The sequence below is a fragment of the Protopterus annectens genome, chromosome 7.part1 (assembly GCF_019279795.1).
Source record: "Protopterus annectens isolate FY-2018-M chromosome 7.part1, PAN1.0, whole genome shotgun sequence".
NCBI lineage: Eukaryota > Metazoa > Chordata > Ceratodontiformes > Protopteridae > Protopterus > Protopterus annectens.
This window is the reverse complement of record NC_056740.1, coordinates 503033905-503105993: the sequence shown is the minus strand read 5'-3', so window position 1 is coordinate 503105993 and position 72089 is coordinate 503033905.

Below are 72089 nucleotides of genomic sequence, written 5' to 3'. Positions count from 1 at the left end.
AATTCCGACCTCAAAATGAGAACGGGAAGACTAAGTGTGGTGGAGTCTCTATGTTCATCCAGGAAAGGTACACCACCAGACTGGTTTGCCACCATGACACACTGGAACTACTCCAGGTACAACTGACAGTTGGCAAGACACCCATCCAAGTTATGGCTAACTATAGACCCCCCCATGACTCAGGACACCCACTCCTCTTAGCTGTATCTACTAGACTCCATCGGGTCTATATTACATGATTGAATGATTAGGTGATCGAACGTCTAATCAGAAATCACATAATATTGAAAGCAAAAAACAGCAAATGGGCAGTTTAATGCAGGGAAAGATTTCCCTTGGCCGTTCACTGGATTTTGCCATTTTTGTTCATTGTGGAGCAATCTTGGAGTTGGTATATTCAGTTGGGAGGGGTGTGGGGGGCAATGCCCCCGATGTCAGGGGTGTGGAGGGTGAAGTCCCCCACTTTATAAAGTTAATATTTTTGTTGTGGCCGACGCTAAAGTTTCCCAGCGGTGTTCACTATTTTGCAGTTTGATATTACGTGGTCGATGTTTAGGTGTTCAATCTCCAAATCGTTCAATCACATAATATAGACTCACTCAATCAAGGTACCCACTAATACCCTGATCCTTGGTGACTTCAACTACCCCACTATAGACTGGGTTAACTATTCTTGCACTAACACACTGTCTCAATGATTCCTCGACTTCATCAACTCTAACGCACTAGACCAGCTTTTCTCATCCCCCACAAGGGGAGATAACATTCTGGACTTAGTTCTCACCAACATGGGTGACCGCTGCACCACTCCCATAGTATGTCCTTCCCTGGTTAGATCAGATCATTGGACTGTCTCATTCGAAGTTTCTATTGCACCCGACCTCCACCAGCTGAAATCAAGCTAAAAAACTTCTCAAAAGCTGACTACAACCTCCTAAGGCAGGGTATCTGTAGCTTCACCCCCCCCCCCCCCACAGGATGCAGACAACTATGCTGAACAGTACACCAGTGCAGTTTACAAGCACCTGTACAACTGCATGGACTCAGCTATACCCAATAGAACTAAAACTTTCTTTTAAAGGAAACATAAAACTGTTTGGTGGACATCCTTTACTAACAGGGTTTACAACAAAAGGAATAATCTGTTGTCCAAGGGTAAAAGGGAACAAATTCCAAATTATAAAGACTCCCTCTTTAGCCTCAACAAGCAAATTAGATCACTTGTGAAAACCTCCAAGGCCAATTATGAAGTGAAAATAGCCTCCATAACAAAGGGAAACCATAAAGTCTTCTTCAATTATGTCAGGAACCTCCGTGGCAAAGCACAGATTTATTCCGAATTAGTACTTAATGTTATTACATACACTGATCCTGTTGACTTAGCCAACTTGCTAGCAGACAGTTTCAGTGCAAACTTCACCCCTCTGCCTCCCAAAGGCCCTTTTGACATCCCCAGTACTTGTCCCACACCTCACATCTCCATAGATCAAGTGTTACAGGCCATATCCAAGGCAAAGAACACAGCTTCCATGGGGGCCTGATAGTATCCCAGGATATATTCTGCACCATCTCCAGCAAGAACTGGCTTCACCATTGAGCACCCTATTTAACTGCAGTCTAAGTACAGGCTTTACTCCAGCAGAGTGGAGAACTGCCATTGCCATCCCTTGCACAAAGCTGGTGCCACTACTGACCCTGGAAACTATAACCCCATTAGCTTGACAAGTCTGATCTGTAAAGCCATGGAGCATATTATCATGGATCTCATAAATAAGGACATAGGCAATCTCCAAGCACTTGACCCCACCCAGTTTGGATTTGTCAAGGGCAGATCTTGCCTGTTGAACCTGGCCAACTTCTTTGAGACTGTCACCAAGGTCCTGGATGAGGGAAGTCAGTAAATACAGCTTACCTTGACTTGGCCAATGCCTTTGACACAATCCCCCACTAAGGCATCATCAAAAAGCTAACACTACTTGGGGCTCATCAAGTGGGTGGCCAACTGGCTCATGGACAGGACCCTTAAAGTCAAAATAGGCACCTCCACCTCAGATAGTAGACCTGTCACTAGTGGAGTTCCCCAAGGATCTGTCCTTGGACCCCTACTGTTTGGCATCTATATCTCAGAGGTACAAGCAAAGACAAAAGGTCTGTGATGACCAAGTTTGCCAATGACTGTAAGTTGGATGATGTCATTGACTCCCCAAATGATGTTAACATATTGCAAGAGGGTCACACAGCCAAAGTCATGGCCTCAAGCTGAATGCAAAAAAAATGTATCATCATACCATTCTGTAAAAACATGACCCTTACTGATTACCACATCAATGGCAACCCCCTAAGCACATAACCTGTGGTGAGAGACCTGGACACTCAGGTTGATAACAACTTCACATTTGACTATCATGTAGCGGCAGTGGTCAGAAAAGCCTTTTACTTGGTTCATCTCATAAGTAAAGGGATTGCATCCAGAAAAAAAGGAGGTTATTACCTCTCTATACTCCTCCCTCATTAGACCAATAATTGAGTATAAGGCCCTATTTAGGATGTTCCTCTCCAAACATCTGCACCAACTGGAAAGGCCACTGAAATACCTCAGAAAGAGAATCCATGGCCTCCAACACCTGTCCTATGAGGAAAGACTCAAATCACTGTCACTCTACTCAGTGTCATACAGATTGCTCGGGGTGATCTGTGTCTCAGACCCTGCCCTACTAGAGATCCTCCATATCTGTAAGTCTAACCCCTCATGTGCTACCCACTCAAAATGCCTGAACCTAATATATGACATTAACAAAACCTGCTGGAGAGACGTTTGTCCCTCAGAGGCTGCCCCGTCTCTGGAATAGACTTCCCATACACGTCAAACAGAGCAACTCACTGACCCTCTTTAAGCTCAACCTTGATGAGTGGATGGGAAACCACAAATTTTTCCCAGGGGTTCCATCTATGTCCCTAATTGACAGGGGTGACAGATGCTGAATGAATTTTCTTTTGGGGATACACTCTTGGCTAGCCTTGTAAGGACCCCAAGGCCATTAGCCTAGTAGCCTCCTATGATTCTATGATCCTATGTGTGCTAATCACACATCTGCTGTGTTTTTACATAGGTCTACTCAGGCTGTATCATCATTCACAGCAACAATGCCAAGGCAGAATCTGCTTTAGAGTCCTGCTGTGAACTGAATGTTTTGAGTATGTATCCTAACAATGTTACATGCATGTTATAGTAGTTTGCATGGTGCAAGGCATGACTATTTGCTTTTGCAGGCACATGTGGGTCATTGCACAAGTTAACACTGATCATCTGAGTATATGTGTTCACAACATGGATGACACTGAAGTGAGCAGAATGGATGTTATGTAGCAGGAGGAAATGACAGTTCTGAATCTGTTGGGGGAACAAGCAACAGCACTGCCTTGATTTGAGGATATGCAGATGCTGCAGAATGTTCACAAGATGGACATGGCTTTCCAGACTCACAACCTGATGGGTTCTAATTGTTTTGCTATACAACAGTATTCAAGAAATGAGATACAAAAGCCTACCTGGAAGCTCTTCCTGAGATATGCTTGCTGTCTCTGAAATAATAGTACCAATGTCAAGGACATGCTGTTCTGTGCTTTCCTGGGAGCAGTCTGGATCCTTGACAGTGGACAGAAACTCTTCATTTGCAGTTAGTGGTGGCTCTGTAGCCACCCCCATGGTACCCATCTGATCATGAGCCAATGCTGCTGCTCTCCTCCATGCAGATGAGATCATGTCAGTGTCCGTATGGTGCACCTGGTCATATGTCCAGCTGTGGCCACCCACTGTATTAATATCTGTGACAATCTGCTGCCAAATCTGCATTCTGACTGACATATCCCCTCTCAAGCAGGAAGGCACCATGTTGCCTAAAAGCATCAGCAATAACCTGATTTTTGGGGTCAGTGAAGGGTGGTTTTTCAGGATTGAGATGCCTGGCTTGCATAGTCCTAAGTGTCCTAAAATAAAACAGAGGGATAATACACATAATTATCACATAACTAAAAAATAACTGTTCCCAGATAAAATAGAAAAGGTAGCAATCCAGCATTACCCACTGGAGAAACATAAAACAGTCTAGGGATTTAAAATATGAACAACAGGCTGGATGCAAAAAAATGGAAAGTAACAATAGCAACATATTCTTGTTTGTGCCATAACAGAATTACAGCTTTGTCTCCATCCAAAAGAACAGACAGATGACTCATTTTGCTAACAAACCATCTTTGAAATACTTGTAGTGCAATCAAATAAACTGTCCTTGAAAAATGTCAGCAGATTTAACACAGAACATTCCATTTTAAGATATTACCAATCATGTATATCTGTGAAATGCCCTGACAAGCATGTCCATGCCATCAGTACACTTCTAACTAATGCATACAGATAAAAGTGTAAAAGCCTTTGCTAATCTCTCTCTCTCTATATATATATATATATATATATATATGTGTGTATATATATATATATATATATATATATATATAGATATATATATGTGGGTCCTAGTCTGGACATCGAAAGTACGTTTAAGTACTTCAGCGAATTCACTTTAGACAAAGAGCATTTTATCAAAAATGCACTTTCACAAAAAAAAAGAAGAAAAAATGCAACATGCAGTTTGCATATAGATTTAGTTGTACATCAAAATGTAGTGTTGATTGTACAACTAAGCAAACTGTTGCTTAGCTTGTGGTACAACTGGGATAAAGGAATATTCCCTTTTCCCCACTGTAGTGTGATCTCAGATTGAGAATATTAACATAGGTGGGTTTGCAGGGCACAGCCTGCCCCATGAGGGTGCAGGGGGGCTTGCCCTCCCACATAAACATGAGTAGTGTTTTATTTGTGTAGGTTTTTTGGTGTGTTGTTTTTTTTTTTGCAAAAGTGCATTTTCGATAAAATGCACTTTCACAAAAGTGAGTTTGCTCATGTACGTTTCACTGAAACATACTTTTGCTGTTACAACATAGATCAATATATATATATATATATATATATATATATGTATAAATTAAACTATTAAACAAATTTTTCTTAATTACATTCTAGCATATGTAGTATGTAGCTGACAAAATGCAAGCATGCCTTCTCAAGTTCAGTAATCCTCTGTGCAGCTATATCCCAAAGTAATAGCCTCTTTTTTGTGTTCTCCACATAAACAAGTCTCCTTACGTACAGGTTCCCTGCTACACGGTTAACTTTTTATGGTGTAGATTCAGGGCTGTCAGCATGGTAAAGATGCAAATCAGTTGTGAACTCTTTAGAATTCCTGAATCCCAAATACTCAGCTCCATGTATCTAATGTAAACATAGTGCAAGCAGTCCCTCAGTGTTTGTTTTTAATGGATTGCAACTGTGAATGATTACTGGTTGGGAGAAGGAAAACACCACAGCACTGCAGTCTGCCCTACATCCAGTGGGTATGTTAGGTTAGACTTACAAAGTGTTAGATGTAATTTTGTCAAGGTTGGAAATGTAAGTAATCATCCAACAATTCACATTAACATCCATCCTCCCCTTCATTTGTTGGGAACTGCATATGATATTATTGCGATTTAGTATCCTCTCACATTTTAAAGACAATGATATAGAATGGCTTACTGACTGCATGCCTCAGATTACTGGTCAGATAAGACAAGAATGACCAATTAACACAGAGAGGCAAGACAGAGCTGTATATTTGTAAGCAATAGTCATAACTGGTTGTGTGATCACTTAGTGCATTGCATCCAGAGGTAATAAATGTACAAATAACAGTTATATGTTTTCATATTATTGTAGATGATATTGCAGTTGTTTGTATGAAAAAAGATTTCAGCTCCTTTCTGTAAAGCTGTTTGTGTGGTACAGAGGGATAAGGCACCCTTCCTGTGTTCTGAAGGTTCATTGCAGTGAGACTACAAATCCAGACCTATGTATAAATATTTTATATGTACTAGCATTTTCTTGTGTGTATGTCATAGTATTCATTCTTTTCTTTTTGGGGGGCAGTGCTTGCATGATGCTAAACTTACCACAAACATGGGAAATGGAGAAAAATGTTTGGCTGTGCTTATCTTGTTTGCATGAAGTTCAGCAGTGTACAAACTGGACTAGTGAGCCACCCAGGAAGCAGAGAGTACATCTGCAAAATGCCTGCAAGCAAGGTGTCTGTAAAAGGTCAAAGGTCAAAAACAATACATGTATTTCATCACGGAAGTGTGCTTAGCAGCATTGAGTGGCATTGTGCAGCATTACATGGTGATTAACAGGGTTCTGCAGCAGCTGCAGGCATCAAACACCCGCAAACAGTACTCAGACAGCCAATAATTGAAACCTGATAAATTCTACTAATTCTGTTGGGCACTGCACAAACCCATTAAGTGGCATTGAGAGGCAGAAAACAGACAGACCTTAAGATTGATTAGTAAATTAGGAAATTTCATGTAACTTATCCTGTGGCTGCAGGTGTAAGTGTAGGGCTGGAGTACAGATGGTTCTGGGTACTAGTACAGTAGAGAATTGATTATCCAACCATCAATTTTCAGAAACATCAATTATCTGAACACAGCCTTCTAAAGCTTTCGGGTAGGAAAAATCATAAAGCCTGTAACATTGTACATATTCACTTATGCATGTATTTTGAGACTGTAGCCTGCTTGTGTGCGAAAAATGTTCCTTATTGTCCACTGGAAACACTGAGTTTTGAAAAGTGTATTCCCTGCATGCAGAAAACACAAGATTTTAGAAGTTTTTTATTCAATCCAATGTATGTTTGATTATCCATATAGTGTGATTATCCAAACTACCCTAGGTTCCAATTAGTTCAGATAATTGACTCTCTACTGTACAGGGTGTGCAACCTATTTTTACTGTTGTGACAGTGCAATTTATACAAATGAACTGAAAAATAGAGAAGTAGTGCTATTTCAACATTCTTGTGGCAACAGGTGTAAGTGTAGGACTGCCATGCACATGGTTCTAAGTTCTAATACAGGATATTCCAGATATTTTTACTGTTGTTCCACTTCCCTTTATAGCAAATCTCACTTATAATACTTTAGATAGTGGAGTTGATATGAATTATTTTTATGAGGGATGAGATACCATTATTGTGTTTTCAGAGGTATGACTGATGGTATACTGTCTACTATATTTCTGTAAGTATAATTCTGCTATCTGGACTTGTGTGGCATCACAATTAACTAAGATTTTGTGTTCATCACCACCTCTGTCTCTTGTCTTGTTTGTTTCCATTTGTTTCCTCAACTACCCAACTTACCGGGCCCAGACATACCTACATGCTTTATCCAGCAGTTCTCTCTTACTGAATAAAAAAAAAAATGAGGATCTGTCCCGCAAAAAAAAAAAAAAAAAAAGTCCCATACATAGCTCTCCATTTCACACATCTTCTTGACACACTTGATTCAGTCTAATTGGCTATGCAACATGATTGCATTATTGTCACCTCTCTTTGTGGAAGTGACAGTCCAAACGCAGTTAATATTCTGCATAAATTTCAGTTTGCACTGTTAAAGAAATGGATAACTAAGGTTCTTTCCTACCTCTCTCCTGCACATTCCTATATTGCTTTCTCTTTGTTCTATGTCGCTGTTTGCTCCTCATTTCACTACTTTCATATCTACCCCATTTTAACACCTACTATCTGGTCAAAAAATAGCATCATACACAACACACATATGTAAAAAAAAAAGCATTGGCTCCCTTCACTTTTTGGCCTTTATGTTTGCAAAGAGTTTTGCATCATACACCAATGCACAGCAACAGTGAGCGGTGGTAGAGTGCTGTTGTTATCTTTGTGCAATGTCGCTTAACCCTGCTGCTCTATGCCAACACACAGCAATATGTACTACAAAGAATTCATGTCATTGCATTATCACTGTTTATTTAAAAGTCTATAAAATTATTAGATACACCTGGATTCAAACCCAGTATCATATGAGCTCAAAAGGAAATGTATCAGTGCATTTACACCTGCTGCCACAGAGTCAGTTAAGCAGCAGGTGCATTTCATAGAATCATTACTATCAGCCTTTTTGCAATGCAGCTCACATTTGTGCACTGCTTAACTATGTGCAAACAAGGAAAGTATTGAAAATGCTTTTCTTGCATGTACAGACACTTCACTGACCATTGTCTAAGCCCACTGTTTGCTACGTTATGGAAAAAGTAAATATTATCATGTATTACTGCTATTTACTGTCCATGTCCTGTCTATGACTTGAAATTACATGTTGAAACATAACAAACTGAAGGCCCTATTTATCAATATTTCACATATTTACAAAACAGCCATGTCTTACCTACCCCCAAGCACTACAACTGTGGTGTCTCAGTACTTTTTCGACACATATATTACCTACACTACAGACATTAATATCAAATGTTGTGTGATATCCAATGCACATCGATCTGGTAACATGCAGAACTAGAACTATTGACCCATAAGCTTAAAAAGCTTTACCTGCAAGGTTAGGGAAGGGATCAACATGGACCTTATCCACAGGGACATAGGTGATCTTCAACACACTTGACCTGACCCATTTTGGTTTTCTCAATGGTATATCTTGCTTATTAAACATTGTGGACTTCTTTGATAATGACCCTAAAGACTTGGATGAGGGATAACAGGACATACTGCTATGTTGATTTATCCAAGGCCTTTCACATTGTCCCCCATTCAGGTATCATAGAGAAACTCTTCCATCTGGGGATTAATCCCTACATTACTAGATGGACAGTGAACTGGCTCCCCAACAGAATGCACACTGTCAAAGTTGGGGACTGCACCTCCACTTTACCAGTGGAATGCAAGGATCTGTGCTGGGCCCTCAATTGTTTGGAAACTATTTCTCTGAAGTCAGGGCAAAGAAAGATGGCCTGTGGCTTATCAAGTTTGCAGATGACTGTGAACTGGATGCAGTCATATAGTGTCCCCCAACTGTATTAACATATTTCAGAAGTGGCTGACACAGACAGATAATTGGTGCCAAACTCATGGACTGAATATTAAAGCAAAAACTTCCTCATTACCCCCTTTGGCAATGAAGTAGCCCTGCTAATTATGATATAAATTCCACCTCTCTAAGCTCAAACACAATGTTGCAAGACTTGGGAACACATGTTGATAGCAATCTACACTTCAATCATTATGTGTCTATAGTGGTGAGACACATTCTACATTACGCACCTCATAAATAAGACCATCTCATCCATGTCCAGGGAGATCATAGCTCTGCTATACTCTACCTTTATCAGTCCAGTAATTTAGTACAATGCTCCCTCCTGTCTGTACCACACCAAACACCTGCAGCAAATGGATAAAACACAGAGGTTTGTGACTGAGAGAATCTAGTGCCTCTAAAACGTGACAGATACGGAAAGACTGAAAGACCTGTCACTGTACTCAGTATCATGTAGGCTGCTGAGATGTGACCTATGCTTGGCTTACAGAGTAGTCTTATACCCTGCCCTACTGGAAATGCTGGACATCTGCAAATCAAATGGGACTTGAATAACTTGCTACAGGGATCACACCTAGCCTGTAACATAAACAGAATGTGCTGGGGAAACAGATATATTTCCCAGCAATTGCCACTCTTCTGTAATAGGCTCCAACTAGATGTGAAGCAGTGCTCCTCATTGACCCTGCTCACGCTCAACCTTAACAACTGGATGGATGATTGTGAATTTACCCCTAGGGTAGCACCTATGCCCTTCATGGACAGGGCCAGTTGATGCTGATTACAAAACTCTCTTTCTACTAATAATGAACTTCTAACTATGCTTAACAGCGATACTTGTATTTTACATACCTAAGTTTGTAAACAGCCTAGGGCCATTAGGCTAGTTTCCTCCTATAAACCTATGAAGCTATAATAGAAAATAAAATAAAACAGGCTGACCACGGCTGCACAAACTTCCAGATTCCAAATTCCAGATTCCACAAGAGCAAAACTTTAATAGGACAACAAAAGTAAGTGCTTTCAGGATTCAACAACTGATTGCTTCTTCAGACTCATTAAAACATACATCAAAGCAATTAATTTAAAAACCCAGTGTATCCAATCAGAGATCTAATGCTCTGTGACATCATATGACACATTTAAAAAACAAAAAGCAATATATATATAGTATAGTAACAATATATATAAATAAATAAAGTATCTAAAAGATATCCTAATTTAAAAGATGTATTCATTACATTTAAAATTGATAAAATAAGACTATTCAATGTTTTAAAGGTCTGGATTTCAAAAATGTTTTTAGAGAGACCGCACTATTTAACCCAGGGGGTTTATCTGCTTGAAGTTGCAGAATCCATTTCTGTTCAGCTTCCTCCACTTTATTCTTAATGTCCCCTCCTCTATTGTTTTTACTAATTATTTCTATCACCATGAAGTTAAAAATGTGTTGTGAATTTTCTGCCTGTACGTGTTTAGCCAAAGCACTAGTGTCTTTCTTATTTGTTATATCTCTCAAGTGTTCTTTAAGGCATCTATCAGTTTTGCCTACATAAAATACAGAGCATCTAGTGCAAAAACTAAAATAAACTAAATCAATTCTCCCTGGATGAGAGATTGTGTTCAAACCCTAAGCCTGTTGATGATAACCAGTATAACTGTCTTATGTACATCCAGGCCTATTACACAGAATCAATGGGCTATGACAACATAATAGCTCACCTATCATGTGACTCAGCACATACACCTTTCTGACATGGCTTAATATACACTTTAACATACCCTCCACACAAACTATGTTGCTGTAAAAGGGTGTTTTCAACATGGATCTGTGTGAACTTGGGGAGACAGCATCCAATGCATGGATGTATAGACACATCCTAACTCTCCTCATTTGTGAGGTAGACCAACATGTCATCATGGACCTTTTCTACATGGACAATAATGATACCCCAGCTGTGTGCAGCATACCTGTTTGAGTTGTTAATGCTACATCACATCTGCTGCATCTGTTAGATGTCCTCAAAGAGATAATCGGGAGCATGCATGATGCCAACACTGTCATACTTTTGAACAAGACAAGCCCAAGGCATTTGACAAAAATCCAGACTGACTTATTCACTCAACACTGTCAGATGTGGCTATATAGACCTATATCAGCAAGTTGGTAAACCAGTGTATAATGCATGACATCTGAATATGTTAACATGTGTGAAATGACCTATATCTCAGGTCCAGTCATCAGGTCCATACATCAGGGCTGTCTGTTAGGCCCATTCCTGTCCATTATTTATGTAATGTACATCACAGATGACATGCACATCCTGTGTCCAAACAGCTGCCTGAAGGACTATACATTGCAGGCAATCATTGATATTAGTATAATAAAGACAATATCAACACATACCAAAGATTGCTTCCACAGCCATAACAACACCAGCAATAACAAGAAAACATGGGGGATTTGTTACACAACCTAAGTATAATGTGGACATCACACCCTATAATTAGACCAATAGGTGTGTGAACTGTGTCCTTAGGTAGATGGTAAGTGGAACATCCTCCAGCATGTGGTCACGGTGCTGACTACTTTCTTGTATGTAACACAAGTTTTGAGTATGTAAAGGACATCCACATCAGAGCCCACACTAACTCCATTGTTTCAAGCCTTCATCACACCAATAACTGAGTACAATGCACCCTTCTTCATGTACCTCCCTAAACATCTTCCACTGATGTGTAACTGAAGTGTACCACCTTTATCACAGTGAGCTTTCACACAGCTTACTGACCATACCTATGTATTCTTTTTGTGGCATAAACATTACTGCCTGATGGTGTGGAACCCCATCAAATTGTTACACCAGATGCATGTGTGCTACCTGTTATGGTGATACACAGAGTATATACAGGTGTTTGACAACATTAATTGCATGGATAACATTTGTGACAGTGTGAATTGTGCCATACATATACATACACACACAGTCTCTCACACACACACACACACACACACACACACACACACACACACACACACACACACACACACACACACACACACACACATGTATGTATACATATATATATATATATATGTATATATATATATATATATATATATATATGTGTGTGTGTGTGTGTGCGTGTGTGTGTGTGTGTGCGTGTGTGTGTGTGTGTGTGTGTGTGTGTGCCATGCACACCAGTCAACTAGCCTGTAGTGATCATAATGTCACATGCAGGTATAGCAGTGTCCCTCCTAACACCTCCAGCAGATGTTACAGTGCCCGTAGAGTATGGGTGATTGCCCTCATAGAGAGTAGACATATAATAATTGTACAAGTGTGTTTGTGCAGAATCAACTCTGATCACTCTAAATCAAATATGTTACATTAGAGGTATGGGATTACTGGTGGTATTACTATGGTGTTGTTCATAATTGTGCTTACTTCTTTTAATGTTGTCTATGAGCTTTTGTCTGTGTCCCACTTGCTGGAGACTTCTGCTGAGTTTACAATCATATTCAGAAAAGTTAGTTTGCACAACTTCACAATGTGCATCCTTCCCTAACTGTATATCAGATCCCTGATAGATTTCCTCTGCATTATTCATGTAGGGATGCTTATCTCACATAGACATCTTCCCCATTGTTATGTCATCTTGTGTGACTGTCACGTAGTACACATTTTCGCTGTGCAATCCCTACTATACCATATTTATATGTTGCTGCCACAACCATCATCCCTCATCTGCTGTACAACAGGTTGTTTTACTTGTCCTCTTTTCCTATGTTCATTCCTACAATTCATATGTGTGTCCCTATTCAATATGCACACTTCCCTTGAGTGTTTATTTTACATGGCAGTCCACGTACCTTTACAGATCATTTAAACAACTTAAGTACAGAATGCCCAGAATGGGATTTCCCAATGCTCTGCAGTGTAGCTATACTGTCCTATACTGTGTTTGGACCATATACTTAACATTCATAACTCTCAACTGTTCAGATTTTCACAGAATGCCCAGGTGTGTTCCTTATCAAATGTGTGGCTTTCTGCCATACCACTGAGATGATCTCAGGACTGATGTGACTCAATAATTACATACATTTGAGTTTCAGAGTTCAAACCCTTCGGAACATGCATCTTAACACAAACCCCTGGTTATTCTAGCACATTTCTATAGAGAAAATATGTCAAATATGTCCCTATTTCTGGGTCATTCTCCCCCAATTATGTTGGCCTTTGTCCAGATATCTTCCACTAAGAGACTAAGAGCTATCTGTGCAACCCTGGTGATCACTGTGGCATTCTGCGCAAAACCGTGGACCTTCAGTGCTCTCATTTAAACAGGAGTGCTATCTGTGTTCTCTTACATGGTTTCCTGGATGGCAACATTATTGCCAGCCACAAAACCTTGCTTATTTGCATTTAAATGTGATGCACATCATGAATATGCATTGAGCTCTGTTGCTCACTGCGCATAACCGCGCACACATGTAAACTCTAGGTTACACTGAGTTTATTGAATCCCACTGTAAGTGTTTCACAAGTTTAGGGGGCAGTGAAATATAATATGCGAAGAAGATATGAAGATGGAAACCAGATAGTGAGAGTATAGAAATAAGAAAAATGTCAGAGACTGCAAGACATTATGAAGTACAGACCTGTGTGATGTTACATGAAGATTTAAGAAGTGCTACTAAAAGATGAAAACAGACTTTTTTACAAACTATCAATGAGGAATTGATGTGGAGTTATCAAACAAAAAATAATGCTGAAAGAAGTTGTTAACAATAAATGTCTGATTGCCAAGTATCTATTTAAGGATTGCAATATAGAAGACATGTTTGAACATGTTTTTATTGCAATAAAAATATTTTTACTAGATATTAGATAAACTGCATTATGCACAAATGAGATAAATTAACATGACAAGATCTATTACAGATATTATGAAGGTACATCAAGGAAGAGTTATGGAAGTTCTATATAATAAGAAGTGAGAAGCTTCTAAGGTATTATAATTTGCATTTGCTTAGTAAAGAATTGACAAAGGAAAGTTTATCTGGTGCATTTGGTGTAATTTATGGTTATGCAATTAACAGGTATGATTTTTAATAAGTAATAGAGGAAATATGGTTGTATGATTTTCTTTGGCTATATATAAGTGGCACCTAATTCATAATTTGTATGTTTATGTAACAGCAATATTTTAATAAAGTCATCCACAGCCTTTTTATAAATGATGTTGCATCATTTGTATGCCATGGTCTGGTAGCACAGAAAGATAAAGCCCTAGTACAGCCCAGGCAAATAGGGTTCAAGTAGCCTCTTGGGTGAATGATAGAATGTGAAGGAGGGAGGGATGTTACTATCCTGGGAGGGAAGGTGGTGACCCCAGAGGAGGACCCTACAGTGTCCCTACATTCTTGTTCTCAACTTAAGGTCAACATGTCCAGCCCCCTCCTTCAGTCAGCTGCATACATCATTCCAGGTGCAAGCTATTGGGGCATTTACTTTTAGCACTATCTCTACTCCAAAGTTGCCAGACAGAGCACCTTCATCACTGCATAGTCCTCATATGCCTTTTGCTAGATTTTGGCAAATTCCCACACATATCCCACTGACATTTGTGTACCAAGCCCACATCAGTCTTATTTATAGCCCTTTTTTATTATTCATAGGTTCATAGGTTCATACGTAGGTACTAGGCTATCGGCCCTGGGGCCTATACAAGCCCAACCAAAAAGGTACCCTGGCTTTTGCCACCCAAGAAAATTATTTTCCTGTGCCACTGTCGAGCAGAGTCTCAGAAGTGATCCCCGGGGTGAATTTCCTATTTCCAATCCATTCATCAAGATTTTTTTTGAAGGGTGCTAATGAGGAGCTTTGTTTGATAAAGATAGGTAGTTTATTCCAGAGTATGGAAAGTCACTGGGACAGGAATATATCCCTCCGACATGTTCTGTTTATTGTGGTGACAAGGTTTAGGTCCCTAGAGCATGTAGCTCGGAGGGATTGTGATTTCTTTAAGTGAAGCATGTCCAACAGCTCTGGGTTTGACATAGCTTTGTATGTTAGGCAGAGATCACCTCTGAGTAGGCGATATGCGATGGAGTAAAGCTGGAGTTTTTTGAGACGGTCTGCATAGGGCATCTGTTTGAGGCCGATAATACTCTTTGTGAGGTATTTCTGTGGCCTTTCCAGTTGTTGTAGATGTCTTGTGAGGTACATACCAAAAGGGGCGTTGTACTCTATAATGGGTCTAATGAGCTATGAGTAGAGGGGAATAATGACCTCTGTTTTTCTGGATGAGAAACCTTTTGTGATGAGGTGTGCCATGTAGAAGGATTTCCTGACTACTGTGGCGATGCAATTATCAAAGGAGAGACTACAGTCCACCTGTGTCCCAAGGTCTCTTATCACACTTTCGGTGTTAAGTATACTACTGCCTATGTTGCAGTTCATGGGTACAGAGTTTTTACCAAAGGGGATGACAATGCACTTTTTAGTATTGAGTTTGAGGTCATGGCTTTGACACCAGGCATATGCCTCAGTGAGGCCCTTTTGTAGAATGTCCATATCATTAGGAGTTTTGATTATGGCTCCTAGTTTGCAGTCATCTGCGAACTTCATTAGCCAAAGACCTTCTGTGTTAGCCTGTACTTCAGTGAAGTAGATACCAAACAGGAGGGGACCCAGGATTGAACCCTATGGTACTCCACTTGTCACTGGTCTGAAGTCGGATTTGGAGTCTGCTACTTTCACAGTGTGGGTTCTGTCAGTGAGCCAGTTGGCAACCCATCTTGTGACATAGGGATTTATACCTTGTTTAGTGAGTTTATCTATAATTCCAGAGTTGGGGATAGTGTTGAAAGCCTTGGCAAGATCTAGATAGGCTGTATGAACCACCTTACCCTCATCTACGGCTTTGGTGACTGCTTCAAAGAAGTCTATCAGGTTTAGGAGACATGATCTGCCTTTTACAAACCTGAACTGGGTGAGGTCCAGAGTTTGGAGATTACCAATGTCTTTGTTTATAAGTTCCATGATGATGGTATGTTCCATGACCTTGCAGACCAGGCTCATCAGGCTAATGGGGTGGTAGTTCCTGGGGTCTGTGGTGGCTCCGCCCTTGTGGAGTGGGATAACCATCACTGTGCGCCATTCAGGAGGCACAAAGCCTGAGGTGAGGATATGATTGAACGTAGTACTTAGGTGGGGTGCCAGTTCATTCTGTAGTTCGTGTAGAAAGCAGCCTGGGATGTTGTCTGGTCCCATGGATGCTGTGTTCATGGCTTTGGAGAGTGTGTTTTTTACCTGTGCAGCTGTGATTACAGGAATGTTGCATTCTTCCAGTATAGAGATGGGCTCTTTAGGGGGTGAGAGGGGGGTAAAGATAGCACTGAACCAATCTGCCAGGATGTTGGCAATATCATTTGGGTCTGTATATTTACTGCCATTGTGCTGTAACTCAGAGCAGATCTGAGTGTTGCCATTGATATTCTTGACAAAGCTATAGAATGCTTTGTGGTTGTCTTTAGAATCAGTGGTGATTTTGTTTTCATAACTAGCTTTGGAGGAGTTTATCAGGGATCACAGCTTCTTACTGAGGCTGACCAGGAAGCTCCTCCACTCATGGGATTTTAATCTCTTTTGCAGCAGTTTCTTCCTTCTGTTGTACAGTTTGTTTATGGCAGGGGACCACCAGATTGGCTTCCTTTTTTTGGAGTATAGCATCTTGGCTCTGTTTGGGATAGCACGATCCATGCACTTCTGTAAGCGCTTATAAAGTGCAATTGCAGTTGTAACTGTTTTTTCCATCTGCATAGGTGTCATGAAGTTCACCACTTATGTCTTAAGAAGCATGAAGTTGGCTTTGGAGAAATTTTTTACCATGGTTTCCTTAATGGGGGGTGGGGGCAGGATGTGAACAGCTAGGGTAATTAGCTTATGGTCAGATCGGACCAATGAGGTGTTGACTTCAGGTGTGGAACACCGGTCACTCATGCTGGTAATGACTAGATCTAGGATATTCTTGCTCCTGGTGGGGGTGTGGATAAGATGATCCAGGGCATTGGAGTTTATGAATTCCAGAAAGCGTTGAGCAAAGGAGTTGGTGCATGAGTAGTTTTCCCAGTTAATGGTGGGGTAGTTGAAATCACTCATTATTAGGGTGTTTGGTTGAACCCTAATATTTGGCAGTACATCAGGAAAAGAGGAGTGGGAATCCTGGGGCATGGTGGGGGGATCTCTAGCAAGCTACAATTTGGATTGCAGTTTTGTCCAGAGTTAGTTGCACTTGGATAAGCTCGGCTGCATTATGCTGAGCAACTAGCCTGGAGGTGTGGATATCCTTCATGAATATGGACACACCTCTGCCTTTGGTGTTCCGGTCCAGGTTACATGGCCGAAAAGTGTGGTATGAGTTATAGCCTGGTAGTGCAGGGTGCTCTCTGGAGCCTTGAACCAGGTCTCAGTCACTGCACAGATATCGATGTTTTCCATTTTAAGGAGTGCCTTGAGTGAGTGCATTTTGAGATTTAGACTTCTAGCATTGAGTAGCATCACCCTCAGTTTTTGCTTGCCTGTTCATGTTACGGTGGTGAATTTGTCATTTGAACCTTGCCTAAAAAAGGCACTATAGGGGCAGCAAGAACTTTAGCCAGTATCCGGAATCACAGGGGTGACAGGTGCAGGCCATTATGGCAAAGCATCATGGTCTGTTGACCATGTCATCCCAGGCAGACAGATACTGGATCCCTTTAGAATGACACCAGAAGCTTAGCCAATTGTTGAAGTCAATCATTTTGCCCTTGTACTGCGGCATCATTCTGGGTGATGGCAGAATGCTTCTCAGGGCTAGGGTCATACCTACCTGGGCTAGAAGATCGGAGAGCTCTTCCATGTCTCTTTTCATGTAGTCCAGGGAGGTAAGTCTCAGGTCATTCACACCAACATGGACAATGTCAGAATCATATCTGTACTTGTTGTGGAGTGACCTGAGTGTGTGGGTTATGTGGCGGATCCTGGCACCTGACAGGCAGCTGACAGTGACCTTCTCCGTCTTTAGCCTGGTGAGTGGGACATCAGTGTGCCTGACTATAGAGTCACCTATGACTAGTGTGTTGGGTACATTGTTTTGCCTTATTGGCTGTGGTTGAGTCGCACACTAAGTCTGTGGGCTATGTGTCATTTGGGTTGTGTTGGGGGTGGAGGTTGTTGCATTTTTGCTTTGGAGGTCTCTGCTTTGGAGAGCAAATGTTTTTACATTTCTATGTGTGGATTCTGGTGGTGTAGATTTAGTAAGTCTATGTGATGAGTGTGGTGTGGTGCAAGTGTTTACCTTCTCTTCTTGACTGTTAAGTTCAGTCTTGGTTGGAGAGAGATTTACCTCCAGCTTGGCTAGATAAATGCATCTCTCACAGGTTGTAGTGTTGGGTGGTAGGAGGAGAGGCCTGTCCATGTACATGAGGCAATTTCTACATTGCCCCAAGATGCCCATATTTATCAGATAGACAGGAGAGAACACTGGGAGCTGACCCTTGGGCATGCCTGAATAAAAAAATATTTTCCTCTAGATAACTGAAGAAAGTGAGTACAAGAGTTGTTTTCCTCTAAGCAAGTGAGGAAAGTAAGTACCAAAACTGTTTTCCTCTAGGTAATGAGGAAGTTTGAGTGCTGTAGTAATTAGTAGGTTATTTAGTGCTTACAAGAAGTTCTGAACAAGTGCTGATCACAAATAAGCAAATTCAAGTGCTAAAACTAAGAATCTGTATCTGGACTAAACTAGTTACAGGAAAGGGGGAAACAAGTGCAAATGCAGGCTTTTAAATCAGAAAGTTGAGAGATATGGAAAAACTGCCCAAACCGCCAATAACTACAATTTCTGGGCCATAACCACTCCTTATGTGGTAGATAGGTTACCTAGTGCTTACCACCCCCACTGATAAGCTAGCAGGCTTCCCTCTAACACAGACAGGCTTGGGGGAGGGTGGCTCAGAAGGTTACATACAGTCCTGGATACAGCAAATCTGAATCTGGACTACTCTAGTTACAGGAAAGGTAGGAAACAGGCTTATATATATATATATATATATATATATATATATATATATATATATATATATATATGTATACAGAAAAGTAGATGAAACAGCAGTAAAAACAATTCAAATGCAGTGCAAGCTAGCACACTTGAGTATGTAGCAATGTTAGACCAAACAGTTTAAAAAATGCAATTAAATTAAAAATGACTAAAACAAGTGCAAAAGGAGTCTGTTAGGTAGAATGAGGTAAAGAGATGGGACTGGGGGGAGTGTCCCAGATCAAATCTACAGTGGGGGCGGGTAACTGCAAAAGCCTCCAAATTTAAACAACAAGACAGGAATAGGAAGGGTGGGTAGGGAAAATAACACCTTCAGCAGACATCTGAAAAACTATACATTGAACAAAAATAACAGTGCACAACTCTGAAGTCAGCCAGCAATGATATAAAATTAGTCAACAACAATTAACAGTGCACAACTCTGACGTGCCAGAAAAATATACTTAGCTCTGTATATCTCCAGATAGTTTGAAGAGTACTCTGTCAGGAAACAGGAAGGCTCCACCACCTTCCACTTGGGAGCAGCTGCCTAACTGGAAGTCATCGTTCCATCCTCCAAAAGATGAGCAAATTGGTATAAGCCATTGAATTTCCATTTTTCTCACTTAGCTTTTCCAGCATTGGAGACAGTGCTCAGACTACAGCCATTTGAGTCACAGTCCAGACTTTCATTCTGTGTCACATAACCATGCCTCAGAATATTTTTTATTGCAGTTGTAATAATAATAATAATAATAATGATAATACATTAGTTGACATCACTATCTTAATTCACATGGATAACACTAAAGTAATAGTTATAGGGATCCCACTGTAGAGTTCTACTTTTAAAATTCAGGGATTCATAATCAACATGATTGGTGGGTCCATTTATAGTTTCTTTTTAAATTACTTTAACTTCATACAGACTCATCCGGGATTAATATGATTAATCTCAACACACAGTTTATAGCATCTTCAACACTCTTTCTACTAATACCTTTTGTAATTCTACATGATGACTTAAGATACACCAAAGTTTCTGCCAATTAAATCAACATTTCTTATAAGAAGATTGACCTGCCACTTAAAGATCGTTTTGATCAGGGTGTCACTGATTATGAAACTTACCAGTATTTTGAAAACCCCAACCCCCAGGTACCTTCCATCTTTGGGATACCCAAGGTTCACAAGAATGTGGATGACCCCCACTTAGACCCATTGTTGCTTCAGAGGGGTCCAAAATCTCTTCCATAGCCAAATATCTAGATTGGAAACTCAAATCATTATGGGGAGGGAAAATTCACATTCTTAAAGATGCATGGGAATTCCTGAGTAAAGTTAAACCCGAATACTTTCTACCTGACATAATATTTGCCACAATAGATGTGGTAGATATATTTTCCATTATTCCACACCACACAGGTATTATCTGGTTAGAAGAAGCTCTGAGAAAATAAAGGAATCTGCTATTTATCTACAGCAATTCACTGTGTGGTGCCTTATGTGTAGTGTCCAAACATTTGGTATTTCTGATTTTTATTCTGGACTGGCTCCTCTTTTGTGCCTACCTATATGGAGTCTACCGAAAAGCAGTCCGCATCCACCAATAAATCAGAAACCCAAAAGGGACCTGAGATGGGTGAATTTCAAAAAATTGCGGGACAATTGACTCAACTAATTGAGCTTTTAATCCCCTTAGTCAGGGGCTTATGACTATTTTTTCCAATTTTAGCTTGCCTGGTAATCGGGAAGTTTTGTTTGGTAGTGAGTCTCATTCACGTCAGAACATTTGGGAACTTCCTCATGTGCGAATGCGCATGTCCAAGGATCTAATACACAGGCTTTCAACAGCACGCCAAGACTCTTGTCTACTCAGGACAATTTGTAGGTTTCCACAGATGTGGCGATTGAAATGCACCCAGCTACTCATTCTATGATGGAATTCAACCAATGGTTGCAGGATAAACCACTTTTTTGCAAACTTACCACTACGGTAGCTACTGGGGATGTAGCGGACACTTACACAGACTCCATTAACAAACTTCATACTGCTCTTTCCAGATGCAAGTCATATAGCGGTGATAATGCATACTTAAACAAATGTATCAAACCACACATTGTGCCTAAAGGACGTAGAATCTATAAATATCCCAATAATGTAACTAACAGAAGTGATTTTCATAAAGAATTGTTACAGATTTTCGATAACTGTGGTTTGGACATTTTAAAAGTTATTGTTAAAAATAACCGAAATTTTGCAAGAGCAAATTGATATATATAATACACGTGTCATTAATGATTTACTATTTGGTGTTGAAGCTGACAAAAACAGGTATTTTGAGCTGAGGGCAGAAATCGACAAAAAATGTGATGAACCTTTGAACAGAAAGTATAAGAAGTTAGATAGGAATATAAAGGAATACAAGGAAGGCAAGCAGTACCCCCCACAAAATCATATAACCATTCTTTTGATTCTGGGCGTAATTTACACCAACATTCTAACACTGACAATATTCAGCACCAGGTTGAAATGAACCATGTTTCTATAGGTGTCAATGCCCAAAATGTTTATGAAGATGTTGTCCCACGGAGATCTGAGAGACTCCGTAACAAGAATAACACAAATGGACATTTTTATAGGGGGACACATTATCAAGGGGGAGGAGGATACAGGGGGAACCATCATCAGAATCATTTATGATTTACAATATCTCACACCATGACCATCCTCATGTGATCAGTAGATCAATATTTCATATTTTCAATTATAGTGGCCTTGAGATTACTGATGATTATTTTAATTTATTCATTAAAGGTTTTAAGTTTGTGCCTATGACCAAAAGTAACCTTTCACAAGTCATTCTAGACTTAAAAATGTTCATAAGGAGGCTCAATGTATAAAACATGTTTGGTGATACTACCCCTATACCTAGACTGATGCCCCCTATAAAAGCTAATACTTTTAATCCCCCTATCCATCTACAACTGAAGAATTTGGAAAATGTGATTGAAATGGAAATCAGAAAAAAGTTTAAATGCTTTAGAGCCACCAACAATCTGTAAGTTGGGGGCAAAGTTACTAGACACATTATGTTCAAATCCTAACATTTGAGTCATGGAACCTGACAAGGGAGGGGGCATTGTTGTCATGGATAAAATTTTATATGAGGGGAAAATGCATTCCATTCTACATAATGACTTAAGATACACCAAAGTTTCTATCAATGACATCAACATTTCTTTTAAGAAGATTGACCTGGCACTTAAAGATCTTTTTGATCAGGGTGTCACTGATTATGAAACTTACCAGTATTTAGAAAACCCCAACCCCCAGGTACCTTCCATCTTTGGGATACCCAAAGTTCACAATAATGTGGATGACCCCCACTTAGACCCATTGTTTCTTCAGAGGGGTCCAAAATCTCTCCCATAGCCAAAAATTTAGACTGGAAACTGAAATCATTATGGGGAGGGGAAATTCAGATTCTTAAAGACTCATGGGAATTCCTGAGTAAAGTTAAACCCGAATACTTTCTACCTGACATAATATTTGCCACAATAGATATGGTAGATTTATTTTCCATTATTCCACATCACACAGGTATTACCTGGTTAGAAGAAGCTCTGAGAAAATAAAGGAATCTGCTATTTATCTACAGCAATTCACTGTGTGGTGCCTTATGTGTAGTGTCCAGACATTTGGTATTTCTGTTTTTTATTCTGGACTGGCTCCACTTTTGTGGACCTTTTGTAATTGCACATACAGTAATACCAGTTGCATAAAACATATAATTAATTCATGATTATTTGCTGTATTGCAGACATCTTGCTGGTGTAATCTAAGGATGAGGGATCCAATTAATTTAGATTTTGAAACATTTATATAGAACTGGGATATACATATATAATATATATATATATATATATATATATATATATATATATATATATATATATATATATATATATATATATATATATATATATATATATATATATATATATATATATATATATATATATATATATATATATATATATATATATATATATATATAGAATAGTTGTGAGGGTGGCCTAATGGCTAAGGTGTTTGCCTTACAAACACAAGGTGTAGGGTATGAGTCTCACAAGGGATAACTGGCTAGGCTTAACATGGCTCACAAGAGCAGTTAGCTTAGTTCTAATTTATGAACCTAATCTATAAACTGACTACATTTTTCCACACTGAATATGTTGCTAAATGGCAGAAAAATCTGTCATTTATTCAGATTACTATCATGTCTTTCAGTGTTAGTGGTAATGAGCTATTGCTCTACAAGAATTATGAAACACATTGCAAAAGACTTTAACCCAAAGCATTTTTGCCTAATAAAAAAAAGATTATCTCATACCTCCTTGCTGAGACACACAGCTGGTTCACATAACAGCACTGGTGAAGCTCTGTTTCTTGGATGCTTCATTATTCCATGACACCAAGTTGTTATCATTATTAACTACATTTATCCCATTTTTACATGAGGTTGGGGTGTGGCATCATCATTATTCAACATGATCAAATCACACAGAGCCAATGTTTACAATGCTGAGTGGTAAGCCCTGACATGAAACTTTGGAAATCCTAGAATTCCTGATCCAAGCTCATGGATTTATACAACTCATTCAGTTTGTACTTGGTGAGACCCATGAACTATAACAAATATCATCTTGGACTGTATTTTAACAAGGCATTTGAGTTTTGTGTAATTATTCAAATACAGGACAGATCTGATGAAGCATAAAGAGAAAGTGCTACAGCATCATTATGTGCAATCCTTTTTGACAATTTTGAAAGTTTGTTATGACATATGGTATGAATGAATCATTTTCTTGGGACATAGAATGTTCCCACATCTTTCCTTGTCATACCTTCAGACTCCATCAAGCACATCTGAAACCTGATCCAGAGGGAAGTATGGGTACCAAATCAACCCACAGTGAAGCAACACCCACCTATAAGACACAGGCTGATCTTTGCCTTCCACACTGATGAACCAGGGAAGGCAGCAAAAAAACTCCTCCCCTTTTTTTAGAAAATATCTGTGTATCTGTAACAGCATGTAGTATTGCTAACTTACTTAACAACACTTATCCATTCTGTTGGAAGAACTGAAAATAAAAAGACTGAAACCAAGACAGAGGTCTCTTGAGGATTTTTTCCTTTTCATTATTTTTGGTTGAAATCTTCACTTTTCTTTTATTTTCTGTTTTTATTTGTGTTTTTATTGTTTTTATTTTTGGTTTGAACTCAGATTGTTATAAAACCCATGATGCTAAGCTGGTAGCACATAGATAATCTGAACTTAAGCAGTGGTATAGATAAGAGGAACCATGGATCATTCACTCAGACTTTGGCTTGTTTGTCTTGAAATACCCTTTGTGAGGGTTCTAATTGGATCAAGCTGTCACCTGACCTGCATAGGTGGTTTTCCTGAGATTTTGACCAAACCAATATAATCTGTATATATATATATATATATATATATATATATATATATATATATATATATATATATATATATATATATATATATATATATATATATATATATGGGTTCCATACACTAGATCGAATTTTCACTAATTTGAAATAGTGCATGGAATGCTCACTGCAGCGAAAATGCACTTAATCGAATGTGCACTTACGTGAAGCTCAGTACAATGAATGGGTGTTGTACTGAACTTCTGTGCAGTACTCACAGACCTTAGGGTTAGGGCACGGGTCATAGTATGGGGATAGCCCATACCCAATCCAGTCACATTACTTCTTAAAGAAACATCCTTTCAAAACTAAACCATTACTAAAATGAAAGACATTAAAAAATTAAAATGACCTTCCATAAATAACTTGTTTCACTACCTAGTCAAACCCTCACAATCAAAATTAAAAATATAATTTCAAATATATAAAATATTAGAAACTACTATTTCAGAACCTGAACCTGTTCCATAACTTATTTCATCTAACCAACTACTTTATTTTTAACAAGTAAGAGATGGAACAGAGTTCATTTAACCCCAGCCAACTATTAGCATTTAAAAATAATTGCCAATATTGTTCTTATTTTTCTAAGTAAAAATGCCATGGACCACCACTATTATTAAGCTCAACCTTCTCAACTACCAGGAATTTAAATTCATGTCCTGGATAAATCATGGAATGTTTTGCTAAGGCATTCATGCTTTTTCTTTTACAGATGTCATAGGAATGCTCATAGATCCAATCTTTTAGCATTCTCTCCATTTTCGCTATGTAAAAAAAACTACAATGTTGGCAGAGGGCTGTGTATACTACTCCTTGCTACAACAATTAAATTTGCCTTCTGTTCAATATTGTCTTCCTCTAATTTCATATCTGTCCCCAGTTTTAATATATTTACAATAGCTGCATTGTCTACATCTCACCATATACTTTCTACTATTGTTATTACCCTTATGTCCAGCCAAACTTTCAAGGGTGTTCTTCAAATTATTCCCTCTTCTAAAAATCACCCCTGGTCTTTCACTCATGCAATTTCCTCTTTATTCAAAATGATGTGTAATAACAATACTAACTAATTATTTTTTATAGATTGTTTTTTAGGGTTCTTGTACACAGACCTGAAGAAGTCTAGAAGGATGAAAGTGATCTTTGTTAACAATAGGTTATGAAAATAGAAACTGATTTTTACATGCAAAATGTATATGTATATATTTATATATATTTTATGATTGCCAAGTGAACTAAGGCTGATATATTTCCAGCCATGTAGTATATTGCCTTGGATAAAATTATAGACGTAATAATCTACTTAATAATCTGGTTAAATAAGAGGTACCACATCATTATAACATTTATTTAAAGTACATAAGGGTTATATTATTATGACAGCTACTAAGTAGGGCAGGACCAGCTCGAATGTCACACTGATGGGGGAAGGGATGTGAATTTAAAATGTGTACCAATAATACTTTGTTTTGCAGCACAATAAACCACGTCCATCACTGATAAAAAGTATATATATATATATATATATATATATATATATATATATATATATATATATCTATATATATATATATATATATATTTAGAAAGCTTGTGAAATTATTACTCTATTTTTGTTTTACTTGGATCTCTTGTCTGTGTACTTAATAAAGGATTTCCGACTGGAAACAGACTGCCTGCATTACTTGGATTACTTTCGAATACTTAGTAATGCTGTACAATTATATATTTTCTATTATTATTTTTTGTTTTCCTTTGTTTTGGCTTACGATGAGTTTAAGCTTGCTACTTCTACTACTATTGTCTGATCTGATTAATATACAGTGATTAACTAGAAATATATGGACTGAAAATCTTCCACACAGAGAAGTTTCTTACACTGTTTTGTTCACTCATGCAATCCCTTACCTCTGTATTTTCTTTAAGAATGACCTAGTTTTTGTTCAATACCCATCTAATTATGTCACTTTCAATGTTAAAAGTAGAAATATAGGAACAATGGAAGAACCATTCCTCCCTTACTGTGTTACCTTTACTCAAAATAATTTCTCCACATGGATGTATTTGGTGGCTGCCAAGATTGGAGTAAAGAAATTATTTGATCTTTTAGTTATAACTTCTTGTTTTATCTCCTCCAGAAAGCCCTTGGGATAACTTCTGCTTCTAAACATATTTCCAGTAATTTACATTCATCTAAAAAGTGCAAATCCCTAGAAGTCATCCTAGCCACTCTGGCAAACTGTCCTTTCACAACAGAACTTTTTTGAGATATTGGGTGAACACTAGAAAAATAAAGACACATATTAGAATATGTTAGGTAATGGTAAATCCATGCTATATAAGCTCCAGTGTTTAGATCCTTTTCTACCATTATGTCTAAGTATAGAATACTATTTAACTCTACCTGTGAGGTGAATCTTAAAAAATAGGTAATGTTATTGATGTACTCAATAAACTCTTCCAGTCTCTCCCTGGAGTCCTTCCTTACTACAATATGTCATCAAGGTACCTCACATATAAATGAATAGAGCTTTTAAGGGGACTCTCCAACAGGTATTGTTTTTCTCAGTAAACCATTAAAATGTTAGCATAAATAGAAATAGAGCTAGCCCCCATAACCACACCTTTCTGCTGGTGATACTATATCCTTCGAATAGGATAAAAGTTTTTTTCAACACTAGTTCCAGCAGTTCATTCATCAAACTGATACTCTCATGGTCCACCCTTTCACTCAAGAGAAATTCATGAAATCATTCTAAGCCTAAATCATGTCTTATCACAGTATATAAATCTGTTACATCAGTTGTTATAATAAGTCATTAGCCCCAAACTCAAGTTGGTTGATTTTATTTAAAAAGTCCCAAGAATCCTTGCACACCTGACTTTTATCCCCAGTAGATTTTTTAACTTTATATCAAGAAAGTTTGAACATGCATTGGTGATAGACATCCTCACATCCACAATGGGATGCATAGAAGGATTACTGATGGGCTTGTGGATTTAAGGTATGCTAAAATAGTGGGGTGACTGGGGTGATCATGTTTAAATAATTTAATTATTCTATGGTGATTTTTCCTTCAAGAAACAAATCATTAATTTTCCCTCTAATTCATAAGCTAGATTCATCTCATTCAAAGAGACCTTAACACAACTTTCGTCATTCAACAACAAAGACATCCTTTAATTACAGTCACATTTTTCCATGATCACCAACCCTCCCCACTTGCCAGGTTTTATAATCCTGAAACCTTGCTCTATGATACTTTTTAGTTTAAGGGCTTCTGCTCTAGAGAAGTTATGATCACTCTAGAGAAGTTATGATGTCTGGATCCTTGATTCTTCCCAAGCATATTCTTCAAATCTAACTCACAAATCGTATCATATAGTTGAATAACTGGGTGTAATGTGGGTTATAGCATCATCTTCTTTCAGCTGTTCCTGTTAGGGGTTGCCACAGTGGATCACCTGCTTCCATTTCTTCCTGTCCTCTGCATCTTGCTCTGTCTCACCAATCACCTGCATGTCCTCTCTCACCACATCCATAAACTTTATCTTAGGCCTTCCTCTTCTCGTGTTACCTGGTAACCTCATCCTTAGCATCTTTTCCCCAATATACTCAGAATCCCTCCTCAGCACATGTCCAAACCAACGTAATCTTGCCTCTCCGGCTTTGTCTCCAAACCTTCCAACCTGGGCTGACCCTCTAATATACTTATTCCTAATCCTGGGGGTTAAATATGCTTGAAATTCTAAGAAAATCCATAGCAGGCTGTAGTTCATTAAACATCGCATAAAAATTCAATTTAATGACAAATAACTTTAAATACATTTGATAGATTAGTCTTTTTAGAGGGAATAAATGACATACCTTTTGCAAACAGGTCTGCTAACTTACCATCAATATCAAAATTAGTGAAAGTGTATATTTTAAAGTCTGCAGTCAGGTTAGCAACAATGCTATAGACAGAGGACTTATTACTATAATTTCCAAATGCCTAGAGTTCTTGCATTAATACATTGGCTTCATCTAAAGGGACTACCATCTGCTTTGGTTCTGTGGATTATGGTGTGCCCAATTCAAACCTCTCTATTGGTTCTACTGGGGGGAAAGGTGCCCTCTCTCCAAACCCATTGGTTCCCTCCATACTTCTCTTTCACCCTCTCTGATCTCTTTAAAAGTGGAAAATACGATGGGTTGTTGGAAAATGTATTTTCAGTATCACCCAATTCTGGAGGGTTAACATGGCTGGTTCCCTCACCTGCCTAATTATCTCTTGTGTAGAAGTTGTTGTTAGTATTTATTAAGGGGGGGCTGATAAAAAATCTTTCTACCCCAGGTTTGTGATGATGGTGGAACCATACAAGCAGTACAATTAGCATATCCCTTTCAAGTTTTTTAATCTTAATGCTAAAAAATTCTAGCATGCTCAAAATTATATCTGTGATAATCCAAATCTTATCTAATAATATTATCTTTTTAAGTTGGCTGAACATTAAACTAAGTGCCTTTTAAAATCCATACCTTGGGCTTCTTTTGGAATTTGTCATTCTGATTATCCATCTATTGTGTCAAGATTTATCCCCTAGTTAAAATGTCAATATAATTATTAGCTACAGTCTGTCATACTGTAGCAGTCAGTTGTATACTTAAGCATGGATGCTTATCCACTTCCAATAGATAAGGATAGTTTAACTCGTGATTTAGAGATGGCTTAAATTAATCATGATCACCCTTGTTTTATCTATTATCACTTTATACCCTGAGAAATTTTCAAATGATTTTAGTACAATTAATAGTTTCTTTAACTCCCTCTCTGGGTAAGTTTATAAAGTCAATGTGTCATCAGCATAGAAATTCTGCTTAATATAACATTGGCCTACACAGTATCCATGGATTTTGAAAGTATGGATTCTCTCAATCAGCGGATCTAGATATAATGCAAAAAGAAGCAGAGGCAATGGACATCCTTGCACAGTACCCCTCTAAACCTCACAGCTATCTGAAAGTACCTTGTTTACCTTTATCTTTACAGAGCACCCAGTATAAATGATTGCGAGTAGATGGCAGTCACCCCCAAAACACAAAGGTCCCCAAACCCTGAAACAGATAACACCACCTGAATCTGTTGAATGCTTTTTCTGCATTGATGTTTAGCAAAAGGAGAGGCACTTTCTTAATTTCAGCATCCTCTAATACCAGTAAGGTTTTAAGTGTGTTATCAAAAATTTGACATCCAGGGAACATGGCCAAGATGGCTAACTGAGAGCAACAACTGGTGAAATTTCTGTGACTGAAAACTTTTCTTTGACAGAAATTATAATAAAAAATAATACAATTTGGAAATAATTTATAGCTAATTTTATTCACTAATAGTCCAAGAAAAAATATATAGCTTCAAGTTCTTCAAAATCTTGGTTAACAGAGAAAAGACTTCCACGTGAGCCACTCAAAAAATGGTTCGCAGAATTCTTCTGTTAAAAAAGTCATCCAGTCGCTAAAATCTAGTATGCAGGATATATTACTTAAAATGAACAAGCAGAATACCAAAATAGAAAGTTTCAAAGAAGAGTCCAGAAAGAATGTGGATCATTTAGAAGTTCTTACAAAACAACAAAGTACACAAATCAGCGGTAAGGAAGAAGCTTTAAATAGGTTCATATTTTAATAGGTGTTTACTAGGCTAATGACCACAAGGGTCTTTATAAGCCTAGCCATGCATTGCAAATCTCTGACAAGTTCTGATACCCTTGATAAGTGTAAGCATGGGCCTGGGCGATGAACCATTTACAGGTTAATTGTGGCCATTAGAGACATAGGTGCCAAACCAGGGATGAATTTCTGTTGTTCCATCCAATTGTCCAAGTTGTACTTGAATTGGTTTAGAGAGGAATTCTGCTTTATATGGATAGAGAGCCTGCTCTATAGACAGGGTAGTCTCTGTGATGCATATCTATATCTCCAGCAGGAACTATTTATATCACAGGCAAGGTTTAAGTCTTTAGTATGGGTAAGTCCACTGATGTTTGTTTTGTAGATATGCAGAAGGTCCATCAGAGTGGGGTCTGACAATGCCGCATATGCCAGGCACAGATGTCCCCTCAAAACCTGTAGGAGACAGAAGACAGGGATAGGTCCTTGATGTGGGCTGCATAGGACATTTTACTTATGTCCTGTATTCTTTTAATGAGGAACCTCTGTGGACATTCTATTTGTTGGATATGCCTGGTTAGCTGCATACCAAAGGGGGCACTGTACTCAATGATGGGTCTGAGGAATACTGAATACAGTGGAACAATGACTTCCTTGGACTTAGATGCCATACCTTTGTTTATAAGTTGTGCAACATAGAATGATTTCCTCACCACTGTAGACATGAGATGATAAAAGGCTAGATTACTATCTATGTGTGTCCGTGAGTTCCTGACTACTGGGTCAGTTCTATGGGGTGTGTTGTCAATATGATAGTTACCAGGAATGGATGACTTCCCAAAGGATACTATTATGCCTTTCTTGGCATTTAGTTTTAGTCCATGGCTCTGACACCAGTTGTTTGCCTGTGTCAGCCCCTCCTAGAGAATATTTGTCTCAGTGTGAGATTCAATGACAGCTCCTAATTTACAATCATCTGCAAATTTAGTCAGCCAGAGACACTGACAATGGCCTTGACTTCTGAGAAGTAAATGCCAAAAAGGAGCATTCCATGGACTGATCCCTGAGGGACTCTACTTGTAACTGGTCTCTTTGTAGAGGGGGACTCCCCAATTCTAACTTCCTGGGTCCTTTCAGTGAGCCTGTTGGCTATCCACCTGATGACATACAGGTTTGCACATAACCTCTTCAGTTTGTCAACAATGCCTGAGTGGGATATTGTGTCAAATGCCTTGGCTAGGTCAAGGTAGATAGTGTGAACGATTTTGCCCTCATCCATTGCTTTGGTGACCTTCTCAAAGAAGTCTGCCAGGTTGAGTAGGCATGATCTGCTCTTCACAAAAGCAAACTGGGTTGGGTCTACTGTCTGGAGGTTTACTATATCTGTATTGATCATCTCCATGATAATTCTTTCCATGGATTTACATATAAGACTAGTGACACTTATAGGTCTGTAGTTTTCAGGGTCTGTAGATGGCCCACCTTTTTTGCAAAGGGATGACTGTTGCCTTTCTCCATTCATGAGGCATGAAGCCTGTTTGGAGGCTACAGTTAAATCGTAATTCCAGAGGCTCTGATAGGTCATGTTTCATGCTGTTTAGAATGCATCCTGTGATATCCTCTGGGACCATTGATGCAGTCTTCTAGGTCATAGAGAAAGCATTAAGGACCTGTTACCTAGTGATAGTAGGGGGAGTTATATTTGATGATATTTCCTGAGGAAAGGTTGAGGAGAAGAGAGGGGTAAAGTTGGAGCTGAAGTTATCACCCAGGAGGTTTGCTATATCTTCAGGCTCAGTATAGGTGGCTCCATTTGCAATGAGCTCTGCACACAATTGTGTATTGCCTTTGAGGTTGGAGACATAGCTAAAGAATGCCTTGTGGTCATCCTTGGCCTGGGAGGCCAAACTTACCCCAAATTTGGCTTTGGTAGACTTTATTTGTCCTCTGAGTTGTTTTTTAGTTTGATGAGAGTGCTTTTATCCTGATGGGTGCTGCACCTCTTAATTTTTCCATGATTTTCTTCCTCCTGTTATACATCTGATTGATTTTGTGATTCCATCAGAGTGGCTTGTTTTTGACTTAGTTCTGTACTTCTTCCTAGTGTCAGACTGTGCTGCATCCATAACCCTGAGCAAGCATCTGGACTTTCTTTCAGAATGTGCCTGTGCCTCCATGATGGCCCAAAACCTATGCTGAGTGAACCATGATGTGATACCTACAACAGGTGGTGGAAGGACAGCAGGCCTCCTATGAACACCCCTATCAATCCTCCTGTGTGGAAACTTGAAAGATCTCTGTCTATGGCCAGTGTCTACTACACTCACTGGGGTCATAGCTGCCACACTTTCATGTTCAATGTCCAAACCATCTGACTGTCCAGTTTCTGTGGTCTTTGGGAACTGGGTATGTGTAGGGATACTTACAGTGTGCATTGACAATGAGCACAGAAGACTGATGTCAACCTCTTGGACATATTCAGCACCTGAAATCCCCACCTGTGCCTCACTGTGGCCACCATCATTAGTAGAGTCTGAAGACACACTGACTTCAGGTTGTGTAGGGGAGAGACCAACCCTATGGTCACTAGTGAGAAGAGATGAAAAAGCAGTACATTAATACCTACACTATTATGCTCTGCAGTACTTGTTGCAATAAATGTATAGCTCTATACACTGTTAGCACTATTACAGACCTGTTGAAACCCCAAGATCATATAGTAGGAAAAAAGACATTACTATTCCCACAAACAGCTGTAGTTACTTGTAAATAAAAGTTCTTTACACAGCAATCTCATCAGAAAAAATGAGGTACACTGTTGACATTTGTGAAGACTCTGCACAGTTGACACATATGGCAATCTGCAACGTCCTGACAATAATGTTGCATCTATCAGTGTGGTGACACCTACAAGGCCTACATATGACTGTAACGTGTATAGTTATAAAATATCTGTGCAGTTGGCACTCATGCCAACAGTACAGCACTCCAGGCAGCAGGCCTAGGATGACACTTTAGGGATTACATTACTGTAAACCTACATCTCTAACAAAACAGTGTCATGCTTACCAGGAGCAGGACCACTGCCTTGTCTGATACCTGACTGACCTGTGCAAAGCAGAGGGAGAGTTAATGTCAGTACCACTGCATATTCTACCACAACAAGGTAATACATCTATATATCTCACATTTCCAGTAGCTACTGTGTTAATTATTGTATCGATCAACATCTGAGCATGAGAGTCAAACTGCAGTTAAACCCTCCCCCCCCCAAAGAACACAGACCTGACACCCACCTAAGAGTATTTACTCCCTGACACACTGAATTCTACAGTATTGCAATGGTGATCAAGCTAAGCTTACCTGCATGCTCCTCTGCCATGGAAACTGTGACAGCCACATCAACGATGTATGGTGTGATGGAGGTCTGGAGCTATCATGTGTACCTAAGTTTGCCAGGAATGCCTCAGTGGCTGAGAGTAGTTGTTCTGCTGCAGGCCATCCACCAGTGATGCCATGATCCCTGGCTACATCTGCTGCTCTTCTGCATACAGCATTGGTTATGTCCGTTGAGTGGTGTCAAACCTGCTGGGTTCATATTACGTTATCAAATTGTTAAAAGTTCAAAAGTCATATAGTCAAACCCATAGGATCGAACTTTTAACAGTTCAAACATTTCAATGGAGATCTCCATACAGTTTGGAATGGAAAGATTTCCCCTTTCCTGCACTGTAGTGCGATCTCAGTGTTTGTATATTTAAAGAGTGTGTGGGGGGGGCACAGCCCCCCATGTGGGTGGTGCAGGGTTTTTTTTTGTGTTGTTTAATTTTTTTTTTAGCTTTTTGAATTGTTAAAAGTTCGATCATTTAGGTTCGACCATATGACGTTCAAACTTTTAAAAGTTCGATAATGTAATATGAACCTGAACCTGATCATATGTCCTGCTCTAATGACCTGTAGCATTCATATCATGGACAAAGTCAGCCCACAGTTTTGCTCGCTGTTCCATGTTTTGCGTTCCCCTGGGCAGTAGGAGTTCATGGTTTTGCTGGAGGCCTTCAAGTATAATCTCATTCTCCACATCTGTGAAAAGTGCATGGCGTCTTGGGTACATGTTTCTTGAATGACAACAGAATGGGAAAACATAACAAGATCACATACATGGAAGTATACTATGTAGAGATACAGCAAGAACAGAATGGCTGGCAGTATTCACTGCTTGATCACACATGTTATATTCCACAGTGTGCAAACATACTAAGTGTGTGGATACAACTAAGATACTAGTGACAGTCAGCTATTCCTGTGTGTGCCATGACAGATACTCCTGTGTGATCATACATCCAACACTGCAGTCTATTGTAGTATCTCCCCTAGGGGCAACTCCCTAATAATATGTTAAAACAACAGTGCCAGACAAATAGCAGTGTGCTATTACATCCACTTTAAAGGGACAGTCCCAGTGTGCCACACTGACACAAATCATTCCACCCTTGATGTATTGTATGTCCTATGTAGGTATAACACATCTAGATATTAATGGCATATCATTATCACAGTTATAAGAAAGGTTTAATGCTGCAATCCCTATTCCCTGTAAGTGTATTCACACATCTGCATCATGTTGTAAACAAAAAGGTTACATACCTGCTGTAGTGCAAAACTCCTTTGTTGATATGTGGTGATATTTAAGTTTTTGCACATGCGTGTTCTTTGTGCAGAAAGTCTCATACAGAATGGTTCCCCATTAACAGTATGTTGCCTTTTAACATGCTTATCATCAGCAGGTGATTGCCTCTTAACCAGTTTGTGGTTCTGAAATGCTAATTGCAGCCAACACAGCTGATTTGCACTGCCATCAGCCAATGACATGCAACCACTGTACAAGATATAAGGCCTCCATTTAGATTACAAGCACTTTCTGATATGTTGTGCTGGACTTTACTGGGGTGAGGAGACTATGTCCTCGCAGAGGGTAGGTCTGTAACAGCTACTGCTATATATAGAGATGTGTGTGCTACAGGCTGCAGCTGCTGTAAGTAATAGGCCTAGGCAGAAAGTGTGAACACTTCAGAAGACAAGCAGCTGTAGGAGTAACTATGGCAGCTGTGGCAGCCTTGTAGTAGAATCAGAGCCAGAGTGAGGGTAGCCATTCCACCCCAATTAAGGCTTGTGTTTAAGGTAAGTATATTAGGCAACAGTATAATTAACAGACTACTAGGCTACATGTTTGTTGTGTCTTTCAGCAGCATAGGGGATAAATATAGCATTATGTCCATCATTTGAGCAACTGTCAGGCCACATGTTACAGTCTGGTACTCATTTGAAATGTGTATGCTGGCAGTCCTTGTTACAAGTAGGGGCTTCATATGTGTATGTTAGTTGTGCAACTGTGCTAATCTGCACTGTGAATTTGAAAGGACTGTGTACTGCAAACTGATATTAGTGGGCCTCATTTGCAGTACTTGAATTAAAATTCTCTGTGAATGGATATTAATGCATGATGTGACACTTTCTGCACTTATAGTTTTGCTATAGGGATATGTGAAGAGTGTTCCTATCTGCAGGCTGTGACTTCCATCAGTGACAAGCCGACATTTCATTTGTAATGCATTGACCGGATAGAGAGTTCATGACGCTGTAATTAATTGGTGGCTTCATGATAATGTTATTTAAATTTATTTAAATGCTACACATCAATGGATTTGAACCCAGGAGTGTGAGTGGCAAAATATACTGTTTGCAAGGCATTTAACAGGCTGAGCTACTGAGTCACTGTTACAACAGGTGTATTTGCAAGATGTATGTACACACATACAGGCTATTAAATACTTTTTTTACAGCTATAATTATGTGCATAACTTTATATGGATGTGTTTTTGCACCATGGTTCCTGTTGTACATGTTTTTTTGCCACTAATGCCTTAGCAGGTGTACTTGTAAACGTTGATGATAAAAGAGGACATTTACCTGCTATTAGAGAACTCACATCCATTCTTGTGTGTTTGGCTTTTGAGTGGTATACTCTTACACCAGACTCCAAGGTGCACTCCCAATTTTTCCATTTATCTTTAAGCAAGTTTGTGTGACATGGCATCATGTGCAGCTCTGCTAAAACCCACTCAATGACTGTAACTTGCAATTACTATGTTTTTCTTAAACCACCTGTTTTAATTAACAGCTTTGTGGAACAGCAGGTTAATGCAGTGTTCTGCAGGTGTGATGGACTTGGGTTCAAAATAGGGAAAATGTGTTTAATTTGTACATGTTTATTATTTAAAACAAATATATCACTATAGCTCCATTTAGCTGGGCTTAGCGAAGCTGTGCGACACAATGCGTCACACATCAGTGCACTAAAAATATATAAAGAAAAAAATGGGGAGATAGGAAAGTGGTGAAATGCGGTGCAAGTAGGAGGAAAAACATAGTTCAAGGCAGGTAGGTATTTGCCGGAAGGGTGTAGGAAAGAACCATAGCTATCCATTTCTCGTACAGCAACAACTGCACACTTTGACAGATTTTGTAGATGACTTTGCACTATAACCCCTTGAGAGAGTGGTGAAAACAACATAATACTGTTGTTAAGCCAGCTGGACCAAATTATGTATGTCCAGTGGACATGTGTGCAAAATGGAGAGCTATGTATGGGACAATTTAATTTTTGGGACAGGTGCCTTTTTTTTAGGATGAGAGTAGAATGTTGGGAAAGGCACATAAGTAAGTGTAGGGGAGGTAAGTTAGGAAGGTGAGGAAGCTTTTGCAGATAGACAAGGCAGACAAGACAGCAGACGGGGTGGTGTGTGACACAAGAGGGGGCAAACACCTTCGATGAGGAGGGTGTTGTGGAATCTCAGTCCAATGTGCCTCCACAAGGTAGCAGTGTGACTCACATCCCCACTCTTGGGACTGTAAACACTGGTCCATCACTGTTCCAAGGGTGGCAGTGGTGCAGGCTGGGCTCCAGCGTGAGCCTGCCCCACCAGGTTGGCCAGCATGATCTCCATCTGATGCAGCTTTGATCAAACCCACGCATGACGATCCTGCGCACCAAACCTGGCAGTTCATCAAGGGTAACAAATCCCACTCCACCACTGCTCTGGGAGCAGTGGTGGAGGGGAGATTTGTTACCCCCTCCACCACTGATCCCAGAGGGAGGCTGGGCCACGTCCCATGGAATAGTATATCTGACACTGCAGATAGTGCAGGGGCAGCAGTGGGGGAATCACCAGTTTGGGTTCCAGACATGTTGGGACCCAGTGTCATGGCCAGAGGAGGCAAGGTATGTTGGGACCCAGTGCCACAGACAGAGGAGGCAAGGTAGGTGGATAACAAGGAACCAGCTGACTTTGATGCTATGTAGTAAAGTAGTTAGAACAATAAGTTAAGGTTAGTAATAACCAAACCAATGTCAGTATTAACAGACTACAACATATTTATTAGTCTAAATACATATTAAGGTCACACAACATTAAGTAACATAGTCAGTATGTTAACAGCAAGCCAGTATGAATTAAACCATAAGGCCAACAAAACAATTAATTTAACAAAATATGCTATTATTGAATCATAATAATAAATAACAATAATACATTAAATGTTAACAAACTATAGTTGTTTAACAGAATATATTAATATTAAATCATAAAAATAGATAACAATAATAAATTAAAGAAGATAAGGGGTGGGGAGATGGAGAAAAACATACCAATAGAGACACCACAGATGATATCCCTGAAAACACTGGTAATACATAGTTCTACAGGTGTGCAGTGTCAGTTGTGAGTACAGACACTGCAATTCTTCTGTAGCTGATGTAGCACATACATACATCTCAAGCTGTTAGCATGGGACAGTATGGTCCAAGCACTAACAAATGCAGGTAAACATCTACACAGAAGAGTTTCACATAATGTGGACTTATATAACTACCAAGGTGTCCTGTATATGAATTTGGTAATACATTGCATTCTAGGTAATCATTTATCTGGTAATCATGTGAAAGACAGATGAGGCAGTTCTAATTACATTGCAAGAAATTGTGACAGTTGAGAGGCATGTTTGTGTACATTAATGAAACTAGACAGCCGTCATGCCTTAGTTGGCAGGTATGGGAGTAGAACTCAATAGCTGTCACTGCAGGGGACATCTGCAAATAATGCAACAATTGATTGCAGCAACTTAGAACAGACATGCAATGACTGTAGTCCAGTTGCAAATATTTCATTTAAGAAATCACAATGCTGCTTAACACTTTGTATTGCTGATAATTATCTGTGAAATCTACACACACTATCTGCTCATAAAGTGGGCTACCTTAGTCATATAACTTTTATTCCTGGAGTGGAAGAAAATGTGAGCATTATGTGACTGAAATTGGACTGGAGACAACCTTGAACCATACTATGAGTCAATGAGTTGTGTAATACATTTTACATGACATTCCTTTTTCATTGTAGAGCTATCGCAGTACAGTTTTTACACTTGACTGTAGTGTCATTAGAACACACATGCAATAAATACAGGCGTGCTGCAAATATTAAGACAGATTTACTTAAGAATCCAAAATTCTGCTTAACACTTTATTGGTATTCCTGATAATTCTCTGTGAATTCTATATATACTATCTGCTCATAAAGAGGGCTACCTCACCCATATGCCTTTTGTTCCTGTAAGGGAAGAAAATGAGAGCATTGTGTGACAGAAATTGGCCTGGAGACAGCCTTGAACCATACTATGAGTTAATCAGTACATTTTGCAGGCCATTACTTTTGCATTCAACAGCTATTACAGTTGTACACTTGACTGCAGCAACCTTACCATAGACATGCAATGCATACAGCTCTACTGCAATTATGTTATGAAACCACAATCCTGTTTTACACCTTTGTGCATACTATTTGTATTATTTTTTGTTTATGCAATGCAGTTGCTATTGTTTATTTATTGCACTATTATTCGAAATTCTAATTGCCCATTTATTGCACTACAGTTTTTATTGTTTATTCTTTATTGCAGTACATTTTTTTATTCTTTATTGATTATTGCACTATAGTTAACATAATATAGCCATACTTACCACACTAACAGTGCAACCTGGCTAGGCACCTGGCATGGGACTGAATATTGCAAGTCCTGTCAGCTGCAGCTGTTGGGAGAGAAGCACACCATTACAGATACCAGTTTTGCACGCACTCAGCTTGCATTTTGGTAAAAGAGTGTAAAAAATACTTACATATTTATGGGGCATGCCCAGCTCTAGCCTATTGAACCCAGGTGTCCAGTGTTACCCTCTTTCTCTGCTTAAGGCCATCATAGTGGTGATGACATTGCTCACCAGTGTGGGAGTTACCAGTAGCACTGGAAATATCCCAGGCCAACCAATCCCAAGCCTCAGCCTTATACTCTGAGCCAAGGTAAACACCCTGCAGCAGTCCAGGTTCATAACTACATCTGAGGAGCCCAACATAAACCCTGGACTCCTGCACACCCCATCTCTGCTCCAGAAAGCACACACCCTCTCCAACACCACCTGACGTATCAGCAGATAAGCAGACTCCAACAAATGGTGCAGAATTCCCACCTATTGGTCTTAACATAGGCTGTTTTCTCACCCTTATATGCCATTTAGCAACATTTAAAAAAGTGCCGCTGTGCTTAACATCACGCAAACCTGCTAAGTGAACCCGAGCATCACAAAAACGTGCACAACTGTGGTTTTAGTGAAGCTTAGAAATGCACAAACAATATTAGCCTTTAACTATGTTTAAGATGTGCTTAGCACCATGCAGGTCTCCCAAATGTAAAAATATTGATTTTAATTTAAAAGACATTTGACATTGCATTCAACAAATATGTGTGCTAAGGACTTGAACCCAGAACCTATGAATATTTTGACCATCACTCTACCTATTTAGCTAGTCGGATAGTATATAAAGTAGTACACCTTCACATACACTATTAAGCAACAGTGTTCACCATGCAAATGGCCTTAAATGGGCTTAAACATAAGCAGACATACATAATTAATTACATCTGTTTTCTATATTTAGATGTCTGGCAGGTGTCAACTGTCTATGTGTAAGTGCAGCTTGGCATTGCTGCGCTCTGTGCCACACCATGCAAACAGACAATAAAAAAAAAGATATGATAATGAATAATATCTGGTTTCTATATTTATCTGGCAGGTGTCAGCTGTCTGTGTGTAAGTGCAGCTTGGCATTGCTGCACTCCACACTATGCGATACAAATGGACATTAAAAATAAAATTAAAAAAGTTAAAGAAAAAATATGAATTTAAAACACAAACTATTAATGCTCAGCACATTTCAGTAGTAGCACAGAACATTTCAAGAAGCCTCACCATGTACACAGATTCTCTAAATTCTACATGGATTTAATATCACTGTTACTATGTTCTCCCTCGGCACAGCGCCATGATTAATATGCATGGCATAGTGCCCAGGTGGAACCGTGGCTGTGTATACAGGAACATTCCGTATAAGATCTACACAGAGCCTACACAGATTTTATTAAATCCTGGGGATAGTGAACTGAATTCCTGGATAACTGCTTCTAAAATAAAAAAGCTTACCAACCAGTGACTTTTATTCTCTGATTGCAGGACTTCTATTTTCTGAAACAATAGAAGTTACCCTTTAAGTAAAAGGTTTGTATCGGACTTTAAATTTAAAAAAATATACAAGTATGTATTTATGTTTTAAGCTAAAGCATTTGTCATGACAATGAATATAAATGGTTAGTTTTATTATATTTACAGTGAATTTACAGAGGAAAATAGCAGCTGTTGTGTGTTGGGAGTTGTAATTTCCATATGCTGTAATCAAATTTTAATATCAGGATGCAGAGATTAGATCAGAACAGCAGTTCACAATGGCAGAAACATCCATTCAAATTAAACAAGTAGGAATTATTTTATATATAGGCAAGATTGCTTACAATGCTACATTTAATAAGAAAAATTTAAATCTTATGAATAATATGCAAATGCACAAGGAAGGAAGCATCTACTATGGAATATCAGTATAAGAGCAGTTAGTAAATTAAAAAATACTTTTATATTTAACAGAGAGTTGATGATTAAATAGCTCTTTGATGGGAGATTTTAAAAATACATCAGTGGACAAATAAGTGAGGAAAAATTATATTTAAATAAATTGCTTATAAGAAAGATATATATTACACTTACCTACATATGGCGTAAATGAAAATGTATAAGATATCATGAAATTTACATAGAAAGTCATATAAAAATATTGAAAAGATCCTAGAAGCTGAAATTTGAAGCTCGGTCATGTGAACTTTGACTTTTTCTACATATTGTATGTCATTATAGTCAATAAGACTACCTGAAATAGCTCATCTCATGAGTCAGAGCTGCAGTTTGAGTGTTGTATTGCTGAATTAGTACATTCATTTTTGATAGAAAGTAAAGGAGATTTTTTAAGGTGTCTGAACCCGGGAAGAGAGAATGTGATTTGAATTAAGCACATTGTAACTTTTGAATACAATATAAATGCAAATGTTTTTTGACTCTGTGAAAATAGCTAGACATTTTCTTTGACCTTAGTAATTTACATATTTCTTTTTATTAATGTAATAATTTAAAAGATTTTTAAATATTTTGATATTTATCATATTAAGAGTGTTACGCAACTTTAAAATATAGACACTTGTACTTTTAAACTTAATTCAGAGCAATTGTTAGATCTATAAGTATGATGTGGCTGAACTACACCCACAAGGATGTCATTCCCCTCCCAGCAGACATTCCATCACAGGCAATGCCAATCCCATGACAGACACCCCTCATTCCATCATTGACACCCTCATTCCAACATGCCATTCTTCCGATTCATTGAATTGGCAACACTGTGGAGGCAGTCATGTATGTCAGCCTGTGCCACATTTACAACCCTGAGCATTTTTTCTGGAGCACTTATAGGAATGTGCCTCCACGATGGCCTTAAACATTTGTTGAGTGGCACAGGAAGAGAAACTTGGATCAGGTGGAGGAGGGACAGCAGGCCTTCTCCGAGAACCCCTATCAACCACCCTGTGTGGCACCTCACCCACACTTTTGCTATGGCCAGACTTAACAGGCATTGAATCCACAGTAACCACTCTTCCCTGATCAATGGTCTCACCCTCCACCTGTCCAATATCTGAAGGCTCACAAAGATGAGTAGGCAAAGGCATACTGGCTGTGTCTAATGGAAATATGTCAACCTCAGTGTCAGATTCAACCTCTGCAACCCCCACTGTCCTTGAAGCATTTGTACATATTTATCACATGCCATTCCATTTTCACACATTGGTGATCATGTATACCTGTGAAATGGCTTGACAAACATGCTCATGTCATGAGTACACTTCTAACTATGGGATACAGATGAAAGTGTCAAAGTCTTTAATTCAGATTTTTCTTAAATACATTCCAACATATGCAGTATGTACCTGACAAAATGCAAGCATACCTTCTGAACTTCAGTAATCTTCTGTACAGATAGATCCCAAAGAAATAGCATATGCACTGTCTTCCCAACATAAACAAGTCACCTCGCCATCAGTTTGCATAGCTACATGGTTGCCTTTTTATATGGTGTAGATTCAGGTCTGTTAGCACAATAAATATGCAAATGAGGTGTGAATTTATTAGAATTGCTGAATCACAAATACTTAGATCCATGTAGGAGATGTTAACATAGTGCAGGCACTCCATCAGTGTTGTTTTTAATGGATTATAACTGTGAATTATTACTGGTTGGGAGAAGGAAAACCACAACAGCACTGCAGGATGCCCTACTTCTACCAGATGTGTCAGATTAGATCTACAAATTTTTAGATGTAATACTGTAAATGTAAGTAAGTGGCACGCAATTGACAGGTTGTGTCCTTAACATCCAACCTGCCCTTTATTTGTTGGCAGTTGCACATGATATTATTTTCAGTTAATATCCTTACACATTTTATGACCAATGATATAGAATGGCTTACACACTGCATGTCTCAGATTACTGGTCAGATAAGTGAAGAATGAGCAACAAACACAGAAAGGTAAGACAGAGCTGTATATTGGCAGGTAATAATCATAACAGGTTGTGTGATCATTAAGTCCACTACATCCAAAAATAATAAATGTATAAATAACAGTTGTATGGTTTGACATCACTGTAGATGCTGTTGTAGTTTGTTGTATGCAGAATGATTTCAGTTCTTTGCTGCAAATCTGTTTGTGTGACAAAGAGGGATAGCAGACCCATCCTGTGTTCTGAAAGTACATTGCACTGAGAGCTCAAATCCAGATCTATGTAGACATATCATACATTTATCGTTCTCATTTCAACTATTTACCCCTTTTTTTCTTTTTTCCTTTTCTGTTTTTGGTTGCCTAAGTTTTTTGTGGGGCTGTCTATTATTTGTGTAATGTAGTGCATAGCTGAATCACAGGAATGGAGGAAATGAATGTCAGGTTTGGCTTTGCTTCTCTCATTTACACAAAACCATGCATCTGGAGCATTTCTCCCTGGGCCTCTGCTGAAAATCGGCTTAGTTCCAAGTCAGTCTTTCCTGGTTAACAAATAATAAATAAATAAATAAATAAGCATAGCAGTGCACGAACTGGACAGCTGGATCACCCAGGCAGCAGACAAGACCCAGACAGCCAAAATAGAAACTGTAAACATACAATTAATTCTGTTGCGCTCCAGGAAAACTTGCTAAGTGGCATTGCATGGCAGTTAACACAGAAACCTTAACAATGATTAATAAATTAGGGAATGTCATGGCAGTGGCAGCAGCTGTAAATGCAGGGCTGGAGTACAGATGTTTCTGCGGTTTAGTGCAGGGTGTGTGACCTTTTCTGTACTGTTGTGACATTGCAATGAACTGAAACATGAACAGGGGTTATTTCAATTGCCTTGTGACAACAGGTGTAAGCGTAGGACTGCCATACACATGGTCCTGGGTTGTAATACAGGATATTCCATACACTTTTATAGTCGTTCCACTTCCCATGTATTTACTCTCAGTTATAACACTTTAATTAGTGGAGCTGATATGTATTATATGTATGAGGGATGTGACACCATTATTGTGTTTTTAGGTGTAATACTGAGGGTGTACTCTGTACTATATTTCTGTAGGTATAATTCTGCTGTCTGTACTTACATGGCTTTCACCTTTGCCTAAGACACATGCACAACTGCCTCTATAGCCAATAACCTTGTCAGGTCACACACATACACGTGTCACAGCTAATACTGTCACCTGTATTTATGTATGATGCCTGACTATGTCTAAGCAGCATTTATTCTGTGGAAAAGATGGAAAATCAATATTTTGGATGTAAATGTTTTGTCCATTATGCCTAAGTTTGAATCCCACAGTGTAGAAGCCAATTTTCTCATTCCTCACTGCTTGACACTGATACTGTCCACACACTATCATGCAAATGTGTAGTGCAGTTGTGCACACTCCAGTAAAAGTGATAACTGGAATTGGTAGGAAAATATCAATCTCCATTGCTCTAGATCTGCTAGTAGATAGACATGGTTGGTGCTAGTGGGAAGGTGCCAAGTTTAGGATATAGATGTGGGGTGTCTAGGAGTCCAGGATATTCACTGGACTCCTAGGAAAGCACCACAGCCAAAGGCTTCTGCAGGGGGACTATTCTGGCTCCCAGTACAAGTCTGAGGCAAGGGATAGTTTAGCCCAAGCTGTATCCAGTGATAATGGTGGCCTGTGCACTGGAGAGCAATTTAGTCTTCATCTTAATGACCTACAGATGAGGAAGAGGGATACTCTTGACAGATGAACTAAGGAATTCAGGACTGAGGGCATCCCACATCTGTGTAAGTATCAACTCAAGAGAACACTTGTAAGACGTAGCTGAATATAGGCAAGACACCAGTCTGCTCTCTTATGTTTTTCCCAGCTGTCAGTGATCAGGAGTACAATGTCTGCACCCATGGGGCTAGATTAGTGAGACTGAGGGAAGGAAGCAGTATGTATGCAGCAGAACTAGTGTTATTGTAGCATTAAAAGTTATATATAGCTTTTTTTGGTATTTTATAGAGTTGTATCAAATTGACCATGCATATCCCAACTGTAAAAGCAAGTATGCATGCATTAGTCTGTAGCACAAACTAATTGTAAGAGTCCAATATTAGACATTAGACAGAGGTTGTGGGTTCAAATACCACACTTCACAACTATACAATACTGTTATTACTTCAATAAAATTTGCATTAAATTAAAACACATGTACTACAAATAATTCATGTCATTGCATTATTACTCTGCAATTTAAAGTATGTAAAATTGTTAGATACACCTGGATTCAAACCCAGTTCCATCTGGTCCCAAAAAGGAATGTATCAATGCATCAACATGCTACCATAGAGTCATTTTAACAGCAAGTGTGTTTCATAGACTCAGTACTAACTGCACTGCTCAGCTACTTGCAAACGTGTATCTTGCATGTGTATACACTTTGCCAACAGTCACTCAAACCCACTGATTGCCATGCTATGGAAGTGTACATATTATTCTGTATTACTGCTGTTTACTATCCATATTTTATGACATGAAATTACATATGGAAACATTACAAACTGAGGACCGCATTTAATAATATGTCACATATTTACAATACGTCAATGTGTTGCCAACCCCACCCCCCCAAGCACTGCAGCCTTGGTGTCTCAGTACTTTTTCCACACACATATATCACCCACACTACAAATGTTGTGTGATATGCAATGCACATCAATCTGGTAACATGCAGACATGCAACTATTGACCCATACACCTAAAAGGCCTTATCTGCAAGGCTAGGGAAGGAATCAGCATGGACCTTACTCACAGGGACATAGATGACCTTCACCACACTTAACCTGACCCATTTTCTTTTTGTCAAGGGTAGATCTTGCTTATTGAACCTTGTGGATATCTTTGAGACTCACCCCAAAGACCTAGATGAGAGATAACAAAACATAAAGCCTATGTGGAGTTATCCAAGGCATTTGACACTATCTCCCATTCATGTCTCATAGTGAAGATCTTCTATGTGAGAATTAAGCCATATAGAAGTAAATGGATAGCTGACTGGCTCACTGACAGAATATACACTCTCAAAACTGGAGACTGTACCTCCACCACCAGCCACTTACCATTAAAATGCCACAAAGATGTCTGCTGGGTCCTCAACTGTTTGCAAACTACTTCCCTGAAGTGCATGCAATGGTAGATGGCCTGTGATTTACCAAGATTGCAGATGACTGTTAACTGGATGCACTCATATAGAGTCCCCCAATGATGGTAACGTAAAACAGAAAGGGCTGATACACACAAATGATTGATGCCAAACTCACGGACTGAATGTTAAAGCTTACAATGCCTTATTGTCCCCTTTGGCAATGAAGTACCCCTGCTAATTACAATATACATAGCACCCTTCTAAGCTCAAACACAATGTTGTAAGATTTGGAAACACATGTTGATAGCAATCTACACTTCCACCACTGTGTCCATAGTGTGTAATATAACAAATATGCTAAATGGATTAAAGAAGTAAAAGAAAGCCGTAAATAATGGTGGGACAAAGGCCCAAAAATAGGGACAACTTTTAAATATTGCTGTTAAAAACTTAGAAAGTAGATAGAATAACAGGCTTTGCATGAGCATACATTTTCTGAAGGATGGGAAGTTTGAAACTAAGGTGTCTGTCATTATTTTCTGACTTAAATTGTCAATAATTTGCCAATGACTTGCTTAAAAACCACAATTTTATGAAAAATAGGCCAAAAATATGAGGCAAAAATCTGGACATTCTGAGAAAATCTGTACAGTTGAGAGGTATGCTCCTACTTAATAGTGAGCCTGCAGGCTACCCTAAAAATTATAGACCAATAACTTGCCTTCCAATTACATATAAACTATATACTGGAATTGATGCTGACAGAGTTTATTGTCATTTAGAAGAAAACTCAATTATGGCAGTAGAACAAAAGGACAATAAAAGAAAGTCATATGGAACAAAGGATCATTTGTTGTTAAATAAAGTCGTAGGGGAGAACTGTAAAAAGGGGAAGAATCTAAGTATGGAATGAATTGACTACAAAAAAAGCATTTCATAGTATCCCACACTCATGGATAAAAGAGTACTTAAAAATGTATAAAATGCACCTTACACTGATCAACTACATTACAGTGACCATGAAACAGTGGCAGACCACTTTGCAATTACACCATGATAATGGACAAATTATTATCCCAGGAATAAAAATTCAAAGGAGAATATTACAGGGTGAGTCCCTGTCACTGCCTCTTTCTGCCTTGCCCTTAACCCATTAAGCTGTCTACTTAACAACTTAGGCCATGGCTATAACTTGGCTCTTAGAAAACAGCAAAGTGTAAAGACTTCTCATCTTCTCTTTGTTGATGATTTAAAACTGTATAGTTCATCAGATGAGGAATTGAAAGTACATCTGCAAGTTTTCAAATTTTTTCAGATGATATTGGTGTCATTTGGTCTTGATAAATGTGCAAAAGCAACCTTTAAAGCAGGAAAACTGCAGCACCAGGAAAATATCAGTTTATGATAAGAATGGGATATAAAAGAACTTGAGCAAGAGGGAGTATATAAATATTTGGGAACTGATGAAGGATCAACAATAAAACATGAACAAATGCAAATAAAACTTAGTAAGGAATAATTCAGAAGACTTAAATTAATCTTGAAAACCGCATCGATATCTAGGAACAAAATCCAAGCTATAAATCAATTTGCTCTTCCTGTCCTAACTTACAGTTTTGGAGTGATTGACTGGCCCCAAATGTGTTGGATAAATTAGATAGAAAAACAAGAAGGATGCTTCATGCTCACCAAATGATTTACAAAAATCAGTGCATACCAAGATTATATATTCCCTGATGTTGTTCATGTTTCACTGTTGCAGTCATCACATTTGGGTTATCTGCTTGCAGTAGCACTCAGTCAGCCTGATTATCAAAATCTTGGGTCCTGCGTTGGTTGCTGTCTCATCTTCCATGACGTCAGGTAGTCAGGGGTATAAAGCATGCAGCTGACACCATTACATCAGTTTTTCTTGCCCCAGATGTCAGGTGCTCCCCTTAATGGGAAGCAATTATACACATATATATATATATATATATATATATATATATATATATATATATATATATATGTGTGTATATGTATATATATATATATATATATATATATATATATATATATATATATACATATATATATATATGCAGATATATACATATATATATATGCAGATATATATATATATATATATATATATATATATGCAGATATATATATATATATATATATATATATATATATATATATATATATATATATTTATATAAGGTTATACCTCCAGCAAAAAAGCAAATACACCAAAAAGTATAGTAAAGGAGAAGAGAGGTATAGCCAAAAGAAGTCAGGGGGCTGGAGGAACTGCAACAGTGAATACACTCGAACATCTACATTTATGGTAAGTGTACATAACTGTACTTTCTGAAGGAGGGCTAGGCCTCCTTGAAATTGATTGCATGTATAGATTTGCAATTGTGGGACTCCACACTTATTTGCTGACCTCACAAGACCCAAATGTAGTGAAAGTTTTGAAACAGGAGGAGAATAAATCTAAGATGACTTCTTTGCTTAATCTAGCAGAAGCATATCGGCATCAAGCAGGAATAGAAATCAAATCAGAAGTAGATAAAAATCAGGCAGCAACTGAATGTGCCAAAAAATAAAAGAAAGAATATAAGGTGAATGACCAGATGAGAAGGCAAGAACTGTGGAAAATGCATAAATATAGTTGCAAGTAGAGAAAACTGGTGGAAGAACCTCATGTTGATCAGGAATAAATGCAGGAATGGTTAAGGAGAGGCAAATTCAAACCAAGAGATGAAAGGTTAATATTGACAGTCCAAGTCCATTGAACATGTGGGAGAAACAGACACATGTAGGTTTTGTAAAATCAAATTGGAAACAGTTGCACGCCTTGTTTCTAGTTGTGACTTACTAATGGCAGAAGAACTGTATATTAAAAGGCATAATAATGTGGCAAGCCTGTTGCACTGGGGTTTGTTGAAACATTATGATACTGAAGTGTCTGAAAAACACTAGAAACATGAACCACAAAGTATCATAGAAAATAATAAAGTTTACATCACATGGGATCATCCCTTACCAACAGTTCAAAAGATTGTAGCTAGAAAACCAGATATAGTGGTCCATGAAAAGAAGACAAAAGTAACATTGATCATTAAAATTGCCACACCCAGTGACTACAGTGTTTTGCATAAAGAGAGTGGAAGAAAGATACCCAGACAGTTCCAATAGCAGTAGGAGCAATAGGTCTTATAATAATGAATCTACAATCACATTTAGATATGTTAGAAATACATGTAACCCCATATGAATTGCAGGAGTTATTAATGGCCACATTGCCGGTCCTGCAAAGACCACTTTTGGCTGATATCAAAGATTGAAACAATACTAATTTCATGAACTTTAATCATACTTTGACTTAGGAATGGGGTCCATTCCCATCATGGTATTAGAAACCCAAAAGATTTGTAGAAATTAAAAGGAGTGACACACACATTCTGCATTGTGCACCTCATACATATGGAGATCACATCCAAGACCAAGTTACTCTAATCTTATCAGATCGCTTGATTGAGTACAATGCTCCCTTTTGTCTGTACAACACCAGACAACTGCAGCAACTGGAGAAAACACAGGTATCTCCCTAGGAGAATCCAGGGCCCCCAAACATGACATACATGGAAAGAGTGAAAGACCTTTTACTGTACTCAGTATCCTGCAGGCTGCTCAGAGGTGACCTATGCCTGGCCTACAGAGCAGTCACAGACCATGCCCTACTGGAAATGTTGCATGTCTGCAGATCAAATGGGACAAGAATAACTTGCTCTAGGGTTTTCAACCTAGCCTGGGACATAAACAGAACATGGTGGGGAGACAGATATATCGCCCAGATATTCACACTCCTCTGTAATAGGCTCCAACTGCATGTGAAGCAGTGCTCCTCAAAGACCATGTTCAACCGCAACCTTGACTACTGGTTGGGTGATTGTAAAGTCACTTCTGGGATGGCACTTGAGTCTCTCATGGACAGGTTGAGTTGGCATTGCTCACAAAATCACTCTACTAACAACAACCATCTAACTATGCTCAATAAGGGTACTTGTGCTTTTACAGAGCTAGGCTTTTATACTCCTTAGGGCTGTAATGCTAGCATTCTCCTATGAACCTATGAAACTGTGTTCTGCAGTCTGTGTACTTAGGTAGGTAGGTTTCTGTTCTCACTGTATTCAAGTGTGTGTGTGTGTGTGTCTGTGCATGTGTGTTTTGTATTCAATAGCTTTAATATCTGATGAAAAGTTTTTAAAGAAAATGGAAAAACATGTTAACTTCATTCTTATGGTGTCCTAGAAAGCCATCAATTGCTTATAGAAAACATGTAGGATTATGGGAGTATGGTGGTATTAGCTTCTTAGATGTAGAATCTTATTGCATTGCTAGAAATATTAACTATATTATACTCTAGATAGGCTCAACTTATACCGGTCAGTAGAAAACCATTGAAGAACAGATTATACTAAATTCGTATACATTTATCAAATATAAATTAGAAATATCTAACAATCTTTTCACCTGATTAAATTTACCTTAGTAGGGACTTCATTTCATTCTTTAGATTCTGTATATATATTAAACCAGGTATTAAAACAGTTAACATTGATATCAAAATGAACATTTTTGTGCTTTCCCATTGCACACACCTCTAGTTTTAAGGAAACTCAGAGCAATGTTAAAATTAATTTACTAAAAAGGAATGGGTTAGTATGGTCTGATTGCTTTGTAAAGCTTGGGTGCCAGAGTACTTAATGAAGGATTATATTTTGGATGAATCTGTTAACCAGTTTATATTATCCATCATTAAAAATTAAATTAATTTGTATGTAATATGAATATATGAATGCTATAATCAAAGTAAATTGACCTACAAAGGAAGCTTGTGCAAGATATATATGTTAATTATAAATAATTATAATAAATTTAAATAAAAATTTCTGGAACGTTTTAGATAATGGTGGATTGAATGACTCAATAGATGATAAGCATTAAACTTTGTTACTTAAATCAGTTAGTCAAATGTATTCAAGTTGATACTGGAAAGTTTTTATGTGAAAATATGTACAATGAATGTTTGTTATGCCCTATAAAATCTCTAAGTTTAGTAAATGACTTCTTCAATTTGCTGAAGGTGTAAAAGCTGATTGGACAGACATGTTTATGGATTTTGAAAATTTAAATGAAAACTGGGGAGAGATAAGTATGCCTTTTAAGGGGTTATAGTCTGATAATTGCTCCTTTACTAGATCAGCAATATTAATGAATGTTCCACTTCTTCTATCTGTAAAAGCCAAACAATTAAAAATGTTTGGAGTCTTTTAGCAGTAGATATAAAAGTTATCGCAAAAAACTAGAAATCAAACTCAATTCCTGTATTCAAAGAGTTCTTAAATTTAACAGCAATACTATGTAAAATTGAAAAAGAAGTGATTAGAATAAGATTTATTAATCATACTAAGACTTTCAGCTATTGGGATAGCCTTGAAATGTTGCTGTTGAAATACAAAGAGTTTTAATGTGTTAATTGTATAAGATTACATAGATGATTCAATTTATTCCGAACATTGTATAACATTATGAGATATTGAATTTCTTTTCTGTGTTTATATTGTAAATATATTAAATCAATAACATTTTTGTTAAACATATTTGACATGCTGGGATAAACACATGTATTTTTGCTGTTATCTACCCTTTAATTCTCCTAGCTAATAGAGTCATACAATTTTATAAACTTGTTTCAGTGTTCCAGTGGTCTATATGAACCAGATAGACTTGTTTTTACCTTCTTTTAATATCACTGCTGCCAATGCATCTTTCCAGGATTGTGGAACCTGCTGCAAGATCAACATCATGTTAAATAATTGCAGTAAAGCAATGGTTAAGTGCCTCCCCCTCCCCCAATGAGATCGCACAGTGAGAATTCCATCCTTACCTGTAGTCCTGGCTTTTTGAAAGTTCTGAAAAATTTCTACTAATTCTTCAATAGTAATTGAATCTAGGATCTGCTAAGCTTAGTCTTAATTCCACCTCAACTAGACCTTCTATGGTATGCAATGATTTATAGCAACCTCAAAACAGCTGCAAAATAGAAAATACCATCTGGGTCTTTCTTCAAGTACCCGCTTGCCTGCAAAGTTATTCAGCCAGCTGAGTAATTTTAGAGTGTTTCAACCTCAGGGGCAAAGACTTCATAGCAGCTGGGAAAATGTCAGAATGAATCCACATACATGACCTTGATGTAAAGTCCTTATCAGCCCATAATAAGCTCTTTACTTCCTGTCTACATTGAACAATATCTAATAAAAGTATATAATCCTCTTCTGCATTGCCCCACCAGGTCCTGCCTAAACTGCCATGTAATCCACTATTATCTTTAACCTTCTTAGATAACTCAGCTTTAGACTTAATGACCCCTGTAAGTGCCCCCATATCTCTCTCTCCCTATATATATATATATATATATATATATATATATATATATATATATGTGTGTGTGTGTGTGTGTGTGTGTGTGTGTGTGTGTGTGTGTGTGTGTGTGTGTATAGGGTGTTGTTCTTCTTTGCATTTACCCCACATATATATATATATTTATATGGTGTTGTTCTTCTTTGCATTCACCCCACTAATCTTCTAGCTGTGCCTTAAATCAGGTTTTAAAAACATCAAGTCTCCTTTCATCTTTAACATTGTCTGAAAGGACTATTGGCATCATCTCAATCTCCTCAAACCCTATATCCATACTCAGTCCTATATCCACGCTCCCCTTGAATATCTATAGTATGCATAAGAATAAGAAGTAAACCATAACTCCTTACACTTTATCAACTGCATCTTATCTATCTGGCCCGTATTCCAAGACAAAAATTAAATATTCCTACTGCAATGGTACAGTTAAACACTGGGGACCATACCAGACATCCTTAACCTTAGTAAATAAATCAAGAGGCCCTTTAAAAAAGCATGGATATCCAAGAGTACATGCCTAATCTCAGATCACAGGGATTTGGGGGGGGGGGCGTATAGAACTTAGCAATGGCCATCATCTTATTGCTTAAAATATCTTTAAAGACTGTAACAATCCCCTTTGCTGGCAGAGAAAAACTGAACTCAAGAAAAACTGAAATGTAGATGTACAAAACACAATTATTACCTACAACTGCATAAATCATTTGTAATGTATTATGCCACATATAACCACTCCTTAGTACAGACAGAGCAGTTGTGACCACATGATGAATTCAATCATTCCTGGTGAAGAGAAAGTGCTTGTCTGTCTAGCAGTAGACTGAGGATTCCCCCAGTCTGGTCAAATAAATAACTTTACTGTTAATTGCAATGACAACTGGTCCATTGTCTACCAATGTGAGAAAAGTCACAAATTAGCAAGAAAGTGTACCTTAAGTGCCTTCAAATAGGTGACACCATTAAGCTGTTTAACTTAAGTTTAGCTGCAAGTTTAATCCCTGATGAGTGGAACACTGCAGTCATGATGTTCCTTCATAAAGGTGACCTTAAAACTGATCCAAGTAATTACAGATCTGTCAGCCTTACAAGCTTTATATACAAAGCCATGGAATATATAACTGACCTGATAGCTATGATATGAAGAATCTTATTAGGTTCATCCCTCAACAGTATGGCTTTATGATGGATAGATCCCATCTAATGAATTTAGTAAACTCCTTCAAAATGGTTATGCCATTTGTAGTGGGTGACCGTTCAATACACATAAGAAAGTGTTATTTTTCTATTATTTATTTATTCATTTATTTATCTTTTGTTGGCTGGGCTAGTCCCACTAAGCTAGTGGTCTCTTTTCAGGGTAGACCAAGTTAGTATTTATACTAACATGGGAAATTTGGCCAGAGCATCAGGCAACTTCCCTGTGTTCTTTTTATCATGAGAGGGAATATTTTTGCTGGTGAACTTCCAGCTTTTGTTCCTAGTGCAGAGGTAGCTAGGACAATCTGCACAGTAATGGAGAGAAAAGAGAGTTGTTCTGTTCATAATAGCAGTGTGGTTCTGCCAGTCAGACAGAAAACTACTGAAAAACGAGCACAAAATACAATTAGTCAGCAGCTAGCTGATTTTAAACCTCAGGATTTTAAAGAAGTTGTTGTAACTGAAATTGTTTCTGGAGGTTTGCCGAATGAAAAACTGGTTGGTTTATTGAACAAAGATGATCCTGGAAATCACTCTGAGATTTTGAGGTCAGACATGATGGAAAAGGTTTTTGGAATGGATGGTGACTTGGGCAGAAAGGAAATAACGCATGAGTTGGACAGAAATAAGATTACAGGTGGGATGCAATCTGGAAAATTATTTGCTGATGTATTTCGAAAGACAAAAGGTGCTGTAAACTTTATTAAAAAGAAAAAAGTTTGTTGTTTGGGTAAGAAAGAATAAATAATAGGCAGCTATTTTGTATGGCTTAATTTTGTATTACTTTTGGATTTCAAAACAAAAAACATTAGATCTTTGATTTATTTGGAAAAAGAGAAATTGTGTGATTTAACATTTGAGACTGAAGATTTAATGGAAAAGAGACTCAATTAAAAATGTGTTTGTCTAATTTTGTACTGATGAAATTGAAATAAATAAATAAAAGATGCTAAAAATTCTTTTCATTTATGTTTTACTCAGTTTCATATCCTGTGAAAGTTAAAGATGAGATGGGTATTTATAATGGGGTGGATGCTATTCTAAAACATGAAAAAGGTGTTATAAGGCATTTACTAAGTATTATATATGTAGATGGAAATAGAGGAACAATCATGTATATGGGGAGCTGAAAACATATTTACTTTTTTGTAGGGATTTCAATCATCTGATAAATGAGTGTACAAAAATAAGATGCACTCAATGTGGGGGAAAGGTCATATGATGAATAAATGTAAAAAAAGAATATAGAATATATAAAAGTGAGAGGCATTTCTAGTTTGTAAAAAAGAATAAGCAATATGGTATTGAGCAGGATGATAAAGAAGGTATTGTAATATCTGAAAGCAATGAGGAAGTAGGGGAAAGGGGAAAAGTTATTAATGACAACGCGGATGAAGTAATAAAAGATAATTTAGATAAAAATGTTATCTTTCAAGAGGATAAAGGTAACTGTACTGATAGTACTGAAAGAAATAAGAAATTGAAAGTGATATTCAGATGTTTGTGAAGGGAGGGTAAAGGATGTTTAGAAAATAAATTAAATAGGTGCTAGGGTAAGGGTGAGAAAAGATTTAAAAATGCATCACCAATGAATAAAAAGAAAGGCTATGAATAGTTTTGGACATGTTTCAGTTAATGGAAATGGTGAAAAATCCTATTATGTGGATCAAGGAATGAGAAAAAAAAATATTCAATTGAGGAAAGAGCAAAAAAATGAGAACATGGTAATTTAAACTACTTTCCTTAAACTTGAAAAGAAGAAAAATGAATAATTGTAGAGTGTTTCAGTTAATGTGAGTATTATTATTAAATTTGTAAGCAGGATAGGGATACTAGAATGTTATGCTAAGTGTGATATAGATATTATTCTTGTACAGGATTAAAGATTTCTGACAACTGAAGAAAGACTGAAAACAGAAAAATTATGGGGTGGAAAATAATATGGAATTTAGGAAGTGAATGTTGTTATTGAGTGACTGCATTGTGTAAAAAAGCAGTAAAATAGTCGATGTAATGTTAGTAAGGATGGAAAGGTTAACCTGTTGTGCATGTGAGGTGAACAGAATATGTTTATAAAATAATTGCATTGCATGTCTATGCAAATTCATCAAATATTAGATTATGTGTTGGTTGATATGAAAAGTATTATTGCAGGGGACTTTATTTGTGATTTAAGGGAAAATGTAAAAAAAGGAAAGTTGTTAAAAAATGCAAGAAGCGAAAACATTTCTTTTGTTTTAATTACTATTCGGATTGCTTGTTTGTGTGTTCCTATTAAAGATGCTAAAACTTGCACTAGATTGTGCTTCCCTATTTTCATTAGTGGATTTATACTTTGGAAAGTGTTTAAAGAAAGTATTTGTTAGTAGGTGGGATATTCACAGTATGGTTTTTATTAGGTGCCTGAACTCTAAGGAACTCTAGAGAATCTTAGATCTTCCACAGGAGAAGTTTTCTCGTTATTTGTTGTTGGACCCAGTGTATTGACATACTGAGTTTATGAGACTTTGTTTCGGTTTAAGAAGTGATAATATTTGTTAAGCTAACTGTGTGGAATAAAAATCAGTGGACTTATAAAAGAGGGGTGATTGGATCCGAAACTAATTACTTTGTACTATTGGAAAGTTTGGGTGTAGCAGATGGTGATACAGTTTTTTTTTTTTTTTTTTTTTTTTTTTTTTTTTTATCATTTAGCAATATGGATAGAAGTGATAGAAGAAAGGGGCATATTAAAACAGGAAAGAGAATAAAAAGAATAAATGAGAAATTATTTGATGAACTGGAGACTGGGAAGCATTGCAATTATGGATGAATCATATAACTATGAAGGACTTTTATTATAAAAAATGGTTTAACTGGAAGACTGAATTTGAAAAGAAGTATAAAAAGTGTTGTTTTTTCAGTGACAAGATGACATATAAAAGAAGAGAAAGTGAAGCATGGAAAGCTGTGTTGAAATGTACTGGAGAATTTAGAGATGACTGCAAGAGAATATTATGATATGGAAAAGGAAATATATAAAATAAGTTAAAAAAATAAAACAATGTTGCTAAAGCAGAGATATTATTTACAAGGGAGAAGGAATGAGGTGTCTGCATGTTTGCGTACAATAGTAAAGAAAGATAATATAATGACGGAAATGAAAACACAAGAGTAAATTATGAATATTGTACTTCAGCAAGTAGAAAATATATCCAAGACTAAAAAGTAAAACAAAAAAAAAAATCAAGAATGAGTTAAAGAAGAATTTGAAAAAGAAATGACTATTAGTGAATCAGATGAAGTACTTTAGGAATGCAAATGATGATTTAGTATAACGTCCAAATGGTGTAAGGTATGAAATGCACAAGAAATTAAGGGGGTTGGCAAACAGAGTGTTTTGTAAATATTTTGAATGAATGGCTGAAAGGAGGGTTTATTTCTAAAGAATTATGTAGTGGGATATTAAGACTGATATGGACAAAAGATGGAAAGAATGAAATAAAAAACTGTAGACCTATCCTATTAAATAACACAAATTATATTTTTATGGGAATAATACAGAAGAAAATGGAAGGAAGGGTGAAGGGTATTATAGAAAAAAAACACAAAGTTCAATGTAAAAAACAGCAGTAAAACAGCCACACAGTAAACGGACCATAAGACAATTTATTAAATAGTAAAACAGTAAGCACTTTCACTGTAAGCTTCTTCAGACCAGTATAAACATTCACATCAAGTAAAAAGCAAGTAAACACAGTTACTCACCCAATCAAATTCAAAAGATCAATTTAAAAGCAGAGGGGGTCATATTTAAAGACATATGCCATCATTATATCATATAAAAGTTAGTACTTGTATATTAACTTATTGTACCCAAACTGTCATACATTGACAAACAGTATAAATAATGGCAATTAAAATATAGGCTCTTATTGCACAGCCATTCAGTGCCTATTGAGAGTATATATAATAAAACATACATATAAAAAAAATATATATATATATATATATATATATATATATATATATATATATATATACATACAATTCCAAGGCATAGTCACCTCCTGTACTATAGAATTCTTATAAAAATACATGTCAGTGTATCAACATTAATGTGATGGACAGAACTATATATCAAACTAAACCAGACAACTTAGGTTATGCCTAACTAATCAAATGTCTTCTGGATTTCAGTGTGGGTTTTGGGGATGCCCTTTCATTGAGACCCCTGCCTCTATCAGCTCTGAGTCTCCGTATCCACTTGACCTTTCTACTTTCCATCAGGTTTCTGACATCACCTTCTCATGGACAGGGTATTTTAATATCTATCACCATAAATTTAAATGTATGGTCATTTCCTTGTAATATAATATATTTGGATAGGGCACTGTTACTTGATCATATTCTAATACTATATGTGTGCTCCCTAATTCTATCTTTAAGTGCCCTATCCATTTTTCGTATATAAAATGACTGGCATAGGGGACATTCAGCCAGGTATACACATGTGATGTTTGACAATTGGCAAAGATGTTAAAGTTGAACACCTGACCAGTATCTGGGTGCACAAAGCATCCACTAATATTAATGAACCCACAGAAATTACTTTGGCCACATGGATGGGTATGAGAATTTACATGTAAGGAATGGTCCAACCTACTCCTAGAATGACATAATAACCTATTCAGATTGTGTTTATTCTTAAATTTAAACTTGGGCTCGTCCCCTACAATCTCTCTTACTACTGGATCCTCTGTCAAAAATTCCACAATTTTTCTTTATAATCTCTGAAATAGCATTACTATCACTCATATAGAACATCGGTATCTTCATACCCCTCTTTTCACTATTAGCTGCTGTACAGATATTAATGTTTGACCTAAGTGCATAATAAGAGTGTGCTCTACCTTCCCTAAGGTTGTGGAAATCTAAGAGCCCTTTCTCAGTCTCAAAGATGTTGTACCCTTTATCAATGAATTACTTCTTCAAATCCAATAACTCAGTCTGAAAGCCATCATCTGTTGTGCTCAGTCTGGAAACCATCATGCCTTGTCCTTTTATTACATTCCTGAATACATATTGGGGGTGCATACTAAGCCTATGAAGTAGGGTATTCCTGTAACAACTTTTTCTGTAAACCCATGTGTTGACAAGTCTGTTACCCAACCTTTCAATATATACATCCAGATACTCAATCCTAGATTTGGAGGATGCCGTAGTGAACTTAAGATACTCAGTAGCTCCATTTAGTTGTTGAACAAAGGTGTTCAAGCCTATTGTATTCCTTGTCCATAAAAAGGAAGAGGTTGTCTACAAAACCACAATAAATGGGAACATGTCTCCCATAAAGTTCCATGTGGAATAATGTATCTTCCTTCCACAGGGCCAGAAACATGTTGGCATAGCTATTGGCACACAAAGTGCCCATAACTACCCCATCCTTCTGTAGGTAGATAGTGTTGTCAAACAAAAATAAATTATTCTCAAGGACAGTCTCTAAGAATAGACAGATCAGATCTATCTGTGTGCCACTATAATCACTATGTCGAGTAAGATATTCCTGTACTGATGCAACCCCTACTGTGTTGAATACAATAGTGAATAGTGATTGTACGTCTAACGTGACAAAATAAAACTCTGTGTCTAGAGGTAGTGAATTTGTAAAACTATATAGATCAGCCAAACACTGTTTGGTATCCCTGAGAACAAACTTGTTCTTATCTAAAATGGGGCATAAATATTTCTCTATGTATAAAGAGAAAGGGTCTGTACACCAGCCTCTTCCAGTGACTATGGGTATCTTAGGTGGGTTTAACCCATTTTTATGTATTTTTTGCAGTCCTTGTATGATGGGTATAAGGGGATATTCACATTTAAAGAACTTAAATAATTCTAAAGTTATTTTTTTACTTTTTAAGATATCTTCCAACATATCCAGGATTCTATTCTCTAGTGTGTGCTCATAATTGATATCAACAACAGTGTAATATCTAACATCACTCAACATCACCTCCATAGATAGGAAGTAATCATCCATGTCCATTATAACAATAGGACCGCCCTTATCAGCTGGCCTAATTATGATGGTATCTTCATTCTGTAACTGCTTCAGTGCTTTACATTCCCTAAGTCTGAGGTTATATTTTAAGCTTCTGTGTGTATTCATAGTCTTTTTTTTCATCAAAAAACTTATATAGATCATCCTCAACCATTTTATTAAATGCTTCAACAAGAGGGTGAGCATTTGGTATATACAAACTTGATTTCTTGAAAGCATAAGTACTATAATTCAAACTATATCCAAACTCTAATTCTAACATCACATTTCTACTAAACATGTTAACATCTAGCATAGTATCAGTAATATCACTGTTTTTTGTAGGAATGAACATAAGTCCTTTACTCAAAACTGATATCTCGTCTGCAGTTAAACTGTGTCAAGATATATTTCATATCTGTCAGTCCCCAGATGGTTCCACATTTTCTTGAGGGACTGATTCAGTGTTCTCTCCAGAGATAGCTTGCATTTCTATCACCCCAGATTCATGGACTGAGTCCTTCTTGCCCTTTCTCCCCATGATGGGTAAAGGGAACTGTGTATATGAATTGGTGTTAGAGGTAGATGGTTTTGCTGAGAATGGAATATGTTTTGCATTTGACACTTTGGGTCTCACATCTCTCCCATGCTCAGCTTTAGATGTAATAGTAGGCACAGATGTGGTGTTCATATGGGATGTTGAGGTAGTAGATAAATTCCCCTCAACATTAGATGTCATACATCCCCCTTTCACATTATTAATGTCCTGTTGTACAACATTAACTCCCCCACTGTGGGACATGTTGTTAGATTCTATGCACACTGCTCTTTCTTTGTGAGAAATATTAGAGTGACCAGTTTGTTCATATTGTCTAGCATCATTCTCATTTCTGGGTCATGTAAAATCTTGTCCCTTTGTAAAATCATTGGTGTCTCTGTCTATTTTTACTTTCTTTTGTTGTAGCAATTTTCTTTCATACACAACAACACCATCTAACAAACCTTCCATTACTCGGTTAATGACATGCCCTGGATACTTATGAAAAAACATGTTTGCTGTTCTTTAATGGAATCTCTTAGTCTGTCCTCTGCTGGTTTAAAATAGTCAATAACCAGAGCAAAATACATAGTGCTTACCTCCAGATTCAACTGCTGCCATCTGGTAAGTAAGTCTGGATATAGGGCTCCATACATGGGCATTTTCAGGATATGCAGGCCCCTAGGTAAAATCTTCCGGGCCAGGCATACCTTTAAAGGCTGTCATTGTATCTGTAAATGCATCAACTTAAGAAAGTCCAGCTCCAACTTCTCCATAGTGTTCTGTAGACTTTCGCTATCAACTGCTTTTGTATAGGAAGCGCCGTCACTGGATCTGACTTCATATAGCATCAGGGGATTCCCTTCACACATTACACATCCATTAACCCTATCAGGTAAGGTCCTAGTAGTGTCTGCCAGCCCTACGGGCATGTATTCCAGCTCCAAATCCTGATTGTGTCCTTCTGCCATGTCCCTAAGGAGTGCAATAAAAATAAATGTAAGACTAACAAAAAAACAGATAGCACTCCTTAGGATAAATGTTCCACTGCTCAAAAATGTAAAACCACAAAGTCCAATGTAAAAAACAGCAGTAAAACAGCCATGCAGTAAACAGACCATAAAACAATTTATTAAATAGTAAAATTGCAAGCATTTTTGCTGTAAGCTTCTTCAGACCAGTATAAACATTCACATCAAGTAAAAAGCACTTAAATACAGTTACTCATCCAATCAAATTCAAAAGATCAATTGAAAAGCAGAAGGGGTCATATTTAAAGACATATGCCATCATTATAGCATATAAAAGTTAATACTTACATATTAACTTATTGTACCCAAACTATCATACATTGACAAACAGTATAAATAATGGCAATTAAAATATAGGCTCTTATTGCACAGTCACTGAGTGCCTAGCAAGAGTAGATATAATAAAACATATATCTAAAAGTATATATATAATATATATATATATATATATATATATATATATATATATATATATATATATAAAAACATAAAAGTCCAAGGCATAGTCACAACCTATACTATAGAATTCTTATAAAAATACATGCCAGTGTATCAATGTTAATATAATGGAAAGAATTATATATCAAAACCAAACCCAACAACTTAGGTTATGCCTAACTAATCAAAAGTCTTCTGGATTTTAGGGATGCCCTCTCATTGAGACCCCGTCCCCTATTAGCTCTGAGTCTCAATATCCACTTGACCTCTCTACTTTCCATCAGGTTTCTGACATCACCTTTTCATGGACTAGGTATATTAACATCTATCATCATAAATTTAAATGTATGGTCATTTCCTTGTAATATAGTATGTTTGGATAGGGCACTGTTACTTGATCGTATTCTAATACTATATGCATTTTCCCTAATTCTATCTTTAAGTGCCCCATCCATTTTTTATTATAGAAAAAAATGTTTATTTGGTATAAAAGGCAAGCAATGACAGAAATTATAATGGGGTTTGAAAAATTATGGATGATATTATAAGTAAAAGGGAGGATGTGAAACTTATAATAGGTGATATTAGTAAGGCATTTGATACAGTAGGGCATGATGCTTTCTGGGATTTTATGCAAAAGTATGGAATAAGTAATAGAAACAGGAGACTATTTATATTGGCATATAAAAATTATATAGTGAGAGATTTAATGAATGGGTAGCTGAGTAAAGAAATATGTATGAGTTGTGGTAGAAGATGCGGATGTCCCATGATTGGCATACTGTTTGCATTAGTAATGAATGTGATAGTGAGAAGAGTAGCTTATAAAATGAAAGATGCTAGATATGTGATGTATAAGGAAGTAGTAATTCCAGTTGTTTTGTCATACACATATGTAGTTGCTAAGAATATTATATACATGATGGAAGTATTTGTTCTGAATGGATGTTTAAAGGAAATGGGAATGATCTTAAATAAAGATAAATGTAAGGGTTTGGGTGATGTGATAAAATTGAAAGAGTGTATTTTTCAGTAAATGAAGCATCTTTGTTAAGGATAAACTTTAGACAAGATATACTCTTGTGAGATAATGGGAGAGTTTGATAAAAGAAATGAAAGAAACATATCTTATGTGGAGGACTTATAGATTACATTTAGAGGAAAAGGTTTATCTGAGGATTTCTGTTTTAATGGACGGTGCAGTGATACAGCAGTAACATTGTCGCCTCACAGTAATAGGTTCTCCAGTTCAGTTCCTTGCTGAAGTGCCTTCTGTGTGAAGTCTGCATGTCCTCCCTGCATTCATGTGGGTTTTTTCTGGGTACTCTGTTTTCTCCCACCTTACAAAGACATGCATCTGAAGCGTTTCTCTCTGGGCCTCCATTGAAAATTGGCTTCATTTCAAGTCTGACTTTCCCCGTAAACAAATGTTAAATAAAAAATAAATAAATAATGAGAACAATAGCTTATATGTCAAATGTTTACATGATTCCAGAAAAATATGAAAAGAAATTGTAGAATTAGTGTTTTCTTTCATATGGGTTTTAAGATTAAACCCAGTGAAATGAGATATGCTATATATGAGTGAGGATGAAGGGGGTTGGATTATTAGATCCACCTGTTTATTCTGCTTCTTTAAATTTGTATGGTGTATTAAAGTGAGTAAATGAAGAGAATGGGGAATTAATATTGAAAGTGCTTAAATATGAGTACAATAAAATTGGGAAGATAAGAAAAAGAGAGATAAAGATTATATAAATAAAGAGATAAAAATTATCAAGAAAAAGTACTAATATGGAAAAGAAATTTTAATGATATAGAGAAGAATAGAAGAATGAGGTGTAATAATGTGATGAAACAATATTATGTATACTGATGGGAGTATTTACCAGAAGAAGTGATAAAAGCCATTAAATTAAGGAAAAAGTGGTGTACTATAATTGTAGAGTGTCAGGAATTCCTGTGAAGACTGGTAATAAATGAGTGGTAAAGGAAAATATGCCATATAAAGAGAAAGCTTAAAAAGAGTGGTTATTTTGTGTGGGGGAAGAGACAACAAAGCATGCTTTTTCAAATGTTAAAGAGTGATCAGACTCGGGGAAAAAGTTGTGTGAAGAAAGATTGTTTTGAGAATATTAAACATAAAAAAATTAGATATGAATATGGTTATGTATGGATATTATAAATTCAAGAAGAAATAATATTTGAGAAGGGTAGATAAGAATTTAGTTTATGTAGTATGAATGGGCTCATATTACATTACCGAACTTCCAGAACGTCGAACACCAGACATTTGAATTTGGAAGATCGAAATGTAATAACATTGAAACATCAGAACAGCAAACTTTTTCCCAGGGAAAAAATTTGCTGTTCCGAAAAACACACACACAACACGAGCACACCAAAAACCTTATAAACCTACACTAAACCTTACATACACAACTACCTATGCACTAACCTTAACCCAAACCCTAACCCTAAGGTCCGCCATTATTGCACACTTACCTTACCTGCACCCTAACCCTAAAGTCCGCCACTATCACACACTTACCTTCCTCGCACCCTAACTCGAAAGTCTGTCACTATCGCACACTTACCTTACCCACACCCTAACCCTAAAGTCTGTCACTATCACACACTTACCTTATCCGCAACCTAACCCCAATGTCCATCACAATCACGCACTTACCTTAACCCATTCCATAACCTTTGCACCACAATGGAGAAAATGTTGAAGCCACAGAAACATCCAACCAAATTCTTTCCCTGGGAAAGAATTTGGACTTCCGCGGCTTCGACATTTTCACCTTTCGAACTTTCAGGTTTGAACTTCTGGTGTTAGACCTTCTGGAAGTTTGATTAGGTAATTGGAACCCGTATGAATTATATAGAATGAAATATTGTGCAATGGAAAATGGAATTTGGCTGATATATTGTAAAAAATCATCTTATGGTTGTGAAAGAAGAAATGGGGGTAAGTTTTGGAAGAATAATAATGATGATGGTATATAGGAATGTGTATATAGGAAAATATGCGTATTTTGTAAATATGTAAATGTTTTGTTTATGAGTATTGTAGTACAGCATGTAGAAAATATATATGAGCAAAAAGTAAAAAAAAAAAAATCAAGAAAAAGTAAGGGAGAATTTGAAAAAGAAATTACCATTACTGAATTGTAAGAAGTACTTTAAGAAAATTAAATGTCAGTTCAATATTAGGTCCAGATATTATAGGGCATTAACTGTATAAGAAATTAAGGGATTGACAAAGAGAGTGCTTTGTAAATATTTTGAATGAATGGTTAAAAGATGGGTTTATTTATAAAGATTTATGTAGTGAGGTATTAAAACTGATATGGAAAGTAAATGTTGATTCAGTATCAGTTTGATTAAAGTATATCTACTCTTTTCATTAAGTGCCATGGAATATTTTACATCAACCTGGACTACCAACAACTCGAGCAAATGAGACCTCACTTTGATATCTCATTTGAATGACGGCACAGTGAGGAGTACAACACCCCCTTATGCTGCACTGCAGTGTCAGCAATCCATCTAGCAGTTGTGAGAATAGAACTCATAGGCTTCTGCAGTTAAGGCATGTGTTACCTTTTGTACCATTATATCTTGACTAGTACAAGGCCTTCATTACCGTTCTCCAAGCTGGCATCCTACAGAAGCTACATACTTTAAAAATTAACCCATATATTGTAAGCTGGATAGCAAGCTGGCTGAAAAACAGAATCCACACAATCAGAGTTGCAGCTGCCTTAGAAAATATGAACTTGTCCAGTTGTGTACCTTAGGGTTCAATGTTTAAATGTCTCCAATTTGACATGTACGTCTTCAAACAAATAGGCAAGACCTCTAGCTAACATAATTTGCAGATAATTTCAAACTGGGGGTTATTGTTAGGTCATTCTCTGACAGGTTAATCCTCCAGAATAAACATTCCAAACTACTAAAAATGGTTTCAAACTAAATGAAAAAAATGTAGAGTATCATGGCATTTGGTAGATAGCTCATCCACTCATTATAATATATAAACAACACATCACTATAAAATGAAGATGTAATCAGAGACATAGGAATTTAGGTTGATAACGCCCTATCCTTTGACTATTATGCAACCATGGCTAACAGGAAATCCTTTTATTTAGCATACCTAATTCATCATCATCATCCACTCCCTTTTTCCCATTTTCTGTATTGGGTTGGAGTGTTACATCAACTGTCGGCACATCCCTTAACTTAATTCCACTTTTTTTTCTTCTTAGATAGTTATGGCTGACTCTTGCAGGTCCTGTCACACAATCTTTCCATTTCTTGCTGGATGTTCTCATTTCCTTGTGCTTCTTCATGTTTCTTCCAAATCTTCTTCCCCAAATCTTCTTCTTCTTCTTTCCTACATATATGCCCAGCCCACCATAATTGGTTCTTTTTGACCTTCTCTGCAATTGGAGTGATTTTGGATTCTGCTGTGATGTCATTTCTTTGTCTGTTCCACAGTGTGCATCCTACCACCCATCTTAGGCACTTTATCTCCATCAACTATATCTTATTCAAATGCAGTGCCTTATCTCCCCATGGCTCTGTACCACACAGAATTATTGTCCACACTACTGTTTTATATACCTTTTTTTCAGCTTCTTTGACATTCTTCTTTCGATCACTATCTTTGGCAGCCTGAAACAGGCGGCTGCATACCTGCAGAGTCTAGCTTTGACTTCTACATTCAGATTTTCCTTCTCCTCAACCACTCCTCCAAAATACTTGAAGCTGGTAGATAATTTCCAAAGGAACATCAATATGGTCTAAAGAGGTAACTACTCTCTTGTGGTCAGCAATGGTCAGACCCGTTATTGAGTACAATGTCTCCATTTGGGATATACCTCACTAAACATATCAGACAATCAGAAAGACCTCAGAAATTAAGCCTGGACAGTCACAGCTTAAAAGTTAACACTTAAAAGGTGCAGCTTACTAGTGAAACTGTTGTAAATTAAGTCTGGAGCATGCAGAATACCCGGAACACCAGCACAGTTCATACTTTCTCATAGGTTCATAGGTTCATAGGTTGATACTAGGCTATCTGCCCTAGGGGATTTATAAGCCTAGCCAGAGTGTGTTTGGCTTTCACCACCCTTTTAGATTAGTAGACTGTGCCTCTGTAAAGTAGGTCACAGAAGATAGCCCTTTTAAGGTTAGTTTACTGTGCCTCTGTCTAGCAGGGACACAGAAGAGATCCCAGGGGTAAATCTTCCATCCACTCATCAAGATTTCTCTTGAAGAAGGTCAGTGAGGGGCTCTGCCTAACATGGATTGGGATTTTGTTCCGGAGTGAGGGGAGCCTCTGGGATATGAATCTGTCCCTCCAGCATGTCCTATTTATTTCTGTGCTGAGGTTTAAGCCCCTGGAGCATGTAGCTCTAAGGGATTTGGATTTCCTGAAGTGGAGCATGTCCATTAATTCTGGGTTGGACATGGCTTTATACATCAGGCACAGATCGCCTCTGAGTAGGCGGGAAGCAACTGAGTAGGGCTGGAGTTTCTTTAGCCGAACTGCATAGGGCATCTGTTTAAGTCCCTTGATCCTCTTGGTGAGGTACTTTTGGGGTCTTTCCAGTTACTGCAGGTGTCGGGTAAAGTACATCCCAAATGGGGCATTGTATTCAATTATGGGCCTGATGAGTGATGAGTAGAGGGGCACAATGACCTCTCTTGATCTAGATGTGAACCCTTTTGTGATAAGGTGGGCCATATAGAAGGTCTTTCTAACCACTTTGTCAACGTGATTGTCAAAGGAGAGATTACTATCTACTTGGGTCCCCAAGTCCCTAATTACTTCTTCCGTACTTAATGGATTGCCACCTATGTAGTAATTTGTGGGCACTTTGTTTTTCCCAAAGGGGATGACTATGCACTTTTTGGCATTTAGCTTTAAGCCATGACTCTGGCACCAGTTATCCATCTCTGTGAGACCGTTTTGGAGAATGCTTGGGTCAGCCAGAGAGTCGATTATGGCACCCAGTTTGCAGTCATCTGCAAACTTGGTCAGCCATAGTCCTCCCATGTTAGACTGTACCTCAGAGAAATATGTACCGAACAAGAGAGGTCCCAGGACTGAGCCTTGTGGGACGCCACTTGTAACTGGTTTAGAGTCTGACATGGCACCTGCAATTCTGACCATGTGGGTCCTATCCCTGAACCAGTTTGCAACCCATCTTGTGACATAGGGGTTGATATTTAAGCTGGTGAGCTTATTTATGATGCCCGAGTGGGGTATTGTAGCGAAGGCTTTTGCAAGGTCCAGGTAGGCTGTGTGGACTACCTTCCCTTCATCTATGGCCTTGGTAACTGTTTCAAAGAAGTCGACCAGGTTCAACAGGCAAGATCTGCCCTTAACAAAGCCGAATTGGGTAGGATCCAATGTCTGGAGGTTCCCGCTGTCTTTGTTTATGAGTTCGATGATGATACACTCCATAGCTTTGCAGACCAGGGTAGTCAGGCTTATAGGGCGATAGTTTACGGGCTCCGTTGTTGCACCACCTTTGTGGAACGGGACCACTGTTGCTGTACGCCATTCCTTGGGTACATATCCTGTAGTAAGGCTGAGATTGAACAGTGACTTTATGTGAGGGTTCAGTTCTTCTTGGAGCTCTCTAGAAAAAAAGACCAAAAAGTATCACACGTGAATAAAACTCTGACACAATAAGCATTAAATGCACCTTAAAACCACATACTGAATTAGAATAAATAAAAGGTCACTTCCCTGATGTCTCTTTGAGTAGTAGCAAAGAAAGTTTTCAGTTAAAACCAGTCATTCTTGTAGCAGAACATAGCAAGAAAATGTAGCACAAATACTCCTTGTCAAATAGAGCAGTAGGCACCCAGATTATCTCTAGTTCCAGTTATAGTCTTAAAAAAGGCTATGAGGGGTCTTATTGGTTGACTTGTGTAGTATATATTAGCAGGGATGGTAAGTCATTCACAACCATGTAGGAGGCTTTGCTCTCTGAATATCTAACTTAAAATAACTTGCTTTGAAGTTGTGCAACATCTGAATATGTTATGCATTTTCACTGAAACTGGACTTTGCTTTATCATGTTCTGATGGAATATGTGATTACTATTTTTACTCCTGCAGAGTGTAACTGGCACAGATGCATTGAAACAGAGCTTATACAAAAGGTTTTGCCACTTTCTGCACTTTTCACTGTACTTAGCTACATATTCTTAGATTTTCTGTAAGTAGGAAGGTGTTCCAGCAGCAGGTAAAGCTATGGAATAGCTACTTCTGTTTCTTGTAGCTGTGTTCAATGCCCATGTGGGTCTCCAATGGAGTCCACATGCATGAAAAATGTGATGGCACATCATCATGTGCTGTGTTATTTCTCTTCGATTTTGGACTTCGGGGCAGCAAAACTGGAACTCGATCATGGAATACCTTCAACACATTTATCTGTTATTCCAGGTTAAAAAAACTATGTACATATTAATATAATTGCATTATAATCATCAACTTGCATTTCTTTATCTTTATATTAAATCCAGTTTTGGTAAGAAACCAGATGCCATATTAGGCACAAGAGGATGGCACCCACTCTGGACCATAACAATTGTTTTGGTGTCAAGAATTTTATGTTACACAGTTTCGTAATGATATAATTTCCATATAATATCATTAGGCCTGCCCCCCCCCCAACAGTTTATAAAATGCAGTAATTTCAGCATGTGGCTTCTCAGTGTAAATTATATTAAGATCTAGTGTGGTTAAGCTCCTTTGTTTTGTTTTAGAATTGCAGACTTTTGCAGAGTGACTAAATGAAAGCCACACCACTATGCAGTAGTCACATTTGTTTTATACTTTGACCAAGATGTAACTCAGAAGCATTGATGGTAACTAAATGAAGATAATTCTGTTAGCTGTCATCTGCCATGGTTTTGAGTCATGTGCAAAAGTCATACTTTGCAAAGGTTTATGATAAAATTGTGCCATATTGTTACACTGAAATTAATAAACTGTGACTGGATGCTATAAATTGCACAGTTATTACTACATTTTCTACAGTATCCCTATCAGGCGTTATCCATTCCTGTAATACTCATTCAGCACATCATTACATCATTCTCGTTTTATTATTATTATTAATAGCTGAGTCAAAAGTTTGTCACGTCTATTTCTGACTATCCAGTTTCTCTGCATTGAAGCATTCACTTCCCTGCATATTAAAGTTTGCCTGTATTAAATCTTTTGTTTCATTATTTGGTTTTCTTACATGCATGGTAAAATTCTAGTAAATGAGTGCAGTTTTATGACATTAGGGTATAGATAAAAATAAAACTGTTATCTCTTCAGCTATTGCAGTGAGTGCTGGTATTATGAAATGACATGATACTGTAAACCAGGTCTGGTTAATTACATTTATTTCTGAAATTTCCAAGAATAATGTTATTATAATTATCATACTAAATGGATATACTAAATTGATATAAGAATAATTCATTTTATAGTAAAGAATAAAAAATGTTTAGTAGACACTTTTTATGGTTTCCTGGTTTTGCTACACATTCCTATATTTGTATTGCATTTGCCAGGGCTACTTTTTTACTTTGTGATTAACTGGGAAAAATCACTTAACATCTCAGAATGACAGTCTGCTGCACTACTCAAATGGGCTGAAACAGGACCTAACTGAAAATAAAACTCTGCATCTCAGCTGGAATATCTTCAGTAAAATAAATTATAAAATGAATGACCATGAAGTCATTCATTTATGCAAGCTCCAGAGAAAATTGAGTGGAGAGGGGGCATTGACCCTTAAATTGATTAGCACCATGGTTTCCAGCATCATAGTATCAAGGGAAAATGGGAAAGTGAGTTTTTTCTTTGACAGACATCAGTTTTCCCTTTTCTTTTATATATAAAATAAATATTTTGTAGAAACTTCTCAAAGCTGACATAAAAAGGCATTTCATTTTACAGCGAAACTTTCTTCTATTAAACAATACTAAGAGTGCTTTTAAGTGCAGGCTAAGAATTATAGAAACAGTAGATTCATTATTTTATTTTGTGGTAAAAATGATGTCAATATAGATTAGTCTAATGGATAATTGATGGAAGTACTTCTGAGAAGTGAATAGCAAATGAGTTTCAGGTTTCAGTTGTGATAAGCTTTAAGCACCCATGTCATAGTGGAATCCAAACAGAACAGACTGGTTTAGTTGATTTGAAATCCTTTTGTAGTATGACATACTGATAGAAGCTAAACATCAAGCCTTTCAAATTACGCTGAGTGGTCTCTTTAGGTCAGGGGTTAGGTGAATTAGTGATGTAGTGTGAGTAAACTGCATCTGGTGCCTGTACTGTAACAAAGCCATAGAAAGACAAACATTTCTTTTGCCAAGAATACCTCCTTCTAGGTTCTGTTGTTTATAGGCATAATTTGCAAAATGCCATTTTTTTGTGTGCAATGATAATGCAGTATAGATTTTTCAAATCTAAACTGATAAGAAGATTGCATTCATTTAAGAAGCTGGCCTCTGTATTAACGCACCACTATTAATTATTATTTGTTTTAAACACTGCTACATATTCAACTAGTTAAGATTGTTTTGAAAACCATCACTAAATGGCCCTAGAGATATAAACCGCAATTTTTTTTTCTAGAAGAAACTTGCCTCTGTAAATTAAGTATCATTTGTTTTACTTCTGTAACCTATAAGGTGATAATTATAACCTTTGAAAAATAGTCAGAAGGGGTAAGATGTTATGGTTTCACTTGTAAAAGTTGATTATCCATAATCCTGGAAATTGATGCCTGAAACATACAAGGGTAGAATATTAAACAATGCCTTTTTGGAAGGGTAATAGTCAGCCTACACCCCTGGCATGTGTTTG